The 60344-nt window shown below is 35.7% G+C and overlaps 1 protein-coding gene across 1 annotated transcript; it reads right to left on the minus strand.

Annotated features, from left to right (window-relative positions):
- Window positions 1–1987: 1987 nt before the first annotated feature.
- LOC145692711 (uncharacterized) lies at window positions 1988–24268 on the minus strand. Its single transcript, XM_081768121.1, has 5 exons — window positions 24159–24268; window positions 8858–8931; window positions 7331–7468; window positions 4601–4747; window positions 1988–2167 (listed from the first exon to the last, which is right to left on the minus strand). The coding sequence occupies exons 2-4, from the start codon at window positions 8922–8924 to the stop codon at window positions 4602–4604; spliced, it is 351 nt and encodes a 116-aa protein (XP_081624247.1). The 5' UTR covers window positions 8925–8931; window positions 24159–24268; the 3' UTR covers window positions 1988–2167; window position 4601.
- Window positions 24269–60344: the final 36076 nt, after the last annotated feature.

Below are 60344 nucleotides of genomic sequence, written 5' to 3' on the forward strand. Positions count from 1 at the left end.
TTAATTATTATTATTTTAATTTTTTCTCTCTTTTTTGGTCAATATTGCAAAACATATCATCATCGTCATAATAATAGCTATTCTCCCATTGTTGGCAGGTCACTTGCTGCAGCTGAGAAGCTTCGATGACTGTGGTCCTCAGCTAGTCTCTTCGTCTTAACGTAGCAGTTTTCTGTCTTAATATCTTTCTTCAACTACAATCTCCTTCGCCTCCTCCTTCTAGCACGTCCCTCATAATACAGTTCCTCCTCAGCCAATGTGCTCCTCTTCATTACATCTAAAATTCTTCTTTTCTCCCCTACTGCTACTATTTCTAAAACCTTCGCATTCGTTTTCCGTTCAACGCAGCTGATTCTCTCCTTTTTTCTCCATGCCCACATTTCGAAAGTCTAATTGTTTCATCGTTTTTGCGTAATGTCCTTGTTTCTGCCCCATACAGTACATATTAGAATCAGTAAAACAAAATTTCAATATTTAATTGGGAGTTTGTTCAATACAAAGATGAGCTAATCGTGGTTGGAAAGAAACAAATCTGACGCCTTTAGAGTGTAAACATAATTTTGCAATTTATGGTATTTCAGTAATCTGTGCCGTCTTGGTTTTCTTTCATGCGTCTCACTGTCAGGGGTAGCCTCCCCAGTTTGGGAACCAATGGAGTATTGGAGCTGTTAAAACATATAAAAATATTATGAAATATTGTGATTTATCTTGTAAGTAGTGAAGCGTGATCACCCATTGGAAAAAAAAAAAAAAGGTCATCGCCTATGTTGTACAGTATCATCACACTTACACGAAGGTAAAATATATTACACTTAGAAACATACATTGTATTTCCCTCACTATTGACGCAATGTAGGATTTATTATCCCTTATGTCGAGAGTAAAATTTACTTATGAAAATCACAGATTTCTTAAAAGCAAAACTTGCAAGACTCTTGCAAGCAAGACCAAGACTGGGTGTGCAAGACCAAGACCAAGACCAAGACTAGGTGTGCAAGACCAAGACCAAGACCAAGACCGAGGGTTCCAGTGCAAGACCAAGACCAAGACCGCATGTGCAAGACCAAGACCAAGACCAAGACCTCCCGGGTCTTGGTCTTGGTCTTGCATTTGCTCATCACTATTAGTGGTTTAAATTCATTCCAGGTAGTAGCAGCCACTCCTCAAGAAAAACGGCAAATATTCGCGAATGTGTCTTAGAATTGGAGTGAGATGGTGTGCGATGCGGAGCGGAGATTTGAGTTTCTTCGTTAGATGGTAACCTCGCCACGGTCAATAAGAAATAAAAACTGGGCCATTGTATTAGGAATTGTGCTGTACAGTTCTGTGCTGTGTATGATCAGGACTAAGTAAAAATAGTGAACTCTTTGAAGCAACATGAGTTTATCGTTAAAAGATTTTGAAGAACGGAATCTGTTGTTGCTACGCAACGGGTACTTAGAAACAAATTTGCCTTATGTTCTGCCCTAGTGAGGAACATAATTGGTCGCTAGTGAATAAATGGGAAGAAACAGGATCTCTTCTGAGTAAGACAGGGAAGCATCGAACCCCGCAGGAGAGTGTTGTGGAAGATGTCAGTTATAGACTCGTAAGGTCACCCAAGTAATTTCTCCGTCGTTTGTCGGAAGAAAAAACTATAACTATTCAACATTTGATTTATGGGTGTTACACTAACACTTAATTGTATTCTCACTAACATTAAATTTGTATTCTGCAATTTCGTTTTTCTTGAGGCGTGGTTGTTATTACCCCGGATGAATTTAAACTAGTAAACATACTCCCATAAATTTCCTATCCTCCTTTGATCATTTGCCACAAACCGCATGAAAATCGGATTTCAGTTAGAGATTCTTGGCCCAAATGAAATCCGTGAGGTTTTAAAAAATCACCCTGTACTATCCTTAAAATACTTAGCCACTTTATACTTTATTTATTGTTTCATTAAAAATGCGCTTGATATTAATTAATAATTATTTTATTTGCTAATATTTAGAAGAATTGTGATTTTTCTCCAGCGTGTTTGAAATAAGTTGAATTTTAAGTTATAAAGCCTACCAAGTCAATAAAAGACTAGATGTGCCATCAATAATTCATTTCATTCTGTGCATCTTGTTGTTGGATTATTTTCTCAGTTCTCAGGAACTACGACGTGAATTCCATAATCAATCTGTAAAATTGAAAATATATGTTAGAGAATCAGAATAACGTTACATCAGTGGCGTATTTAGGGGGGGCTTCCGGGCTTAACTCCCCCCCGAAATCTTACTTACTATAGTAAAATAAATGAAATATCTTGCAGAATTTTCAAATTTTCAGGCAAAGCCCCCCTCCCCCGAAAGTTAGCAAAGCGCCCTTAAAACAAAATCGTAAATACGCCACTGCGTTACATTCTTGTAATATAAGTAAAAGATGTCAGCCTATAAGTCTCGTAGCACGGGAAGTTAATAGACTATCATTTTCTAATAATGTTAAATTATTCTACTCATCATATTTGTTATTTTATGTCTTTATACAGAGTGTCCCATGAAGAGCACAACTTTTGAAATTCCCGCCATTTCTTTTCTAATGAGTTGGCAGTACTGAACGTTACATGATTTTCATCTGTTGTCTTTGTAATAATAGTCATGCTGAATAGCGCGTGATTGGCGTCTGTTTTCTGTACAAGTAGGAATGGTGCGCTTCATGACGGAACAACGCGTTGTCATAGTGAAAACTGATTACATGTTGTGCAGAGAGTCTGCTGAAATTCCTTGGAATGTCTGGTCAACGTACTGCATCAAATAAGTCTACTCTGATAACACCGATTACTGAATTTGAAAAAAGCGGTTCGGTTGTGGACATTAAACCCTCGGGGCATCCTCGTATTAGTCGTTCCGAGGAAAACATCGCCATCATGAGTGATAATGTTGTTGTAAATCTGGTCCAGATAACAGATGACGATCATGCGTTCCGTAACTACCAAGGCTGATATAAAATAGAGGATCTGCTCTTACAACAAAATCTTGAAGCTATACGTCACAGTTTCGTCACCCCTACTTTGCCCACTCCGCCCAATAAGATCGTAATGTTTTTAGCGAACAATCATGGCGGAAACGAAAGTAGCCAATCAGACGATGGCAAAAACGATAGTAGCCAATCAGACGTGCCGATGCTCGATTGTTTTTTGCTTCATTGATTTAATAGGATGAAGATACATATGGGCAGATTCTCTATTTTATAACATCCTTGGTATCTACTAACCACAAAGACAACAGATGAAAATTGTGTAATGTTCAGTGCTGCCGACTTACTAGAACAGAAATGAAGGAAATTTCAGTTACGCTCTTTATGTTACTGGAATAAGAATGTACTTTGAATTACCATGTAAGACTTCAGTCAAAATTTATTATAAATTTGTAGGAGATTCAACTTGATTTGGATTTTTAAAGCTCTTTAAGATTGACCTTGATTAGGAGTAATAGAGTGGGGGTGTTGAAACCTTTCTAACCAGGGCCAAGTTATCACAAATATATCTGAAAAGTTCCAAACTAAGACTATTTGTTGAAGTTTTTTTAAGATTTAGCATTCAAGATGATTTTTAAACGTACATGTATCTAACAATATGGAGTTAAATAATTTTGATTTGTTTGAGTTTAATGTCTAACGATTATGCCTGGGGGGCTAAAGGAGATGTGATGTTACCGATTATAGTGGAATCCGAACAACTTTTTTCGTTCAACCTTACCCCCACCGTAAATCGAATCCGTGACCACGGACAACAAAGGCAAGCATGCTAGGCACTGGACTAAGCTGGGGTCCATGTAAAGTTAAATAAAACCTGACACTTTTATTATTCTTGATTTTAAATAAGGAACAAACCAGTGTCAAGGTGCACTTGCTCTCTACATTGTTACAAAGGTTTATTTATTCTAGGAGCTCGGAGAAATATAATGGTATATCACATTTTCTAACTTTCGAGTTAAATGAAAAAAGGTCAACCTTCCAATGCAATAACACATACCAAACAAGCATTCTGTGCTATCTGCAGGTACATTTCCAAAATTAAACTACCTACATATTGTTCTGTGGTTCGATGCCAACCCGTTCCACTTAATAACTTAATTTTTCCTGAAGTGGCGCTTACCTTTATGTTCACCCGAACTGCTCATATATTTACACATATTTCTGGCTATTACATGCTTCTAACGCCTTAATTCTGTCAAGTATGAAGGACGATGTCCCTCTGCAAATCTAGTATCCGGGAGAAAGGGGAATGTAAAAGGAAGGAAACGGCTTGGAACCTGTATGCTAGGTATTATCCCAGTATTCACCTAGTGTGAATGAAGAAAACTCAGGCAAAAGCACATTCAAAATATCTGGCCGGAAAAAAATTGTTACACGTTTCTGACCGAGTGTCTCCGCCGGGATTCAAACCCGGGACCACTAGGGATTACGATACGCTGAGACGCCGTTACAAAAGTAAAATAATTTTAATGTATTATCAGCGAATCTATCACGTCGTTCTTGCATTAAAATTGTATGTTGTTTATGAAATGCACCGTATAGGAGACTTAAACATTAGAGATAACATTTGTTCTCATAAGTAGACATATGCACTAACCTTAAGGGTATACAGGGTCAACACAATCATGTTCACATCCATTGCTACAACATCTCTGAGGATCAGGGCAATCGTTATCTGAGGAACAACTTTCAGCACATAATCCAACTTGGCCAGGTTTCACTCTTGGACAAGAACCAGGTCTTTCTGGAAATTAAAAAAGAACCCAAACGTATGTTTAATCTAATTTAAAATGTTTGAACGAATATCCAAAAAGAAATGCCACTTGATAACAAAAATTCACTTTTGAAGTCTAAAATTATACCAAAGTATCACAATAAAATAACATTAGACATTAGACATTTGTCCCAGCCCCACTGATGCGAATTAGAATTATACTTTGAACACAATACGTATATACTGCCAATCTATGAAATGGCACCTTGGTAGTTCTCAAGTTGAAGGGGAGAAATGTCTTCAGTAAGGTGATTATAACAAAATTAACGCTTTTCCAAGAATATTAACTAATAATCAACAACAAGATGCTTTTCAGACAAGGAATTAAAAGAATATTATGATTAGTTTCTTGATTAATTGTTGCAGTTTCATGTTAGCTGTGAGCGTCGTAAAATTGTTCCCAGTCAAGTTAATACATGAATATTATCAGATTGAAACAAATGTAATAATTGTAAAGTATTGGTAATTAGTGTTAAGATAAATAACTAGTTTTATGTACAGAAAAATAACCCGCGTTTAACTGGCCATCTTCGTTAATCCAGTGGTGCTCACCACCACCCCTCATGTCCATGACGCACCCCCCCTCAATTGTCTATCCGTAGGTGTTCTTCCATGAAAAAAAATATTTTCGATTAATTTTTACACCTCCTCAAACATATTTATATAGATTTTTACCCCCCCCCCAAATATTTCAATGACGCAGTTTGCGTCATAGCCTCCCTTTTGGGCACCCCTGGTTAATCCTTTCCTTTGTTAGGATTAGGATTTAGATTTGTGGGCTTTCGGCATCTAAGGCCATTTAGCCCATCACGTTTGAGGCATGACATCCCTCGGTGAGCACGTTATCCGGGAAAAGGGAAGGAAGAAATGATTGGAGAAGGAAGGAAGCGGCCTGGAACCTATAAATTAGGGTCTACCTCGGCATTTGCCTGGTGTGAATGAGGAAAACCCAGGGAAACCTCATTCAGGGTGGCTGGCCTGAAAAAGCGTTTTACACTTTTTCGACCGAGTGCCCCCACCGGGAATCGAACCCGGCACCGCTCGCACCGAAGGCGATCCTTCCCTTTGTGATCGAGGATCAGTGTTGTTCTCTGGCCTTTTTTACTTACCGATTTGAATGCCTTCGTCTCTTGTCTTTGGCGGAGTAGCGGGGACTCAGTGGTAAAGCGTTCACTTCTGGTGCATGGGGTCGTTGGTTCGATCCCAGCTCATGCCAAGTGAACTACATGGTGGACAAACACCGTGTGCGTGGGTTTTTATCGGGGTTCTCCCCTTTCCTCCTACCTTCTTCATTCCACCATTTCATTCATTTCTCACCGTCTCCTTTACATAACCAGCATAATCGTGGGACGTAAAACTTAAAACATGTTTCTCTTGTCTTGGAAGGTACTTTAAGACCAAAATGATCCCGTAAAAACATTTACATAGCCGAAGTTCAATGAAAGCTGTGTTGATACATCATTAATGACATTCAAGAGTGCTTGAAGTAATGTATCTTCAACTTTTCTGAGATTCTATGTCACTCACGAAACGTAAATCTATACTTACAAATCTCATCCCAACTCGAGCCAGATGGATTTTGTTCGAATATTCTTTTATCAGACCTATTACCGGGAACAAATGTCCGGAAAACAGGCATTTATTCCGAAATTGGTCACCGCCTGGTTTTCGACAAAAATCGTAACAACATCTACGGAAATTTAAAAACCATCAATGTTTAGGACTGCTTTAAAAGGGTATAATACAGTAAGGTAGGAGTAAGTAGGGTAGGGTAGGGTAGGGTTAGGTAAGGTTGGATCCATTTTGTTAAAATTAATAGTGTAATTTCTTATCTCTTCGTGAGAATATCAACTGGAGGATGTACACCCGCAGCCATGTTCAGAATACAAATGCTCGTTACTTTCCCACAATCCTACCATGCGTTAACCTTGCGCTAAGTAGTTCCCTCCGCTCGCCATTTAGTTCCATGTTTATAGCCGCTTATAAAGAAAAATAAACACAACTTCCGCTCTCTTGACATATTATCAAGCACACAAGCGAGCAAATTATCCTTTTCTTCCCGGTAAATTTTCAAGATTTTGCTAGAAACGGACGACCAACTTTGGAACTTAACTCGAAAGTCAACTGCAAGAAATACTCAATGCTGTTTTGTGATTATGTTTAATATATTTAGAGATTTGAATGTTCTCCTCTACATTTGATATTTCTTAATTACTTAAATAGTTCCGCTTTAAATTAAATCTTCCCCAGAGCCATGCCGTAGAAAATTAGCGCCCGGGGCGAGAATATACGACGGCGCCCCCATACACATATTCCAAGCGATTTTTCCTATCTTTTTCCTTTTTTCTCCCGAATAATTCGCCCCCCCCCTTACTTTTGCGCTCAGAGCCGTGGCCCCGCTCGCCCCTCCTCCCTTCCCCACGGCATTGCCCTGATCTTCCCCACACTAAGAAAAACATTGATTAGAGTATTGGAAAAAGGAGGGTTTGTAGTAAACTTTGAAACACAAGTTTAAACTTTCAAATTTATCTTTTTTTGTTCAAGATTTGTTACCTGGTTGTCCTCCTTTTCTGATGCATCTTGCAACTGGGCAGCACAGAGGATAATCACACGGAACAGTTGGTTGTGTCACACAAGTTTCTTCAGGTCTGCAAGGGCTAGGGTAGCAGGGATCGACGCAGAAGGTGCTCTCTGTAAAATAAAGTAGACAATAGTGAAGTTTGTGTTATCATGAAATATAAGGTAGGTACAAATGATTCAATTAAACAAATGCCAAAGTAATTGTGTAAGCCTGAGTTTTCTCTTGGTAAACGTCTCTAAGATTATTATAATCCTATTCTCGAATGATATATCAATATATTTAATTCTGCTTCACATATATCTGTATTCTAGTCTACGAATTGTTGTACAAACAATATCGTTTAGAAAAAGTACATACATAATTCTTAACACTTTAACCGAAACACGAGTTTCAGAAACGTTATGAGAAACATAAAGTCTGCGAGATCTATAGGTCAATTTTGTATTATATTTACTTTGAAATGTATTTAAGGTTTTTTTATATACTTGATATATGGAAGTATAAAATAAAGAGCTAAATAAACTTAAACTTTCACGAACAACCAGGGGTGCCACCATTGTGTTTTAAAATTTACCACTGGGTCTCAAAGCCAATTGTTTCGGTTTAGGGATGCGCACGAGACGAGTCGAGACATGATTTTCCTGACAAAATTCGAGTCGAGACACGGCTCTTCCAATAGAGAAATATACATTTTTCGAGTCGAGACATCACTTTTACAGCACATTTTCGAGACGAGACAACCACAAATCTTGTCTCGTGTCATATTGTTTCATATCCAGTCATCTTGTGACTGTAAAGTCTATGTTGGCTTATACAGTCCACTCAGAGATAATCCATGCGGCGAGAGATCACAAATATTAAGAAACTACTTTTTTCTAAATAACTGCAATTTTCTCACTTTCATCTCAATCCAGAATTGTTCTACAGCACCTAAAAATTAACTTTCCGTGCAATGTTTTAACATATAAATAATGCCCTATAATATTAGTCATCAATTCTAATACTTTCCTCTATTAGATCATATTCCGTCCACTAAACCATTGATGTGTTGTTTATAATATAATTTACTTTTAAGCAATGCAAACAATTGTCTGTCTATCCATTCCAATTATCTCTACTATTACATCTCTCCCATTCTCCTTCCAATTCTTCCTCATAACTTTAACATGAATCCAATTCTTTTTACTATTATTTATAGCAACATATAAACAAATATCTCGTCATAATTTATTGCTTATATGTAGTATTTATTGTTCCTTTGCTTTTGTGCTGTACCTCAAAGTAAACTTTGATAAAAGATCTGCCTAACTTTGTATTGAAAGGACTTAAGCTGAGCTCCTCTTCTTCCTAAACAATTATTTTGCCATACAAATAGTTAATTTTATCTTGCCTCTCCTAATGATGTTACGTAGATTGTAACAAGCAGCCACTTGCTCTACTGCAAATAACAAACAATGATTTAGAAATTGTGAGAAAGCTATTACATAATGCGTACGTACGTGACATTACATCAGCTATACACACCAGCGTCAAGATTAGAAAAAGTGACAATGTTGATGCTGCCATCTTTTGCCTAGAAACAAAAGGATATAATGAATAAGTAGCCTTAAGTGAAACCGTAATTAAGTATTAATTGTGATAAATCGAGTGGCATACAGTCCTTCCGATAGCTACTACGATAGAGGTAGTTGATTGTCAATCTCTTTTCCTTGTTTTTTTTAAATATTAAAATGGTGGTAATCGTAATAATTAAAATGTAACCTTAATTTTGTTCATATTTATTTATTATAAGCTAAATACAAGTTGAATCAATTGATGAAAACTTTCTTCCACTGGCTTGAATAGATCACTGAAGCAAATTTCGTGAAGAAGAATGGCAAAAGACAGAAAATTTGTTAGTCGGAAGGAATAAATTATTCATTATCCAGTGGCGTATCTTAAAGGAAGTCACGTCAGTAAAATTTTATCGTTATAAACTAAGAAAAGAAAGCTTACATACTTTGGAAATTAATTTTTAGAGCTTTCTGAAGCTGCTCGAATCTTTCTTTCCTTAGTTGATAGCAATCAAAGTTAGATTTTTACCGATGTATTTTCACACAGTAACCACCACAGGTAACTTCTGGTATATTGTTATGGTATTTTCTCCGTTTTCGTAACCAAATTGCTATTGTTATTGTATTTTCTGTGTTTTCATATCCAAATCGCTATTGTTATGATATTTTCTTTGTTTTCGTATCCAAATCGCTATTGTTATATTTTCTGTGTTTCCGTATCCAAATCGCTATTATTACGGTATTTTCTGCGTTTTTCTATCCAAATCGCTAAGACCTGTTCTAACGCACTCTGGTCCCAATACGGAATATTTGAAACGAATGTCAATCCAAGTAATCATCCCGATCCTACTTAAAGGATTAGGACTTCTTACATGTAGAGTCAGTGTCGGAAAGAGACGTTGAAATCCAATAATTTAATCAATCTAAGTGACTTCTGTATCTATAAACCAATCCCTATCTGTTCATTCTAATTCATTTGGAGGCTGGGTTGAAATTCAACGCCCCATTTAGTAACTAGGCTATACAAGACTTGAACCTATAGCTTAATGTGGGACCCGAACCACATTCACTTCCGCCAGAAATCGAACCCGGGTTCCTCACGGCCACGTTTTAATTTAGAAAGACTAAGAAGGTTATTTTAATTGAGAATATCAAGTAGCCGAAATCCAAAATTGAAATTTTCCAGGAGAGAAATTTGAAGGTGTACACGTAATGAACAGCTGATATTTCTGTTAATAATAATAACCAAAACTCTGTATTTTATGTTCTTCCAATTTACTGTTTACAAATATTTTTTTTAAGCAGTGACGTTTCGTGACATATTTTTTGGTAGTTCACAGTAGTTAGAAAATTCCATTCTAGAATCGTTTCAGTATTCTAAATAAGAGAAACTCAATGAAAGTAATCATATATATATATATATATATATATATATATATATATATATATATAGTACCCAATCATAAACGAATGCTGCATTTCATTCGTATATGAAACCACTTCTGATGTTCTGAAATTTAGTTGTTTTTCATTTTTTTTTCCTGTTGATACTATAGCTAATGCACTGAGACTATTTTGAGCTACGGTACTCCTTTAAATGCTTTTATATTCTTTTATATGGTAAAAACAACTTTCAGTTTCTGAAGTCGATGTCGGATTATTTACTATGATTTTCATTAATTTTGTTCTATGTCATTCTCTTTCTACAGACTCACCATCAATTTCACAATATACTAAATGGAGTCTCCATTAGACTGTAAACGTCTGCTATCTCGTATATTTGAATTGCCGTCTAAGCTGTGTTCCGAACTCTTAACAGTATAACGAAACATGCAATGTACACGCATCTTTAACTACGAACTCTACGTCCATGTACTTTTGCATTGTTGTCTGAAGACACTTTATGACTTTCTATTTTGTATTTACGTTCTCTGTTAGAGGTTAAGGTATATAAGACAAGCTTTACAGTTTAGAAAGGAGATTACTGTAATGTTTTTGATGCTCTCCCACCTGGAATTGAACTTGGGGCCAGTCCACCAAAGACATTCTCTAGTCACTATATAATTGAGCATGACACGACACTTCATGAGGTCAACCAAACCACGGAAAACACCAGAGCTACTAGAATCTTCGGACTCCTAGTGGAGACATATACAGCATATTCTAACACCCCAAAATCTGATGCAATCAATCAAAAGTGAGCCAATGTGACTTCTTTTTCTGCAAAACTATTATTAGACTTAATAGAAATGATCACGCAAACGAATCGTGAAAGAATATTTAAGACATTTGTCAGGCGCGCACTCAGAAAATTTTGTTAAATGAATCCAAAGTTTGGGGGGTTCAATACTATACGACATTACATCTTTGTACGATTAATCCGATGTAATTCTACAACCAAGAAATGGTATCTAATTAACTTCCGCCATCTATATTCTAAGAAAAAATATAGAATTAGATTTTCTTAAAGAAAAGAAAGTACAGATGAAATGTAACATCAAATCTTTAGGATACGTCAGTTATTTCTCTACTAAACAATTATAGTTTTATTATGAAAGTGTACAAGCGAATGTCGGGTTAAGAGGTTTTGAGGGAGAGATCCGAACCCGGTAGATTCTCAGTGTGAGTGCGTCCCTGGTGCTCACACCAGTTAAATACAGCATATTTTTTTAAAGTATTTATTACAGTTCTCATACTTTTTTACATTTTCAATCAAATATCCCAAATATATTACACCTTTCAGGTAAACTGTTAATTCCCGTCATATAAGACGCAAGAAAAGCAAAACAATGATATTCTCATTTCAGAATCTATCAGCCATTTATTGTTTTAAATTAACTTTGAAATTTCTACAGAGTTTAGTTTTCACCTCCAGATGATAGTTAACTTTGATCGATTATCTTCTAATTTCTTTCTAAACTTTTACAATCCGTCAGTGCACTAAAAGATATACAGTACTTTCCAATCATTCAACAGATTCCTCGACAAAATAGGATAATGATAAGATTCTTCTTAGAAGAAATCTTCCGAAAAATACTTCCGTATCGAACAGGCCTTAGATTCACTAGTATTGAGAAAATATTTTAGAAAAAATCTAACACTACAAACCTATCGAGGAGGGTATGCAAGAGTATATAGAGTATACCCACCTTAATATCTTTAAAGTTCAGCATATATTTACTTAATTGAGAGGTGTAGTCAGTGGCGTATTTAGGGGGGCTTCCGGGCTTAAGCCCCCCCGAAATCTTACTTACTATAGTAAAGTATATGAAATATCTTGCAGAATTTTCACATTTTCAGGCAAAGCCCCCCCCCCCCCGAAAGTTAGCAAAGCCCTTCCCGAAGCAAAATCGTAAATACGCCACTGGGTGTAATGGAGGTATAAGGATGAATATAAGCTATGGTTTTGAAAACGGTCGAGAGTATATCTACCAAAAATTCTAGCTGATGGACAAGAAATAATAAATACTAGCAAACACATTTATAATCATCAGTATACCACCATAGACACGTTTTCACTTTTGCCACTTTGAAATACACTGAGAGAATAATGTTTCTGCGCATAAAGTACGATCTACGAAGTAGGTTCCGCCCCCCTCCAAAGAAAAAAACCTTTCCGCGGTTTTCAAAAGTGTTACAGCTGAACTTACGCTACTGCAAATACCAATACTTGTCTTTTTCTATTTTGCATGTGTTAAAGATGAATGTTGAAAAAATAAAAACAGTTCCAAAATTTCCTTCAGGTTCCCACAATGGAGAAGGTAAGATTTTACCATTGTAGCAATGTTACTAAGTACGGTATGTTTTGATAAGCTATTCGCTTTTTTAAAAACAAATATTTAGTTTATTTAGGAAAACCGCAACCTAAAGAAAAATGAGAGATTATAAGTATTAAAAAAAAAGTCTTGAAAATAAATTAAAATTTAATTTTGTTCTGCGTTAATTTAAGAATGTCTGGGAAGAGTTCTAAACCTCCCATTTCCCTTGGTACGACCTCGGAAAGCCGTAACTTTGTTCAATTAATGTATTTTCATTACAAGAAATTGAGATAAAAAGAAATTTAGATAACTAATTAAAAGAATGAGTTACATACTACTACTATGTTCTTCTATTTTAAATTGCAGTTCATTCTTTGATTCTGTTTAAAGCGCCACATTACTGAAAATTAGTCAACAACAGCTATCAAGGCAGAAGTTCATTCTTTGATTCTGTTTAAAGCGCCACGTTGCAGGAAATAAGTCAACAATACTACTCACTGCTTACAACAGCGCTGCTCGTGCAAATCTTAATTTGAACGTCAGGAGATCTCAGTTCCTCTCCTCAGCTGCCCGCGTTTCCCTTCTATATTACATACAGAGCTGTCTATCACGCTCGCTACTGTGTTGTGAACGTGATGTGATGATGGAATGCATATACGCAAGGAATAAAGCAAGCGAAGAGTAGAAATGAAACGGCAATATAATAATATTCTAAATATTATTAAATATCTTAAGAAGCAACGAACAGCGCACGATATTTGGTGGTTCACGTGCTCTTGCGAACTGTACAAGGCGACGCCACTGTTTAAAAGGTACCTATGCATAGAAGTGAATGAAGTCATAAAACATTTTTCCAGTTTCTTTGGATTTAGGTCATTTGATAGCCAAGTGGTCCATACAGAAAATTAACTAACCGATTGAAAGGATTTCACTACCTTGTGTTCAACCGATTTCAACTGTAAACCTCAACGCTGACAAACAAACAGCAACATGCACCAAATATTGCAAGAAATACTCCTTCTAACCATTACTTATTTCTGTGGATGCTCATGTTTCAGATTCCATTTTAATAGTAGATTAAGCTTTTGGATATTAGGACCATTACAACTGCATGTAGACTTAAGTTACATATAGAAGAATGCATACTAATACTTTCCCTTCTTACGAAAATCATAGTTACTTGCAGGGACGTAGTGTCCATTAAGGCTATAAGGCTTAGCCTATCCATTTATTTTGTGTACATCAGCCTCAAAATGTTGCTTTTGGATATTGATACAATTAATTTTATTAAAATGGATTTATTTTATAATGCGCTGTTTAAACATCAAGCGAGTTGAAGCAAAGCTTCTACAAGAACGCATTGAAGGCTATCGGCGGCTAGCCTTCCGCTTCTCTCATAGAATTAGGAGAATGGGGAGGTGACAATCACTTTCCCGCCACCCTCAGCAGACGAAAACTTCTTGAGCTATACACAAATTCATGATGCAACGAAAGTGGACGAATGTTGACGAAAGGCCAGCCTTTCGGGTGTTTGGCGAAACAAAAGAAACAGGATGCGGTCTTGTAAGAAAGTATAAAACAGAGACTATGAAAAATTTAGAAGCTCACATTCAGCAACGAGTTTTGACCAAGAAAAAAAAAGAGAGAGAGAGAGAGAATAAAAATGTTATGTTATTATGAATAGTATTAATTCATCAGGGACTTTATTGCGTACTGATTTGCGTTATCACAGCGTAAAATTTACATTTTAGTTTTAGATAATTGACATAGCAGTTATGTTGTATTTTTTTGCGTTGCGTTGCTATCCGCAAGTTTTTCGAAGATCGATACTGAAGAAGACCTCAAATGATTTATAGTTTTTTTTTTCATACTTTCAATCTAAAAATAGCTTTTTCTGTAAAAACCATCAACTGACTGTGAGCTACTGCTCCACTGTTTTCCATTAGTATTCTGATATGTATTCTGATATGTGTTGTTGTGGGTGAAGTGCTTAAATTTGTCTATGATTTGAGGAAGTTACACTTAAGATCGTCCTATAGCTATCCGTTTTCATTTGTTTCTTTGAGACAGTAATACAGTGTATGTGTGATATGCGAGTATTGCATATGTAAGGAAACCGTATGTGCAAGGGAAATATAAAGCAGAACCACTCTTATACTTTTTCTTGCATTGTATGAAAAATATATTGCATGAATTAGCATTTTTCTATCAAGTATTACAGCGTAATCAGAACACTAAGACGTGATCGTTTAAATAAGGGCGGGATAGTTTTTTTGGAGGGGTAACTTAAATTCACTTTAGACTTATATATACATACAACAAAAATTGCAAGTTTCAGGGGACTGGGCCCCTCCTAGTCAACCTCTAGCTGCGAATCTAATTTCAGCCTACCCACTTCAAAAGTTCACGCTACGTTACTGGTTACTTGTTTCTTCTGAAGTTTAAAAGAAATTAGTGTCTTTGAATCACTTGCTTACCAACAACTGCTAATACAAGTAGGTAACTGCTGACTTAGTTAAGTTCTGTGCATTAATTAGATTTATTGGTACATTATATAAGCAAATATATTGTGGCCTTGCAAACTTTTATATTTCAACATCCTCCTATAACGTCCACTTCCCTTTTTACGTCAACCTTCAACTGTGAAGATGTTGCACGTGGAGGAAGGAAACCTTTGTAACAGCAACACTAATGCATTGTTAAGCTCGTTACAATTTCTATTTTCTTACATAGTTTGTGATTAATATAGGCTTACACATGATCCATTAAGTTTTCTATCAAATAATAATATGAGTAACTAAAGGCATCGTAAAACAAGTAATCAAATTAGAGATGTTTAATCCACACTGTAACCAATAACCGTGAAAATAAGTGCCCCACACTTTCACGACCAGTACACATGTAAGAGAGGTTAGTTCTGGACGTCTATTTATTTATTTATTTATTTATTTATTGTATATTGAACACAACAGGTGAATACCCATTGACAGCGGTCAGTACTATACATAAATTATTACATTACACAGATAATAATATTCGTTCTACATGCTAAACTATGTAGCCAAAGTATTTTTTATACATACATCAAATATATCTATTGTAGGGCATTTTTATTTGAACACTATTATACACTCTGTAAAGAAAAAATAGCGACACTTCAGTTCTCAAGGCAACTTACACAGAAAACCATATGTGCAGCTCGTTAGAAGAGGAATAGAAGGAAATGGTGAGTGGTATAGTTCATTTGCATTATCTGTGACACCTATGGTGTACAACGGCGCTTACCAATTGTTTATGTATTACTAATATACTCGCCAGATGGCACTGAGAGCGTCTCGTAAGTTATTGGAATGAGAATTCTGCATTCCATTTGTGATGTGTAGTGCCAGGTAAATAGCATTTTGTGATTGTTCCTTTTTTTTCTCATTGTTTATATAGTGTCAAGTGGCAATATTGTTGTGCAGCGTTGCTTTTGTATGAAATTGTTACATGTGGATTGTAAACAAGATGAGTTAAGAAATGTGACTTTTCGCCATGTGAACAAGACATAATTCTTGCTTTGCACAGCAAAGTTAAATCTCTAAGGGAGATGGGTGGAATACTCAAAATCCACCATTCGACGGCAGGAGGAGTAATTCACATCTAAACACAGTATAACAAATCATCCCTTCGTCAACAGTATGATAGAAAAAAGAAGGCATTACCCAGAGCAGATCGCCAAATAAAATCAATAGCACTGCATAATTAAGGAATGATTACCCCAAAAATTGTTTCTATAATTTGAGATGATCCTAAAACTGAAGTTACTCGTACAACTGTATTATGTTGACTGTATGAAGAGGATATTACGAAGAAGAAACCGCGTGGAAAGTCGAAACTGACTAAAACGCAGAGGACTTCAACACGTAGGTTTGTGAAGTGATATGCAACTTGAACTTATGACAACTGGAAGCACGTCGTTTTCTCCGTGGAAAAAAAGTTTAGAATACTGTAAAACGATGGTGATGTGAGGTTGTGGATACGAACGAGCGAGGAACTTGATAAGAATTTTGTTTCAGAGATGCAAATATTCGGTTACTGAGTGATGGTATGGGTTTGATTCACCGCTAAAGACGTCAGAACAATAGATATATGTGACGGATCATTTGATGCACGAAAATAGCTTTAAATTCTGGTACGTAAAGTTCATACAACAGCTAAAGATTACTTTTCTGAAGAAAATATGGACTACTTCGTTTTCCAGGACGATAATGCTTCATGTCACCGAGTGAAAATCGTTAATATGTGGTTCAAGAATATGACTATTCAAAGACTCGTGTGGTCTCCAAACTCACCTGACATGAATCCAATTGTAAATTTGTGGATCAATATGAGCAGAAGACTCAACAGACAACTACCTCGAATAGAATGAAACTCACGGAACAGATAATCCGGGTGTCACTCCATGAAATCATACTTGCATTTTTCAATAGCCTTGCTACCAGAATGTCTCGATGATTCCCTACACTTCCTAAAGCCTATGGTGCACATAGAAAATTCTAGTTTTATGTACTGTACCTCCCGATGTTCGTATACATTGTATCTTACCCTTAAGAAATTCCATATTTCGTTTTGTGTTATTATTGTTGATCTTTTATACTTTTATGTATAATTCTTTCAATAGACAAGTTTGCTCAAAACATACACAGCTAATAATACATGCATATAAATTCATTATATTCATATCAAAAACCTGAAACTGTGGCGCAAGTATTAAGAATGAACTGCTCATTAAGAATATTCATTGTAATATTATCAGCAATTCATGAAAAAAAAAACTCGTATTGGTTAATGTATGTGAAAACCATATTTGAGCAAGTGTCGCTATTTTTTTCTTTACAAAGTGTATATTGTGCACATTCTCCTAATACACGATATACTTAAGGTATTAGTACACTGGGGTGATACATGAAATATTTGTAGCCGCGAGTGCATTTTCCATTTCGTACAATAATATTGGGGAATCTATCTCATTATGTATAAGTTTATACAGAAAACACAGAAGGAAATTAGCTCTTCTTGCTTCAAGAGAATACATTGAATAGCTTGGTAAGAATTCAAGATATTTTTTCATATTGAGGATAAATTCCCGTGTCTTTATATATTAAATAGCAAACAAATTTTGATTGAATTGCTTCTAATTGGTGTGTATATTTATGCGCTCTAGGATTCCATATTATGGACGCGTACTCCAGTTTGGTACGTACATATCCAGCATATAGAATTTTAAGAACATTACACTGAGAAAAATCCATTCTCCGGACAGCGGTATATTGTACAAATATACGGTATCCTCTTGCTTAGGCCTACTACAGATATCAGTACGGAGCATACGTTATTCGTATGAAACATACGCACTGCCCTTAGATGTTACATCATGCCGTTGCATGATGTCTGACATCTAACAGTTTTCCGTATATCACGTGCATCTACTTATGTTACATTCCTCAGCTATATGTTATATACGTCCATTTGTATGTGAAATCCTGACTGCCTATATTGTTTCATACGGAAAGTACGTATAGATGGAACACTTATACGGAATGTATTATAAAACATGCGTTTTCAGTTATACGTCTGCTGTACGTTAAGTCCAAAAACCACAGGAATTACGCATGTAACCTACCTTTTTAAGTACGCCACCTACATTTTTTCTCAGTGTAGTGTTCTTGAATTCACTTCGAAGTCTCATTACAAATCCGAGATTTCTGTAAGCCTCATTTACAGTTCGATTTAGGTGAATATCAAACGAGAGATTTGATCTAATTGATACGCCAAGATTAGTTATTTGGTCAACTGTTTGCAGTGGTATGTCATTAATATGATACTCAAATTCTTTTTCTCGTATAAGATATTACACTGCACTTCTCAATATTTAATAAATAAATACATGTCCGTTCATCTGTTTGTCTGCTCGTCCATACGTACCGGCACAGGAATGGATAACGAACATTCATTCTCATCAAATTGAATCAAAGACTAAAATTTCTTTTCAGACTTCCAACTATGTCATGCATAAGTATCGGAAGTCTTATAGAACGGGTATTTCCATCCAATATGTCGACAGATATCAGTGCAAAAGTGGTAAGAGCAGTGGCGTAACTAAAGGCTTAGGGGCCCTCCCGCAGACAGCGTGGAGTGGGGCCCCTACCTTACTTCCTACTTCACGATTTGGGGGCCCCTGATGACTTGAGGCCCCCCGCAATGCGGGGTGTGCGGGGCCCTTATTTACGCCCCTGGGTAAGAGGTACCAAGAAACCCTTTCTGCAATTAATTCAGGGTCGAAAGTATAGCTTCCTTCTTCTTTGTTAACCCTCTGTTCAAACCGAAAATGGCTGAAATTAGCAACTTCCTGTTTCGATGTCCTTCGCCGTAGAACTATGACAGAAACAGATAGCGAGTAGTGCTTTTCTGCAAAGAATTCAGTGTCTGAGAATATTTCATGATTACCCGCAATACTCTACAAAAACCGGAAGTGGTTAAAATTCACTAGTACTTCCGGTTTCAATATTTATTTATATAGATCAAATTTGTCAAAGATACCAAGAAGCTACTTGTTGTAAGTGCCCAAGAACAGATTTCATATCATAAGGTAATCTTCTATTCAAACTGGAAGTAGTACAAATTTACCTTTTCTAGTGTCAACGTTGGTTGACATAGGACAAGCAAGTGAGTTTACTTTCACATAGTGTAACTACCAAGGATATTATAAATAGAGGATCTGCCCATATGTATCTTCATCCCATTAAATCGATGAAGCCAGAAAACAACCGAGCATCGGCACGTCTGATTGGCTACTCTCGTTTCTGCCATCGTCTGATTGGATACTTTCGTTTCCGCCATGATTGTTGACTCAAAACATTATGATCCTATTGGGCGGAATGGGCAGAGTAGGGGTGGCGAAACTGTGACGTATAGTTTCAAGATTTCGTTGTAAGGGCAGATCCTCTATTTTATAAGATCCTTGGTAACTACAGTAGACTTCCAAACTATAGGTATTCAATACTCAAACTTTAAGTAGTACATCCATAACTATTGACTAGAGGAATAAGATCGAAGATAGAACCTGTTACTCGGATGTTCAATCCATATCAAAAAGCCATTAGTTGCTATCTCTTATTTTATTTTAGTTCTACGGAGATTAGTATTGAAGCCGGAAGTCCTAATTGATTACTATCACTTCTGCTTACAAGGGGGCAATAAAATTACAGATGAAACACATTCTTCCGATCCTGAATCCATATCAGAAACTGATTATCGCTATTTATTTCCGTTTTATGCATTATGTTATCACTGTTGTAACCGGAGCTCGTAAATTGTCATCACTTTCGGTTTGAATAGATATACAAAATTCGAGATTAAAATCTTTCTTGGGACGCAGAATCCATGTAAGAAACACTTCTCGATATCTCTAACCGTTTTCCTTCATAAAAATAAGTATTGAAACCTGAAGCATAGTAAATTTCAACTACTTCTGATTTTTATAGGCTCCAGTGGCCAATGGTGGTGTTCTCTTGAGACGCTGAATCGATTGCTAAAAGCTGTTTCTCACTATCTATCACCTTTTCTCTACGGTGACCAAAGTTTAAACAAGAGATATTTGATATATATGCCATTCGGGTTTGAATAGAGAGTTAACAGATGTGAGAAAATCTATTCTTGGGATGCTGCAACAAACCACTTCTCGATATATTCCGTTTCTGTTGTATGTAAATCAGCATTGAAACCGTAATCGGCTATTTTCGGTTTTGATACAGTATATGTGGTGATAATAACATGTTCGCCTGATTCGATTGCAAAAGAACCGCTTCTTACTATCTCTTAATATTTTGTTCTATGGCGATAAACTTTAAAGTTGAAAATGGTTGATTTCTACCACTCCTGGTTTGAATAGATGGTTAGCGGAGAAGATGGATCCTATTCTGAGCCTTTATATAATTCCTATCCTAACTATATATAAAACTACATGAGCTGACATAAATTATTGAGCACTTCCTTTAGGACTACAATGATTAAATTTGGCATGATTGTAGCTTTCCGGAACTAACCGACAGGAAAATTGCCAAAAGTGAATATTTTTAACTTTTAGGGGGTCTAAAGAGGGGATGAAGAATTTCCCCATGTTACTGGAATGGGCCGTTTTTTGGACCTATAATCTCATGTTTTAGGTACCTAGAATTGAAATAAAAACTAGAAATTCGATATGCTTGTACGTTTTCGCTAGCACTACCTAAGTAAATCAGTAAAAATAAAAAAATCCAACTTTAGAGTGGTATTATAGGGAACTGAAAAATCTTTCCCATGTTATTTATATAGAACATCTTTTACACCTCAAAATTATTGAGCACTTCCTGTAGGGCTACAATGATTAAATTTGGCATGATTGTAGCTTTTAGGGACAAACCCACAGAAAAATTGTCACAAGTGAATATTTTTAATTGTTTAGGGGTCTGAAGAGGGGAGGAAGAATTTCCCCATGTTATTTAAATGGGCTTTTTTTTTAAACCTATAATCTCATGTTTTAGGTACTTAGAATTGGAATAGAAACTTGAAATTCGGTATGCTTCTACGTTTTCGTTAGCGTTACTTAAGTACATCAGCTGAAGTAAAATTTTCCAAACGTAGAGTGGTTTTATAGGGAACTGAAAAACCTTTCCCATGTTATTTATATGGGACGTCTTCTACATCCCAAAATGTTTAGGTAACTGGCAGAGCCCCCAGCTAGCCAAAGGCTAGTTACTATATAATATCAGATACAAAAGGCATTGAAAATAAAAGTTCGAGAGCGATATAAATCTTCTCATTCTACTGAAAATTCCGTGTCTGTGAATGAGGATATTAAAACACTTAAGCAAAAGAATTACCCTTTTTCTTCATCTCTAATGTCGTGTTCTTTAGTTTTGTTCAGCTGTTTCAGTTAATTTACAGTACAAGGCTCTTAAAGAAATTGTTACGTGAATAGCAATATAATCTCCGAGCTTTATTTGAGTGTCCCTTTTAATGGAACACGAATGTATAATGTCTGTTTACCATTTCTACATGCTTGACGACAAGTGTGCTGTGCATTTCGGGTTTGGAAAACATCCTAGAGGTTTATCATGATCCAACTACTGTCCTTTAATACGTATCTTAGCAGATACATTTTAAATAAGAAGTGACAAATGAATGCAAGAAATCTTTCCCGTTACTCCGTATACTCATAAAATTGGTCACATTTAGGCAGCAATCCCTATTGGCCATGCAAGAAATATTCCCTGTTATTCCGTACACTCAGGGAATTGGACACATTCAGGCAGCAATCCCCATTGGTCATGCAAGAAATATTCCCCGTTATTCCGTACACTCAGAGAATTGGACACATTCAGGCAGCAATCCCCATTGGCCATGCAAGAAATATTCCCCGTTATTCCGTACACTCAGAGAATTGGACACATTCAGGCAGCAATCCCCATTGGTCATGCAAGAAATATTCCCCGTTATTCCGTACACTCAGAGAATTGGACACATTCAGGCAGCAATCCCCATTGGCCAGTATCAACACCAATTCATATGCAACTCACGAGTTCAACTGTATCAGCTTAACGACTGCATTGATCCGTTGAAGACAATGTTAAGGAGTATGCTAAGCCTAACTAGTCTGCAAGGTATGAACACTTTCACGAGGTTACACTTTCACAGTGTTATGTTGCTAGTCAAAGTCCATGAGACTCATTTTGGAATCCTGTTTCACCGAAACGAAATGTGACAGAGGAACGACAAATGGTGCTTCATTGGTCATTTCTGGTTCAAGTACACTCGTAATATCTTTTGCAGTTTGCTCTCTGTTTGGGAAATCACGTGTAATTCTGTGTTTTGTGCGACAGCATTCAACAATATATTGCCTCTTGCCTGTCTGGGTACATCTGCCTCTTTACTAGACATATATTGAGTTTGTGACGTTAGATACCTGACCTTAGTCCATTCCTGCGTTGTGTTGTTGAGGGCTATTACGAGTACGGATAGCTGGACTTCTGAGCTTATTAGTATTACTAGAACGTAATATCATCTGATTGTTAAGTAAATTTATTGTTTGGGTTGCTTAATATCTCGTCACAAGAAACTGCTCTATAGACTAAAAAATGAAGTTGAGAAACAGGCAAGAATTGGTATAATAAAACAAATGCTCGGTGACTAAGTGACTAGGGTTGTAAGCTCTTATGTTATTCCTGTAAACTTTACGTTCCTCTGGCACATTTTGCGTTATTTGTTTTCATTTTACCCTTAAAATGATTTCTTTTTTACTTTTTCATAAATAAAAGAAATTATGATCCTAGACATTTTAAACGTTTTTAAACGATTTTGTTTCTTCAATTTATTTCAATAAGAGGAAACTGATTTTTCACACGCTGGTAACAACGCAACCTAAAGATGTAACTTGATACTTAGCAAAAAGGAAAAAATTACCTCCTATTTAAGCGGTACCCGAATATTATGTTTAAGAATAATTTGGTTTCAGCATCTTAGCCTTCATCTGTCAACATCGTCTCGATCATATCGCAGTTTCCATCAATATATTAATGTCAGGAAGAGAAGCTACTGTGAACTAATAAAAGCAGATTATACTGATATCAGGAACAGAAACTACTGTGAACTAATAAAAGCAGATTATTCTGATATCAGGAACAGAAACTACTGTGAACTAATAAAAGCAGATTATAGTTATATCAGGAACAGAAACTAATGTGAACTAATAAAATCAGATTATACTTATATCAGGAACAGAAACTACTGTGAACTAATAAAAGCAAATTATAATGATATTAGGAAAAGAAACTACTGTGAACTAATAAAAGCAGATTATACTTATATCAGGAACAGAAACTACTGTGAACTAATAGAAGCAAATTATAATGATATTAGGAAAAGAAACTACTGTGAACTAATAAAAGCGTAATATACTGATATCAGAAACAGAAGCTACTGTAAAATAATAAAGCTGAATATTCTGATGTACGCCTATTCTGATGCATCATAAAAGCAAGATTGAATTTTACCGTTTGAATAAGCAAATAAACGGTAAAGTGTGTGTTTAGTAACTTTTTCCCCCGCAAGAAAATAAGCTTTTGTTTGTTTTTAAGTCAAAAAATGCTTTAAAATGCAATGTACGAAGACTATTTTAAAAAGCTATTAAGGGGAGGACCCCAGACTCCCGCTTTCCTAGGGATATTCTACACACTTGTTCCCCCGGTAATCTGTTCCCCCAAAGTTTATATGCTGCTGACACCAATGGATATACTATTCTACGGTAATTTTCATGTAACTTTAAGGACAATTCTGTGTGGTTCCAGTTTTCATTATATTTTCCAAAAGTGTATGACCTTGCGATTTAAAATAGGTTTCTTGTTATTCTGTTAAATTAAACGTGGAAGTTTATGTTGCTAAAACACTATAAAGGTTGCTAAAACACCTACCATATCAACAACTCGCATTTTGTGTTGCAAGTTCTGTATTTTCCAATCAAATATTTGGATCAGGTAACTCAATACTTTTGGAGAGAAAATGACGCGAAGTTTGTGGAAACATTAACTTGATTGACTGAGACTCAAATTCTTGGGAATCCAAAATTTAAACAATCACTAAACTGATGTTATTTATTTTGCAATACAATGTTTTTCAAGTTTATTGTTATAAAATTTCCTTCTTTCAAAATATCAGTGCTCCTTGTTGTTGACACAGACATAAATTTCTTCTGAAGTAGATTCATTCTAAATAGAGACAGATCAAATAACAACTACACGGTTCATTTCTAAATAGAGACAGATCAAAACCCTACGGTTTTGATTACATGTTTATAGTAATTCGAAATCTCATCATATGGAGTAACGTTCTTCGTGCAATCATACCCCATCTTATACCCCACCTCCAAAATATACTCCTGAAACTCCTCAATAACTCTCTTTTTTCTCATAATTATTTTGAGTATTAAGCCCATGCTTTCATTTTAAAGTAATACCCATTCTTTTAAATGCAAACACACACACTCACTGAAATATTATTATAGACACTCTGTAACCAAGGCCCAACTGCATCATATTACTTTTGCCTGGTAAATGCTACATTTATATGTGAAGTAGTTTTATAATCAAAACGTTTGATATGGTGATTCAAATAGTAATGTCATTTTGTAGTCGTCAAAGGATATCTGATCAAGTAATAGTTTAAAACAGCTTGGTATTATTTTAAGCATTCTTGTAGTATTGAAGTCGTGAAAATTATTAAGAGAGTAGTTATCTTTACGTTTAGAAATTGAAGAAAATGGTGAAAATTCACTAAACTCCTGTTTTTCATCTGATTACTCCAGTGAAATTTCTATACATACACGGTGTACTACTTGCATGTCATACACAAGAGTCCAACTTTGTTTTCATGAAACATTTCTGTCCATTGCTAATTTCGGTGATGCTGTTTAAAAATTATATTTCTAATGATAAGTGTTTATACTCTTGCCTTGTGAAAAGTTGGCTAAGTTCTCGCATCACTGTGTTCTATAATCTGGAACAAACCGGTGTCCGTTGACATATCGAACAAATAACACTTTACATCGTTCTTATATTCCAGTTATTAGATTATTTTATTATTTGATTATTTTGAAAGCTTCAAAGAAAGCCTACTGAATCGAGAACGTACACAATTTATTTTGTTTAAGCTTTTCAGAGTTATAAACGTTGATGAATTGTTTTTACTTTATATATTAGTTTTTGTTTAATTGAAGATGGAACAATATTAGAGCATATTTATACCTTTCAAAATTTATTTCGGTTACGTAATTCTGAGGTAAAGTAAACGAAGCAGGAATCAATTACCATATTTTATACGGAAATGTCTCGAGTGCTCGTAACCAAGCAAGTTTTAGATCGCTCTAACTTGTTTGAGAATCCCCATGATTCGGATAAATAGTGTATTAGTGTATAGGGAGTTTTCGTAATTTCTGTGTAGCAAAATCAGAATAGAAAATAGAATGCCTTACCTCTCTTTACAAAAAAAAGAAAGGAAAACTTTATTCTGACCCTACGAAAGTTTTCTTCTTTTATACTATTACTAACAAATAAAAATAGATAAATTACTTAACTTGTAATAATTAGAGCTACTAATACTTTGCATAAATAAGAATTTTGAGGCTTTGCAAAATGTTATATTCCCACATCCTCTGATAACTACTTCCCTTTCTATGTGAACTTTCAATAGTAAAGATGTTCCATATACAGAAAGGAAGTATGTAAAGACACGTCAAGTGAATTCTTGTTCTTTTCATAGTTCAGTTTTATTTTTGAATAATAATAAGATAAAGGTCAATTAAACATCTAAAAAAATCGAGATTTCAATAGATTTACATGTTTCGTACCTCCTACATACCGATCAAGATATTTCTACATTCCATCTCTTTGTACGTATGTTCATTAAGATATATATACATGCCATGTTCATATAAGATATATATACTTCAAACACATGCAAATATGTTACATACCATTCAATACGAAATTTTGAATATAAGGATTTTTATAGGTTTCTCCAGTGTGACTCTTGGGAATTCCCGTACTTTCAAAAAGGATAGTATATTGCAAGGTGAAGATCGGATATTGTGTCTCTTCTTGAAAACAGATTTATTTTCTTTATCTATAGACCTATTATAAAATTGAAAGTGACTATGTTTGTGACTCTTAATCTCCTGAACAACCTAGTACTATGCTAGTACTTCGTAAATCCATTCCATTGAGAATCTTATAATTTGTCATCAGTTACTTCCTTGGGGAAATCCAGAGAAAATGGTTACCCTTTTACAACGACCCAAGAGATTTTGTTTATATTTTATAAACCTTTTCCTGGCAACCTAAACAATAATCGTAGCGTCTCTTCAGAATATTTAGAAGAATACTTAACTATTAAGAAACAAACAGTGGCAAACTTTGGATCTATAAATTACAATGCTAAGTCAGTCATTATGGATTTTTATAACTTTGGAAGTTGGAATATCCAGGAAGTTATTGTAATGCTGATGAACTGTTTAATTATGAAGTTGACAATATAGCAGGGCAATATTTTTCGAACTTCGCTATTGGGTTGATACACTAGTTCTCTTTAACATACAGATTTCCGTTTTTCGTTAAATAAATAAGTGCATGTCACTTATGGCTCTTTAATCAGATTTAAAAACTATGTTTGATTTATTAATTCATTAAAATGCTTTTGAAATTAATTTTGAATTTTTTTTTTATTTATTTGTTTGCATATACGATAATGCTACTTTTCTTATTTTACATTGTATTTGAAATAGGTTACATGTTATAAATCCTAAGAAACATAAATAAACGCAAAAGTATAAAGTGTCATCAATAATTCCGCTCTCTTTGTCTGCATCTTATCATTGGATTGCGTTCTCAATTTTCCAAAACTATGAAATGAATTCCGTATTAACCTGTAAAATAAAAACATATCATATTAGAAACAGAATAACATAACAATAATTTTCCATATATGAGTAAAATACTTAAGCCCATACATTTTCTAGCAACGAAAGTTAATCTCATATGTAAATAATGTTCCAATATTCCGTTTATATATCTCAGTATCTATTGTTTCATTATTATGTGTGTTTTATGTATAGTATGACTGGAAGAAGAATGTACCTTAAATTTGCATGTCTGACTTCTGTCAAAATTCATTGTCATTTTAATGGATAATTAAATTAATTTGATGTTTAAAATACTTTGAAATTCATCTTAATTAGCAGCAACACAGTGGAGATCTTCCAACCACAAGCACGACAAAATAACCACATGTAAGATAATTTGGAATGAGCAATAATTGTTCAAGCAGCCAAGATTTTTTTGAACGTACCTAACAACTTGGAACAACATAAAACATCTCAAAGCCTGATTATTCTTGTTTTTAATTAAGGAACGAACCAGGATCCGATGGAGGTGTACTTGCACTCTACGATGTTACAACAGTAAAATAAATCTCATCAATGACTCCATCCTGTTGTTCTTTGGTTAAATTTTACTGTGCTCGTTAGAAGCTCAGTATAGGATTCATAAACATTAAAGATAACATTAGCTTCTATACGTCCGTCAATGCACTAACCTTGAGAATATATAGGTTCGGTGCAATCATGCCCACATCCATTGCTACAACATTTCTGAGCACCAGGGCACTGGTTATCTGAGGAACATCTTTCAACACATGGTCCCACTTGTCCAGGTCTCACTCGTGGACAAAAACCAAACTTTCCTGAAAATTAGATACAACACAAATGTTTATTAGTACAAGTTACTCAGTAGTATTGAATCAAAGATATCTCAAATGTTTGATCAAGATGTGATTAGTTAACATAAGAAATTCTTCAAATATGATTATCGATCATGGTTTTCTCCTGGAAGTAGCATAAGATGGTAGTAAATACTGTACATACATATTTTTGACCAAGCTTATCAAAAAAGAAAACTTGTAACTTAGGTATTTATTATCAGATAATAACACAGTTTTGAGATACAACCACTTTTAGATACAATATCATACTAAGGTACCACGAGAAAAATAAACATATCATACATTTCAATGTTATTTGCCATACTAAAACTTGTAACGTCCCAGCTCTTCCGACGCAAATTAGTACGTGTGCTTTGATAACCACTGAGACTGTCATTCAGAGTATGGTGACATATTGTGAGTATAATCATCTAGTCGCAATAAGAAATTGTTTTCAATGAGTTGAATTATATTCTCAAATGGTCATCCTTAAAGAACTTTCCTCTTGCTAAGTATTGTCTAAAAATGATTGTTGCTTGGACTTTTTGAGCAACCGATTTGTCCATCTGTGTTTATTTCCTTGGTAAATTATTTAATACCAAACCCTGTCCCAAATTATCCTAGTTAAATATAGAATGTATTTACACCTCACTAAAGCGTTGACACGAGTGTTCCAAACAACATGGCTTCAACTTCTCTGAAATATTGTTCGACATAGAGCGAATAGAAAACGTAAATGTCGTTTAAGAAGTTTCCAAATGCGCGATGTGAAATGTAAAAATATGCAACATTATGTAATTTTTAATATATTCAATCTAAATGTGTCAAAATACCATTTCTTCCTTCATACGTTAGTACACATACTTATATATACTTTTGTTCACCACATTTGTTTATAAACATGTGAACATTTTCTCCATATCCAGTATTTCACTCGACGTTTTATCATTAGGAAGATAATCCTGAAAATAGTCTCAATTTATACCTTTAATTTGGTATCCAATGCTCAGAAACAATACCGTTTCCTCAAGAAAATAGTAAGAGAATTCTTGATGTAGTTTTGAATGAGTTATAGCACATATCTAAAGAATTTAAACGGTAAATTGAATCCTCATTTGTGATCGGCAAATATGTTCTACGGTAGGTGTAAAAAATACTTCAGTTTCCCACACTCTTGGCGCTGCAAGAAAGCTACGTGACCATCCCCAAGATCCAGCCGTGCTTACCCTCGAAGTTTCCCCAGACACATATGATAAAGGGCTAACCCTTGAACCAATTTGGACCAGAGAAAACATTCCGTTCTCACCCTGGATAATATACAGTCTGTCTGGTTAAAACATAGACACCTTATACCATCACGCTTCTATATGTATCTGGTTAATTAATAGATCTTCCAGCGACCTTGTGACTATTGCACGCTGGTTCGATTCCTAGTGAGAGGGCAGTAGAAAATTTGAATGCATTATGGTAGATCGGATTAAATGTTAAGCTATGGGTTCATGTCTTATATATCCTCGGTGCTGAAAAGGGAAGCTAACCCTCAACAAAAATATAACATTATTAATTAAAACAGTGTTCGAAAATCTTGAATTTACCATACCACTGTGGTTCTAAAGTATTATAAATATGTATACTCGGGTTAAATATCATCTGAAAGCTTTTACTGGCCTCTTCTTGGCTACATAAGCCATAAAAAAATATGCTGTTTGTTTTTGACTGTGTTTATGCCTAAGAAGATAAAAGACCAGACTACGACTTTCTTAAAATTCACTTCTACGAACTTAAATTTGACCTAAGTATCGCATGACCGTCTCGAAGACATTAAAGCATAGGGCAAAGAAAGTATTTAACAAGTTCACGGTGCAACTTTGTTTCTCAAAATTTCGTCTTGAATATTTCAGCGTATAAGACAAGAGAGGCCACAATAGTCATTCTAAAGTTGATAACGACGAATTGAAAGCGAGCATTAAAGCAAATCCAAGAGTAAACAAAAAACAAAATTTCATAAGCAGGTAACGTCGGTCAATCTGCCCTCGCATGGTATTTGGAGAAACTAGGACTTTCGAACAATGGATAACTGTGTGTTGAATGAGTTAATTTTGAATTTAACGTCCCTTTCAGCAGCGAGGCTATATTAGACGGGACCTACTGATTAACGTGGAATCCGAACCACGAGCTCCCGCCGGGATCGAACCCGAATCTTACGACAGAAGTGTGTGTTGAACGAAGAGGGCAAGAGTCGGATACCATAAAACAGCGTTTAACCCCTTTCTGCATATTTTTTTCTTTTAGCAAAAAAAAAAAAATACTATTGGAAATCCTCATATGGGAACTTGAAAAATGAATTAAAACTCAAATTTTAGGTTTTTCACTTAATTACTCGCTTAAGAAATAAGTAAGCGAGTAATATGACACACTTACAACTCACAAAGAACATGCCAGATGACACCAAAATCTCTTCTTCATACACGTCAATATATCACACAGTAAATAAAACAGTCATTTGATGCTTTGGTAAATCACAAAAAAAGCTAAAGTGAAAAAAGGGTATGTGCGATATATGGCACGGCATGAGGTAAGAGGTTAAAGTCATGTTTACGCTTTTTCTGCATAACTAAACCATCCATTTTTAGATTGCGGTGTATAATAAGAGTACAATGTATCTTCTAGTAGCACCAGCTATGTTTTATGTAATGATTATATTGTCTTTAAAGGATTTGATATTCCAATAATCACAAAGGAAGCTAACATCTAATTGTTATTAAACTAAGCATCACAAACAAACAATAACATACTCGTATTCAATCTGATTTTGTCGAAATCTGTTACCAAATATTAGATATCAGTGAAACGACAGGATGAAATGCACATAGGAATTATATAAAGATATTTAATCAATTAGGGAGTTGAATGTTTTCAAAAGTCTAATAAATTTTAGTTGACTAAAAACAAAATTGTCTCCACACTTAGTAACATTGTTAATTAGCTTAATTCAAAAGTGAAAAATTATATCAAACAAAGATGAAACTTCTAAAATTTTCACTTACTTAAAATAGACATACTGCTCGTATTTCACTAGCAGATTTATTGAAATGATCAAAGGTTCTTACCCGGTTGTCCTCTTCTGACACATCTTGCAACTGGGCAGCAAATAACCCTATTACAGGGCACAATCGGTTGTTGCACACAAGATTCTCCGTATCTGCAAGGGTTAGGGTCACAGGGGTCTGCGCAGTAGGTGCGCTCTGTAAAACAATGGATAAAATAATAAAATTCGATTATGTAGTCTACGTTATATGAGACATAGGGATACAATTTAACGTGGGATCTGAATCTCTGCGAGTATTCGATTCATTCCTCACTCGAAAGGCAAGAATCAATTCATGTAGTAAATGCGAGCCTTTTCTTTCCCTGATATTCATACTTTGTGTTCTAGCTTACCATATACTGTATTGGACTTCCTCGGAGTCGAACGCGAGACAATAGAAAGATTATTACTTAAACAAAATAAAATTTTGTTAGCCTGTATGATTATGCTTTACTAATAATTTGGTTACCAATTAATGAGTAAATCTAAGTAATATATTTATTTTTCCGCTACTCAATCATCGGAAGTAAGAAATTAATTCTCCTGTACGTATTTGAAAAATTTCTGTAGTGGAATCATAAAATAAAACCAAAGGTTTAATTTAACAACCCACTATTATAACCTGTAAGCAACAAAAGAGACGGATGAATAATAATAGTAAAGAATTATGAATAAATTGATGAAACGAAAATTTACAAACGAAAATAGAATGAGAAAACTTACAATTTTATACACGAACTTGGATGGGACTCTGCATTAAAGATAGAAGCTTTCTTGACTACTGTGTTAACTGTTAATTAACCATAAAGTTGCTCTTATTGTAAGCACTAGTCATGCCGCTTTCCATAGTTAAATAATAACTAACGAATTAGAAACTAACAAAAGCTATTATTTGGTACTTACGTGACATTATGTTAGTGACACACACAAGTGCGACTACTACGAAAAGTATCCAAGTTGCTGCTGCCATCTTTAGGCTAAAAATAAAAGTGTTTAATAAATTAGTAGTTTTAAGTCCAATCCAGTGGCGTATTTACGATTTTGTTTCGGAGGGGGGTGCTTTGTCAACTTTAGTCCTGAAAATGTGAAATTTCTGCAAGATATTTCATTTACTTTAATATAATAAATTAAATTTCGGGGAGGCTTAAGCCCGGAAACCACCCCTAAATACGCCACTGGTCCAATCATATACCTATAATATGGCATACAGTCCTTTAGATTACATCTATGAAGGAAAGTAAATATATGCTAAATTTGGGTTAAGTTCCAAAGTTGAGCGTCCGTTTCCAGCAAAATTTTTAAAATTTACAGGAAAGATATGGATAATTTGATCGTTTGTGTGCTTGATAATATATAACAGTCTCGAAAATTCTGTTTATTTGTTATATATAAGCAGTTGTAAACATGGGACTATACAGCGAGCGGAGGGAACTACTTGGCGCAAGGTAACAAAACAGTTGCATTGTGGAAAATAAATGAACATTTATGTTATCAACATGGCGAATGTACATGGGAAATGAAGTAACAGTTTTAAACATTTGTGAAGCAATACGTTGATAACGAACAAAATCTTTTAAAAGTTTGTGAAGAGCACGGATTATTGAGCCTAACAAATTGCAGAAAGTGTGCAAAGGAGATAACAGGGAAAACAACATGGCGAAAGCGGACGCCCAACTTCGGAATAAATGCCCTAAATTTAATTTTATTCTTAATTTACGTTATTATTATTATTATTATTATTATTAGTAGTAGTAGTAGTAGTAGTAGTAGTAGTAGTAGCAGTAGTAGTAGTAGTAAGTATTCTGTCTGTTGGCATATCCTGGGACAAATGATTTCTTTAAAGGTTCGGTCTGGATATGTTTGTTCCAGGTTTTAGGATCTTCAGCTTTTTCTTTAACTCCTAATTTGCACATTATCGGACATTTTTAACCTGATTTTTTTTCTTAGCAATGCTTGATCGTAATGTTTAACTATTGTCTTAACTGCAGAATTAAACTGATGGATAGGTGAAAAATAACAAGGTAGTTTTAATTCTCTATGAAAAGTATAATAATTTACTAATTTTGATACAAAGTATTTATTCACATTGCCTGCTTCACTTACGTTAGTTCTATTGTTGACCGCTGGAAGCAGCATGTGCAATGTAAACAAATATGGTTCTCTAGCTCTTCTTTTCGCTAAGTCTCTTTTCAAATTCAAATTTATGATTGAAAATAAATTAATGCGTTTAAAGGGTAAATTACTATATTATACTGAATCAAATGGTTCAGTGCCACTTCATAATAGTAAGAAGAGTATAATGGACGAGTCGTTTTCCAGGAGGAAATTCAAAGAGAACGAAGAGTAATGTCAGGTGCTCCCACCTACCATTTTGTATCTGATAACGAGTCGAAGACGCTTAACAAAGAACTAAGTTGAAGCATAGCGGAGGTTAACTAAAGATGATTCTGTAGTGTTTGTTGACTGAAGACTTCACCGCCTTTAATATCACATTTCAATTCCAAATATTAGAAATAATTGCTAGTTCAATGTTGCAAAACCCAGTAAAGTAACCAGAAATGTCAGGGAAAACGACCCTAACTACTTACTCCTACAGATAACGATAGTTCTGATTCTATTCTATTCATAAGTTTATTTCATTTCTTTGTAATTATCTGCAATATCAATGGTGCATGAATATTTAAAACAAATTCAAAACTTCTTTCTTTTTTAAAATTTATAGTGCTAAACTGTGGTCTCCAGTTCCTGTTCTGTGTTCTGGTAACATTGAATATGTTTGTCGTTGTCGAAAATGGAGTACTAGGTGTAGAAGTGTGTGATGAAATAGATTTTTTTTAAAAAAAAGAAAAACTCAAAACTTAAATCTAAAATAAGATTGTTACGAAACTCATACATAATTGCCTGTTTCTTTTAGATCTAGAAAAATAAATTCTTTCTTTTAACGATTACTTACAAACAAATGGAGATATAAGTGGTTAACTGTTGATTCAATGTGTAAGTTCTGTGCAATGATTGACGCCATTTGCACTTTATATATACAAGTACATATTTTATGACCTTGCAAAAAAGTTTCATTTTCGCACATTCCTCTAATAATGTCCACTTTCCTTTTGACATCAACCTTCAGCAGTAAAGATGTTCCACGTGCAGGAAGGAACTAAATGTAAGGACAATGCATATTCATTTTATTCTAGTTTTGGTTCCAAGTTTCTTCCCTGATTTTTGATAATATAGATTTATACAGAATACATTCAACAATACTTGACACCGGCAATATTAATAACGGTTTCATTAATTGAGACCGACAAAATGGTTTCATTTAATATATATACATATACACAGAGAATTCAAAATTTTAACAAATTAACGAAACCTATAGAAAATAGAATTATTGTGCTCGCTGTATCTATAAAATATGTTTCTGAATCAGGGGCGGATGGGAAAACCGAACTGTGCCCGGTGCGCTCCCCTTCCCAAGCGTTCCCTAGATGCAGCATATAAAATAAAATTTCGAACTGAATATAACATGCTTTAAATTCAGAAAATCGGTGCAGTGGAAACCAAGGAATATATTTTAATTGAGGTACATACATAGTAAACCGGTTGAATTTCCGGTTTTATGAAAGTTTAATCAAAATCCCCCATCCCGTTCGTAAACACGAACACTTCCGACGTCTCTGTATAAGCATAATTTGTTATATATTATTTTGCATTTGAAATTCCGGTTAGATTATTTTGAAAATTATTCCAGGATCTTAATTTTTTGATATCAAGGACAGATAATGAACCAATGCCTTCATTGTTTTTATAGGGTGCTCATAAGTTCGTTCCCATTCTGTATTTCATGAATGACGTTTTTTCTGCATGCTGTTGTGCATTCTTGTTCATAATACAGTGGAACTGGATAATTCGAACCTCAAGGGACCAGTAGAAAAATTCGAATTATACAAAAATTCGAATTAGAAAACTTTTTGTAAATGATTGAAATTAACAATCAAACTTCAGATTTTGACATAAAGACCATTATTGGAGCTAATAATATATCTAAGTGTTTTAAGTACCATACACTCATTGTAAAACTAGAAAAAACATAGGTTAATACAATATGAAGTAAAATACTGTACTGTAGTACGTACGTACATACACTAGCACTGTATTATGCATGAACATTGAAAAAATCATAAAAACAGAAAAGAATATTACTGTATTCATAGACAAATAACTGTTATGAGACTCAAAAAAATCAACATTTTTTAAAAAAATGCTGAGATCTTTGCTTGTTTCCTAGAATTTAGTCTCTCGGTCATTACAAACGAACCTAACATATTCAAGGAACGGAATAGTTCATCACTTACTTCATTTTTGCTTTCCAAAAACCGTCTGAGTTGCGTGATGTGCTTCGCTGCCTCGGCCGCACTCGGAACTGATTATTCGGGGTTGGTGTCGTCACATTCATCTCCAAATGCGATCTTGTCATCTTGATTCGAGTTCAAAACATCGGCGATGATATCCGTTTCTTGGAAAATCCGACCTGTTGACCTCCTTTTAGATTTACACGGCAAAAACTTCGAATTATCCAGATTATAATTCGAATTAACCATGATTTTTTTAACATTGTTTGTATATAAAATTCTAGGAGAATTTTAGACCAAGAGAAAAATTCGAAATAAAGAAGTTTACGAATTACAGAAGTTCGAATTATCCAGGTTCCACTGTATTATGTGATAGCGTGTTGTGTAAGGCATCTCTTCCAACTTTCCTTCTACTTTCTTGCGCTATATATTTTGAGAAAGGGCTGCTTAGCTTTCCTTAAACATGGCCTCCTCCCGCAAGGCTTTAAACTGATTACGGGCCTGCTGTGTACTGTCTGAAAAAATACTCAGCCGATCATGTGTATATTACAAGGTAACCAAAAACAAAGTAACCCAACAGGGTAACCAAAACAGGGTAACCGTAACGAAAGTATTTGGCTTTTTAGAGCAATGATAAACAAAGAGCGATACAGTGGTGGGTACGAACGTTTAGGTTTCGAAGTAATCTTCATCAACATCCAACACCTTTTATCAACGTTCCAGAAGGTGCACAATTGCATGGTGATAAAACTTGGCGGTCGTGAATGCAAAGAAGTTTTTGAGTGCGTTCCGAATGTCAACCTTATTTGCAATGGATCTCTTAAGGAGGAGGTTGTTGAAGGAATGAAACAGGTGGTAATCCTTTGGCGCAAGGACCGGTGAATATGGTGTATGTCTCAATGTCTCTTAGCGAAGTTACTGAAGAGTGTTGAGTTGAGTTGAGTTGATTTTGAGTTTAACATCCCTTTCAGCAGCAAGGCTATATGAGACGTGGACCTACTGATTAACGTGGAATCCGAACCACATGAGCTCCCGCCGGGAATCGAACCCGGGTCTCCCACGCCAAAGGCGCGTATGCTAACCGCTTACCCACGGAGGAGCTCACTGAAGAGTGTCCCTGGTTCTCTTTGACATATGTGACTTGGCATTGTTCTGCAGGAACAGCACATCCTTGTGATTCACCAATGCCGGTTGTACCTCAGTGCACGGTGAACCTTTTGCAACTGCTGAGAGTAGAGATAAGTAGTGATGGTCTAATGCGTGGAATGAGCTCGTAATGCACTATTTGCCGACAATTCCACCATATAGACAGTATAATCTTTCGTGGGTGCAGAGGTGGTCTTCAGGTCTGAAGAACAGGGACACATGGCCACAATCAATGTCTGGTACACTTAGAAGTGTCATAGAGGACCCACTTTTCGTCACCAGTGAGCAAGCGATCAAATATGGGTATATTCAGGTGCCGAGTGAGCGAAGACAAACAGATTGTCATTCGTAGTTCCTCGTTGACTGCTGACACTGTGTGGGGTATCCTCTTGCTTAACTTGTATGACTTCCCTATCTCATGCACATACAGTCTGACTGTTTCAGTGGAAACATGAAACCCTTCTGCAAGTTGACCTGTTTCTGCAAGTTCACATATTAGACCACTGTCCTCCTTCAAGGCTGCTTTCAGAGCCTCGTCATCCAACACATGTAGTCGTCCACTGCGAAGTTCATCCTAAAGGCTCATATTTCCTGAACAGAATTTCTGGAACCAATGTCTGGAGGTGCGTGGCATTCTCCACAAATGTGTGCCGTATGCGACAACTGGATGCGATAGCTGACAGGCCCACTTGAAAATTATGAACAAACTGCTCTGATATCTCCATTTCTCTTCGACACTAGACTAGCCATATCTTCAGTGTGTACGCAACGTACCTCTATTACTGAAGGTCGATATTGAGACTAAATCCCGATCGCTTGGTACGCACGTGCGTAATTTCGTTTCCTCTCTGTGAGTGCATGATAAATAAGACATCAGAAACGGCAAGAACTTTTTTGGTTATCTTATACTAATACTCCATTGTATATCACTGATCCAAATTCATCAAAGCACAGTTTCAGTTCTTTAATTATAGCATATTTTTCTTAGTTATCTTCGTCGATGGGTAAAGGCAATAAATCGAAACGGAAAAGCGGTGCTCAAAATCGTTCTGAAAAGAAGGCAACAATATTAAAAGCAGATGCTGATGCATGCGAAAAAAGATCACAGACATATTTACTACCTCCACACCTACTTTCCTTCTAACTACTGACTCACAACAGATTAAACCCAGTATTGAAGTTAGCGATCGTACCTCATCTGCTACGAATGTTACTGTTAGACTGGAAAATGAACAAGAAAAATTTTAGATCCATGAATGCTGAAATTAGTGCTCCTACCACATCAGCTACGAATGTTGCTGTCAGAATAGTAAATGGACAAAACAATTCCACTTCCACGAGTCTTGAAATTAGTGCGCTTCTAACATCAGCTACGATTGCACAATGGGCAAAAATAAGGATGTAGCTGGAAAAAATTCTGATGTGCATAATAACTGGGCAGGCATCAATCCAATTATGTAATTTGTACCCAATTGAATGTGTAGTCTTATCTACGCGTGTATAGTGTCCTATACCATGACCAGGTCATACTTCCTTGTACCACTGGTGAATTTTCATTGTGTTAAAAACTATATGTAAAATATTTCTCTGTCCATAGGGTGACAAATGCTGTTCAGTTCTTTTATTATCGTACTGCATGTAATTAGAAACAGTGTGACAAAGATAAATGTAGGTACAAATACAATGCAGGCATAGTAAGTAATCCAAACAAAAATGAATTTGAATACACATTTAAATAAGAATATACGCCTGCAACTAAAGAACAACAAGAACATAGCTAACTGAACATTATGAAGCCTACTGAACATTCTAGAAAAAAAAAACACCGAGTTGTGTTACCATCATTCCTGGACCCGCCACCTCTCGGTTTCGCTTTATCGACGAGCAAACCCATTGTTTGACGTAAGTATTGGGGTAACATTATGTTTTCATGTTTTATAGGCGTTATTGTCAGATAAACTTTTCATTTGCCCCTTTCTCATCTCAAGCCTGTGGATAATACACTCGAAAAATCGTATCCAGGCATGCAACATAAATAGGCCAAAACGATATTTTTCCGAGTAATGTTTCTTTTGCTTGTTTTCCAAGTCAACATTGTTCATTTTAGATGGTTGAGTTCCACACAATATTGTAAAGGAGTGTCAAATTATTGTATATCTTTCCATCCACCATTGGCATAATCATGTGAGCCACCACAGATACATCCATTTCATTTAGGGTCACTGTTGTCGGTGAAGTTCTGATACCTGTCGTTCAATGATGTGTATTTCTTGCCTTACTAATTCTTTTGCCTCCTTCTTGCACATTAGTTTGATTCGACAACAGAATCTTGTCGACGAAGGGCGTGGGTTTTGCCTCAATATCAGCCTTTTGTTATATTCTTGGTCACAATAAATCTGCAATGGTATCATTGAGGTTAGATATATGTCAGCATCACTTTGAGCAATTTATCTGCAAATGTCTGTATTTACTGTAACCAGTACCACCGTTACAACCTCATTTGCAGATAAAGTTTGCAATTCCTCTTTTGTGTATGGCATTGGAAGAAATGTAGGGGATTTTATAAGCTCTTTTAATCTTTGTGGCTCAACAGAGGCTGGTTTATGTAACTCCTTTCACAATGAAGGCTGCATGCCGCTGACCACAAGTTTGGAAATAAAATTTTGCAGTGTATAGTATTTCTTCCTGACTGTATGATTCCACTAACGGTTTCACTTTCATTTGCTTTCATCCCTCTGTACACTGCCCAAATTATTCTTTTGGTCTTCTAACCTTTGATATTAATAGACCAGATGTACTAGTTGAACATTCGAACAAAACACTTACTTTTGGGGCAAATTTTAATGGTTTATTAAGCCAGTCACTATACACCTTGAGAAACCGGTCTTTCATTTCTTACACCGCTTGCTAAAATCATTGAAGAATGTCCACACAACTACACTCTGTAAAGAAAAAATAGCGACACTTGCTCGCATATGGTTTTTACAACATACATTAACCAATATGAGTTTTTACATGAATTGCTGATAATATGACAATGCATATTCTTAATGAGCAGTTCATTCTTAATACTTGCGCTGCAGTTTCAGGTTTTTTTATATGCACATAATGAATTTATATGTATATATTTGTAGCTATGTGTGTTTTCAGCAAAAACGGCTGTGAGAAGAATTATACATAAAAGTATGAAAGATCAACAATAATAGCACAAAACAAAAAATGTAATTTCTTAAGAGTAATATATATTGTGTACGAACATTGAGAGGTACAATACATCAAACTAGATTTCGTATGTGGACCATGGGCTTTACGAAATGCAGGGAATCGTCGAGGGCTTTTGGTGACAAGGCTAATTGCATTATGCATCCTTGATTTCATGGAATCACTCCCGGATTATCTGTTCCGTGAGTTCCATTCTATTCGAGATAGTTGTCTATTGAGTCTTCTGCTCATATTGACCCAAATTTTACTGGATTCATGTTAAGTGAATTTGGAGGCCACATGAGTCTTTGAATAGTCACATTCTTGCATCACGTATTAACGATTTTCGCTCGGTGACATGAAGCATTAACGTCCTGGATAATGAAGTAGTCCATATTTTCTTCAGGAAAGTTATCTTTAGCTGTTGTAAGAATTTTACGTACCAGAATTTGAAGACGTTTTTGTGCATCAAATGACTCTTCACATATATACATTGTTCTGACGTCTTTGGCGTGAAGCAAGCCCATACCATCACTCAGTAACTGAATATTTGCATCTCTTAAACAAAATCCGTATGAAGTTCCTCGTTCATTCGTATCCACAACTTTACACCACTATAGTTTTCCACTATTCTAAACTTTCTTCAACGGAGAAAACAACATGCTTCCAGTTGTCATAAGTCCAAGTAGCATATCGCCTTACAAATCTACGTGTTTAAGTCTTCTGTTTTTTTGTCAGTTTCGACTTTCCAGGCGGTTTTTTCTTCGTAATATCCTCTTCATACAGTTAAGATAATACAGTCGTAGGAGTTACTGCAGTTCCAAGATCATCTCAAATTATAGGAACGATTTTTGGGGAAGTCATTCCTTAATTCTGCACTGCTATTGATTTTATTTGGTGATCTGCTCAATGATTTCTTATACTATTTTTGCTTGTAAATTACTCTTTCTGCGGTCGAATGGTGGATTTTTGAGTATTCCAGCCATCTCCCTTAGAGATGTAACTTAGCTGTGCAAAGCAAGAATTATGTCTTGTTCACGTGGCGACAAGTTCACATTTCTTACCTATCATACTTGTTTACAGTCCACATGTAGCAACAATTTCATACAAAAACAACGCTGCACAACAACAATATTGCCACTTGACACTGTTCAAACTATGACAAAGCAGAGAACAATCACAAAATGTTAATTACCTGGGTCTATACATCACAAATGCAATGCAGAATTCTCACTTCAATAACTTACGAGATATTCTCAGGTGCCATCTGGTGAGAATATTACTGATACATAAATAATTAGTAACCGCCGTTGTACACCATAGGTGTCACAGATAATGCAAATGAACTATCACAGTCATACTTTCCTTCTATTCCTCTTCTAGCCGACAGCAACTATGGTTTTCTGTGTAAGTTACCTTGAGAATTGAGGTGTCGCTATTTTTTCTTTACAGAGTGTACATGTGCAAAGCTCAGTAGCATCGTTGATTCCCAGTTTCTTGCAGTCATCTATGTTGTTCTGTAGCAAGTTGAACAGCTCACGTTGTGTCACCGAAGTCATCATCATAGGTGAGGATTACTGAATATTCAAAGAAATATAAGGAAAAGGGGCAGTTAGGGGCAAATATTTATTTCAACAATTTAAAAGTTAACACTTCAGCAAAACAATTGTGTAACATTCATAACGCCATTACTGCCACTCTAAATGAAGAGAGAAAAGCTTCATTGTATAGGTTTATTTCATGGAATACGAATCTGATGTATGTTGTAGATACTAAAGCTAAGTGTGATGACCGTATATGAGCTACAGTCAAAGCAAATATATGTATGAGAATATTAAAAAATAACAAAGCTAGAAAATATATTATTTCAAGTAGTTCCATTCACTACATACAGTTGAAAACAAACATTGACACGTTGGTACTGAAAGTATACAAAACATTCAAACAGAAAGGTCAACACTGGAAGGTTCTAATCGTGCCTTTGTTTATTTCTCGTGACTAAGGGTATTGAAAATACAAACATCACAAGGTGTATGACGTTCGAATCATGAAAACAGTTTTCGGACTTTTTTTTTCGGCTAGATGCCATTTTTGTCCACTGTGGATTGTGGATGTCAAAGAAGAAAATGAACAGAAAAGTTCCAATTCTAGAGATGCCAATTCCGAAGTCAGTGAAAACACTAAAAAGCGTGATGCAGCAGAGAACAAAGCAACAAACTATTACATACGTCCACAAGAGAATGATACACTCAAGTTGTTTGATTACCATCTCCGTGCATCAACCGAAATAAAACGTACCCTTTAGTGCTGAGCTTGCTTATAAACGAGCAGATGGCACCAACAGAACTTGGCTGTAATATTGTAGTGCTCAAAATATTTTTTTTTCATCGTGTGCATAGCTTATTCTACAGATCGAACCAACACTTTTGTTAAAGGTTCTGTACGTGACACTAAGCACGCTTATCAGCGAATAAGAGAACACGAATCTTCTAAAATACATCAGGCAGGGCTGGATGCTTACATATATAACAAAACAGGATATAATGTTAAGAAACTAGTTCTTCATGCACAGCTAAAACAAGAGCAGTATCAGATTGAGTAGAAGAGACAGGTAAAGCAAGGAGTTGTCGAAGGAGTGAAACTTACAGGGTTCATTATGGAAGTAATGAGCATGATGCTACCCTGACTCAACAATCCACCGCAGCGCGCGCTGCCGGCGCGGAAAAAGTAGTGGGTGGTCTGTCCTTCCAAACGCGCCCGGAGTCAGGCTGCTGCGAGCAGTGGCAACGTGTAGATATCGATCCGCGTGAAGAACGTTTTTACAACTTGTAACACGGAGCAATGGAGGGTTCGCTCGAACAACGCTACGCCATAAAATTTTGCGTGAAGTTGGGTAAGAATGCTACGGAAACTTACCAGATGCTGAAAGAGGCCTACAAGCCGAAGTGTTGGTCAAGATCCCAGGTCGGAAAATGGCACAAGTCGTTCAAGGAGGGTCGGGAGGAGGTCGCCGACGAGCCCCGTTCTGGACGCCCAACAACGGCCAGGACCGACAACAATGTTAACCGTGTGAGTGAAGTGTTGCGCTCAGACCGGCGTGTGAGCATTCAACAAATCGTGGACACCCTAAACATGTCAACATTTGCTGTACATGGGATAGTGACCGAGGACCTGTAAATGCGAAAGGTCTGTGCGAAGCTTGTGCCGAAGGTGTTGACGAACGAAAAAAAAGAACTTCGAGTTTTACGCTGCAAGGAGTTATTGGCATTGTGTGAAAGTGATCCGGACTTTTTAGACTCGGTCGTAACTGGAGACGAATCCTGGATGTTCGAATACGATCCAGAATCCAAAAGGCGGAGTGTGGAGTGGCACAACTCATCCTCCCCCGCCCCAAAAATTTTATGGCGTAGCGTTGTTCGAGCGAACCCTCCATCGCGCAGTGTTACAACTTGTAAAAACGTGCTTCATGCGGATCGACATCCACACGCTGTTACTGCTCGCAGCAGACTGACTCCGGGCGCGTTTGGAAGGACAGACCACCCACTACGTTTTCCGCGCCGGCAGAGCGCGCTGCGGTGGATTGTTGAGTCAGGGTAGCATCATGCGCATTACTTTCATAATGAACCGTGTATTTGTCAAAAACGGCTCAGTTACGGATGAAAAGGAAATGAAGAAACTTAGTCACAGTTAGAAATTATGAAAACCTTTGAAATATTATTATTTTGTTAAGTAAAGGATCTTTCCTGGTAAGATAGTGAAATCGATCCTTGATCCAAATTGGGTTGCTATTGGCCAAAAAGGTTACCCTTGACCTAAAACTACCTCAAAAATTTTCTGACCCCTACCCCCTTCCCTTTCCGAATTATCGTACCATACATGCTCAAAATTGAATATATATATATATATATATTTTTTAATTTTGGTGGTGGTGGTCCAAAAACTTTGAAAGTGTCACAGATTGTAGATACTATATAGATGCAAATGTGCATTTAAAAAAAAAAAACTATCGATGAGTATTTTCTTTATTTTTTTCGTGTTGAAAATTTCAAAAAAATGTTGAAAAATTTGGTGGCAGAACACGTTTCTCATTTTCTGGTTAAAAAATTTGCTATACCCTTAGCTACAACATATATCTTTTTCGGGGCCTGAAAGTGATGGCAGCATTGTCAAAAAGAAATAAAACTGAAAACAAACGTGGTTTTCGCACAGTTTTTCCACCATTTTAGGGTCCTCAAGGTGAGGGCCCCCTTCAAACAATCCTTTGCCAAAGTTCACAATTTTCCTTTCTCTTGCTTCCCTTCCGCTTCTGTCATTTTTCGGCTGCTTCGATTGTGTCCATTTCGAAACAGAAACACCAAATATATCTCCGCAACAGTGCTTCCACTTCAACCGACTCTTGCACAACAAAGTTACACACAGCTCGCGGTAGAGAACGCCAGTGTGTGCGGCCACTGAAGCAAGCACTGATAGATACGAGGAACAGGCACGAGGATGTGTAACTTTATTGTCCAAGAGTCGCAGTCGGTTGAAGTGGGAGCACTGTAACGATATATTTGATGTTTCTATTCCGAAATGGACACAATCGAAGCATCCAAAGACCGATAGAAGCAGAAGGGACGCAAGAGAAAGGAAAATTGTGAACTTTGGCAAAGAATTGTTTGAAGAGGCCCTCAGCTTGAGGACCCTAAAATGGTGGAAAAACTGTGCGAGAAACACGTTTGTTTTCAGTTTTTTTCTAAACAATGTTGCCATCACTTTCAGGCCCCGAAAAAAACATATGTTGTACCTAAGGGAATAGCAAATTTGTTAACCAAAAACTCAGGAAGGTGTCCCCCCCTTCCCAAACTTTTTCTATATATATATATATATATATATATATATATATATATATATATATATATATATATATATATATATATATATATATATACAGTGAAACCTCTCAATAGCGGACACCAATGGGACATGAAGTTTTGTCCGTTACTGAGAGGTGTCCGTTATAGAGAGGTTACAGAAATTTAATTTCTCATAAGGGTAATTGTATGCAAATATACAGCAAATACATTATGTATGGGCGTAAATACGTAAAATTCAATATGAAAATAGTCTTATTTAGTACAATTTGAATTACTGGGAGGGATGAAGGAGAAATTCATTTCTATAAATCATAGCCTATTATTGCTGGGCAATGTTTAACGAAAAAGACATGCTTTTTCCTCTACAACGGTAATAAAACTCATTAGCAAGTGTCCTCTAAAAATCCTCAGTACGATTGCAGAAGAAACATGTGTGTGTATGTTTGTGTATTGGCGCGGCATCTTCGTTGAAAAGGCAAGCTATTGGGAGTGCATATTTATTGACCCAGGCCCAATCACAAAGAATATCCTTTTAGAGAAAATGAAAAAGGAAGCCGGGAAAACTCCAACCCAGACCTGTTCCAGTATCATGAGTAAAAGAAAAAAGTTTCTTTTCAAAAAAAAAAAAAAAAAAGGTAGCATTGCTCGTTGAAAATGTTATTGTAAAACAAACAATGTTTGTTTCGTTATCTAGAAATTGTCGGTAAAGATGCACGGTCCAGACGAAAAGGATTAAATTTGTTAGGAAAGAGAAGATGTTTCGCATAGAATTCCTGCCTTACGACTAACCCTGCATGAGTGTTATTGCTTATTGAAAATTTTCTAGGATTTCCACCAGAAAGCAGTTTATTGCGGAAAAAATTATAAGTTCAGCTGTTCTGTTTGATGGTTCACCAGGTTTGGATTCGAGAGATACACTTATGGGGAAAAGACTTTTCTGTATACTGTAATATATCGCAGAACCGAGAACAATTCCTGTCCGTTATGAAGAGGTTATTCAAACGTTTGGGGAGAAAAGGACTGTCCGCGTCCGTATCTGAGAGTGTCCGTAAAAGGGAGGGTTTTGTTCCGTAAGAGAGCATATATTTTTGCCGGGACAAAAAAATCTGTCCGTATTATAGAGGTGTCCGTTATTGAGAGGTGTCCGTTAAGGGAGGTTTCACTGTATATATATATATATATATATATATATATATATATAAATTTTCAACGCGCAAAGAAAAAGAAAATACACATTGATGGTTTTGAAAAAAGTGCACATTAACATCTAGATAGTATCTACAATCTGTGAAGCTTTCAAACTTTTTGGACCACCCCCACCAAAATTAAAAAGTATTCCGTTTTGAGCATGTATGATACGATAATTCGGTAAGGGAAGGGGGTAGGGGTCAATTATTTTACGGTAACCTAAAGAGTCAAGGGTAACCTTTTGGGTCAATAGCAACCCAATTTGGATGAAGGGCCGATTTCACTATCTTACTAGGAAAGGTCCTTTTATATTCCGCTTAAAAGTCATTTAATCATTGACAAGAATAAAATAAGTCATGCACGAGGAAGTAAACAGAGTGGTGGTCACATAACTTTGTTTAAAAAAAAAAAAAAACACGATGAATTACGTTTCTGCTGCTATCAGCCCACTTATCAGAAAAGATATTTCGAGTCTCTCAGGCTGGGATGATTTCTGTTCTATTAGACACTACTCAAATCTATGCTGATCACGCGCGTGCAGTCAGTTTTTCAATTCGTCTCTCGACTGGTCTCTTGAGGAAAATAGGCTTCAATGCCTCTAGAGTCTGCTGTGCAACCAAAAGAGCATAGTCGCGTGACTTGAAGATCAACGTGCGACTCTTTTCTGGTCGCGTGACCAGTCTCACACGACTAATAGCCAAAGGCGACGCCCATCCTGAGGGACCGGGGGACCGCCCCCCCCCCCTTTGCCAAAGCTCATGTAGGCCCCCTATTGTATTTATGAATATACAATATTTGGCATAATTTGAATGCAATTTGTCTTAAAATCCTCATATATATACCTTCTGCATCTGAATGCCCCCCGCCCAACTTTACAGACAAATCGTCGCCTTTGTTAATAGCTCCCATTTGATTCAATGCTATGCTATTACTCGTGCGACCAGTCGCAGTCTTGTGTCTTGTGATGGAGCAAAGTAATGGGTATACCATTATTATTATTATTATTATTATTATTATTATTATTATTATTATTATTATTATTATTATTATTATTATTATTATTAAGTATTCTGTTTTTTTTTCAGGTCCTGGGACTAGTGAGGTTTTCTCTTCTTTTTTTCTTTTCTTTTCTTTTTAATTTTCAGTTTGGATCTGGAAATGTTTCTTCCATGTTTCTCCATTTTCAGCTTCCTCTTTTAACTCTCAATATTTTCTTCTATTTTTCAAATCATCGATCACTTGTGTTCTTCTTCTTTGTATTCCTCGCTTTCCTTCCATCTTTCCTTCCATGACGGTATGAAGAAGACAGTTTCTTCGCAAGATGTGTCCAATCCAATTGGCCTTTCTACGAAGGATGGTGGCTCTTCTCTGCTATCCGTTTTAAAACGTCTTCGTTTGTTACACTTTCTGTCCATTTTATCTTCTCCATCTTCTTCCAACACCAAATTTTGAAGCTTCCTAAATATTTCTTCTCTAACTTTTGTAATGTATCTAACTTCTCTCAACATAAAGACCAATTCTCCAAATATAGCACTTGACCAATTTTGATGTTGATATGATTTTTCGATGTCGATTTCCATTTCATATAGTGTCCCATTGTCAACGTACACCATACACTATATTAATCATATATCAGTCGTATTTCAATTCTTGAAACACTTGCAGATCCATATAGGTCAAGTGGACACTGAATGTATATATTTGAAGGATGCTAATAGTGTGAACGTAGAGTGAAGTGGTCGTTGCTCATCTTCCAAATATTTCGAAGAATATTTTACTACAAAGAGTAATAATGAAGTTTGGATCTGTAACTAGAATACTTAGATGATATACTTTTTTACAAATTTTGAATTTAGAAAAGAGTTACTAGGTTTGAAGTTAACTGCGCTTGAAGTGGATCATACCGAAATTTACGCTACAGAAAGTCATGTCGAACATAATTTTCAGTACTAATACAGAGTTGGCAGAAGGAGATTGGCTTTCAGGTTTCATGAAACTACACCTTGAACTGTAAGTGAGAAAACCAGCAGGACTATCACACACTTGTATACACGACTCCAAAAGTGCATTACCACCTGCAATTCTCCTTTTCCTGCAATAGCAGGCAACCCAAAAAGCTCGGCGGTTGGGTTGGTTGCAAATTCGAAAGGCATTGGACTAAACATCATTTTTGTCACAAATATATCAGTGTGGCAAACTGCAAATAAGAGAATAAAACAAATTGTTAAGAATGACAATTTTATTATTGTGACAGAGTTGGATGACATCAAAAGTTACAAAATGACTTACTTCAGCAGTTCAAACAAGATGAACGGCAAGAAACAGATATAAGAAGAAAGCATTTCTCTCTTCCACCTATCCCACCCAAAAAATGAAACTCATAAAAAGAAAAAAGTTATATAATATAAAGGTTTCATTATAAAAGCCTAACAGCACAAAAACAAATAGATAAACGAAACGAAAAAGAGACAAACACAGAATAGGGGATACCACTGGCGTAGCAGACTTGCGGCCCTCCCATGCAAGATAAAGAAATGGGGCCCTAGTTGTAAACCTCATTTTTATAATAATAATAATAATAATAATAATAATTATTATTATTATTATTATTATTATTATTATTATTATTATTATTAAAAAGTCGTTTCCTTTTCAAAATCTCTGACTCTGACTAAGAGCATGAATGCATATAGCGATCATGTGTGCACGATTTGTCAATGAGCGGTCCCAAAGGCCAAAAGGGGTGGAAACTCCAAGAGAGAGAAATAAAAAAAACCTTCTTATGGTAAATTCTAGTTCAAAGTTCGAAGCACTCGCTTTTGCAAGTGATTTTTTTTTTCAGGGAACAGAAAAGTTCCGGTTCCTAAGAAATTATATCATATAATATTGCAAATTTGCAAGTGGATGTATTTACATTGCAATTTGCGGTAATAAAGATATTATAATTAGAAAACAATATTGTAAAAAGTAAGTTTAATTTCTTCATCCATCACAAGTCTTAGGGGCCCCTTATACCTCACCGCCCCCCGAATATAGATATCGGAAATTTAGAATGATATATTCATGTCCATATATTCGCGATATCGAATGTTGATATATGATAATATAGATATCGACGATAGCGATGTATCGACATATCACAGGCCCAGGTCCGAGAAGTGATGCTTGAAATATACTGGAATAAACAATCAAATTCTAAATAAGTTCTCCATTTCCGTATTCAATGTTGAGGGGGAAGGGTGTGAACCCGAATAAAAATTTTAAGAAAAACAAATGTTAAGATTAAAGTAGGTTTTCCGTCTCCCCTTGAATACAAAAATTAACAGAAAACTATTACTGTAATTTACCTTTTACTTCTGTTTCTGATTGTTATCACAAATCAGCAACAATACACATACTTTACGTAGTATACCAATACACCATATAACTTTTCACAACCAAGCAAGCTGGAAGATGAATTTCCTGTGATACTAAAGTGGAATGTTCTACAAAATAGTCCTAATTCATTGACCATATTTCTATCAGTACTTCGGTACGGACTAAGAGCTACAAGACTACAGAACTAGAAATTAGAGATTTCGTTCCTTTTTTTCTCAGACTAACTTTTTTGTCTCCTTGGACTTCAAATTATAAAAAGTCCCTTGTAGTAAATACACAGGTTTAAACACGAACGCTTGTTAAGGCCTGTGATAGATGCTAGTTGTGATTAACTTTGGTGTCAGGCAGTTTGAATTTCTAATAAAATTGTTAAATATTGTACTCTGCAAAATTAAAGTACAAATCACATACAAAAGAGGTTCTGTAAAGTATTTAACTCTAACGTTTCATTCCAAATGACACGCTAATGCGTTCTGTTTTGTCATCCTTAGTAAAAATTGTCTCGGTAGCCCTGATGCTATAGTTTCCACCTTGGGAAGGACACAATCTTAGTCGAATCTTATGAAGAGGCTAGAGCGTGTTGCTACATTTCATTAACATATGACAAATGCATTAAAATAATTACAAGTTTTTTGTAGTATAATATTAGAAGTATTTTCTTCAACGTTTACAAGAAAACTGTCCTAGTTTGGGCTTGGTCATCGTCTTTTATATGGAGTAAGTTGTTAGAAGCGGAAACGTGCAAAGTGTGTTTTCCTACGTCTATCTTCCACCTGTGAATTTAGCAATAAAACCAGCAGGAGGAAAGTCGTTCCATAAAATAAAGAAATCAAACTGCCTTAAAATAGACATCATCCTATTAATTTACATGTCTTCACTGCTTGTATTATTTGGCCAACAAGGAAAATATTATATATATATATATATATATATATATATATATATATATATATATATATATATATATATATATGTGTGTGTGTGTGTGTGTGTGTGTGTGTGTGTGTTATCTTAGTTCAATGTATTTACGAGGACTTATATTGCTTTGCTCAATTGGATGCATCTGACTATTCATTTCTTCTTGTTTTCTACTATGTTTCTCGTTTCTAGTTGTTCTTGTTGGCCGCACGTGGCAATTTTCAGATTACTCTTCCTCCTAGTATGTCATACGTCACACACTAAGAACCAGTTGTAACAGATTCGTGTGAACGCATAATTTATATATTAATGTATTCGTTCCAATGATCAAGTCAAAACTTTGTTTCTTTTCTTGTGGACGTAAGGTCATTGCTTCTTAAACGAGAATCCCGATTTTTATTCTTCATTAGAGATTTTCAAAGGCGAGTGATACATTATCCCTTTCAACACGGGGAAACACAATTGTGCGGGTTGATTAAAATCAATGTAGAAGTGCCCTCTATTACTTTTGTGCTTCGAAACGGCGTGAAGTGATTTCATAAGTTTTGTTCAACGATTTGCAGTTGTTTTGGTTTATGATAGGTCATTTTGGCGCGTACAAGAAGAAAGAAAAGTAGTGTCCTCAACGACGCCATGACTGTTGCCGTGTTTAAAGGCTTATAAATACATGAAATTAAATGAAATCTGAGTTTTACGTTCCATGGTTATGCCAGCTGGGCTAAAGGAAACGGTGATAATGAGAAATGAGAGAAATGGTGGAATGAAGAAAATGGAAGGAAACGGGTGAACCCCGAGGAAATACACGCACACGCTGTTTGTCCACCACAAAACTCACTTGGCGTGAACTGGGATCGAACCAAGAACTCCATGAACCAGAGGTGAATGCTCGACCATTGAGCCACCCACATTAAGAATATCTTTATTTTTCTAGATAACCTTGTTTGAAATAACCTTGTTCCAAAAAAATCCTTTTCCAGCTCTTAATTTAAGCTTCCAATGTAAGATGACCATATTGAATGTACTTAGAATACTGTTTAAAACAAGATAAAGTATTGAGCTCCATGGTTTTAGTCTGGATATAAAATCTACATAACATAGGTGTTCTTTGTTAGTTTAGAAGTACCTTCGTGCTCCACGTATTTGGTTTGTTTTCATATATTGTAAGACATAACTTTCTTTCGTTTTAATGTATCGTTGCGGATATAAGTCTTTGACCAGGTAATGGCGACTGTTTTGAAACAAATGCAGAGTATAATAATTAAATGTCATATCTGTAGTTTCGTGTGTAGAACAAACTTGTGAACCAAAGGTTTAAGATCAACTCATGTTATTAATATCAACTTTGCCGAAGATTATTAACTTATGGTTTCACGTCTTTCTGGATATAGGGAGTGATGACGTCATAACTTTAAGAAAATATTTTTTCGTTAGGCCAATTTTTATTATTTTTGGTGGGCTTACTCTTGCACCTAGAAGATTAAAATTTTGCATAAATATTCAGTTCAGCAAGTAATATTTATCAGACTCTTTTTTGTACATCTCTGCGTTAACACAGGTGAGTCCAAAGGGACAAAAAGGTTTAAAAAAAGAATATTTTAACCAAAAAAGTCAATTTTTTCACGATTTTCACGCCTCGGATACATGATGGAGACATGCAAAATGTACCATTTGGAAGGCTGTTCTATTCTGAAGAGGATGATGGACGAAACGGGATCGTAGGATCAATATGATAAACTTTTACCTGAGATCCTGTTTTATACAGGAATCTGGAGTATGTGGGGTATATTATTTTTTGGCGGGCTTCCTTTTGAACCTAGAATATGGAAATTTTACACAAACATTCAGTCCACCAAGTAGTATTTATCAGTTTGTTTAGACCTCTACATTAAAACAGGAGGGTCCAGAGGGACTAAAAAGGTTAAGGAAAGGGATATTTTATCCAAAAATCCCTTTCTTCGCGATTTACCCGCCTCAGATACACGATGAAGATTAATACTACTGTTTGAAAGGATGTTTTATTTTGAAGAGAATGAAGTAAGAACCATGATCCTAGAGTAAATAGGATGTCTCAGGAAATTTTCGCCTGAGATCCTTGAAAAAAATTGGGAAAGCCTATTTTTATTATTTTATGGCGGGCTTACTTTTGCACCAAGAAGATTGAAATTTTGCACAAACATTCAGCCCACCGAGTAGTATTTATCAGATTTTTCAGATCTCTCTGCTTTAATACAAGGAGTCCAGAGGTGCAATATATATATATATATATATATATATATATATATATATATATATATATATATATATATATATATATATATATATATAAGTATATTTTAATCAAAAAATCACTTTTTCGCGACTTTTTCGCCTCAGATACACGATGGAGACATGTGGATGGTACCATTTGAAAGGCCATGTTCTATTCTGAAGGGAATGAGGTACAAAACATAACCCTAGGATAAATAGGGATTGCCAGGGTCTTTTCCGGCAATTTGGGGCATTGTGAGGATCATTTGTAAATATTTTCCTGCCCTTACTATCCAAGATAGAAGCTTAAAATTTTGCACACATATTTAGAACTTAGCATTTTTCAGTTGATTTTCATATCTCTGCGTTAAGACGGGGGGATCCAGAGGAGCTCAAAATTTAAAACAAAAATTCAGAGAAAACTTCCGATTTCTCTCAAAATTTCCCGCCTCAGATAGGGAAATGTGAATGATACTGATTGAAAGGCTGCTCTATTGTTAAAAAAATAACAGGGATGATGCTGTAGCCGGTTGACTGAAAGTCTATATTTTACCTTTAAAATGCGAGAATCTAAAAGGGATAATTCCCGGTAACAACAGGTAATTGAAGCTAGTATAGAATCTGTAGCTGGGTTGGTGCTAATATGATTTGAGTTTCCTAAGATACAAGTTTATTTTTCATGATTTCGTTTGGGAAAAAACTGACTGTTATATCTTATGACTGTAGCGAAACTAAAATTTATGGTCCTCCTAAACCTTTAGATTATTCCCTCCCCTAAATTGATAAGACTGGATAAAAACACCTAGTCAAGTGGAGTTCGTTTTATACATTTATGATTTATCGTACACTTAACATACATTTTAATTATTCATTTACTTACATATTACAGACATTTCCTTCATTTACCGGTACATTTATTTTAACTTTTCTGTTTTCTATTCCTTTACCCAACTTATTACTTACCTACTATTCCTTTATCCCGTGCTTATCATATTTTTACATTGTACACTTCATTACTTGTGCAAATTGCCGACAATCTTGCCCAAGATAGCTGTAAAATATATATTGTTAGTTCTTGTGTCTCACAGAAGAGTACAGGCATTTTAACTGTTCTCGATTTTTCTGTATAGTATCCTTGTCGGATTTAGTAGAATTTCAAGATTTTACAAAAAGATGAATATACTATTTTTTTCTGAAATACAAATAAATAAATAAATAAAGTGGCCAAGTGCTCATTCCTGGCGCGAAGGTCCCTGGGTTAATGCCATCTCCCCCTAGTTTGTGGTTAGCAGCATAGTGTGCATGGGTTTTCTCGGGTTTTCTGTTATCTCCTACATTTTCATTCGACCAATTCTTTCATAATTATTCACTTTAATTAATTATTCATCTCTTGCAACACAGAGTGCATAACAATTGGACGTTAAATCAAAGATTGATATTTTTTTAAAAAAACTGTATCATTTATTTCGATTAAGTTAATTTATGCATTACTTTAGAGCAATGATCGGAAACTATCGATCGCGAGCTACTAGTAGCTTGCGGGGACATTTTCGGTAAATCACGTTAAGAGGCCTCATCCCGGCAAAATTAAAATACCGCTAATTTTACAGTAATTATGTGATATCTTCAAATAGATAAAAGATAATCGAAATGTGAAACAAGCGCGCCCTAGACAATATCTTACATGAGATAGCGTTATCACGACACACTTATCTGCTTTCGATTTCGAACCATTTTGAAAATGGGCATTTCGGTCAATCGCATTTCTAAACGGCTGAAAACGGAAAGCCACTAGGTGACTTGTGATAACGGTACCTCACGCAAAATAATATTATCCAGGGCGCTCTTGTTCCACATTAAATTATCTTTTATCTATTTGAAGATATCACATAATTACTGTAAAATTAGCGGTATTTTAATATCGCCGAGATGAGGCCTCTTAACGCCGCGGTTGGATAACCTTGATTCTTCCACTGAGCTAATGCTAACGACAGAGGGCGCTGACGACAACAACTGCTTGTTTCTGCAGCGCAACTGCCACTGTCAGCCTCATCTCACAGATGATTGTATATGCGTAGTGTAATATACATACAGCACCGTATGTAAATCATGCTGATCTTGTATATGCATATCATTAATTGTTGCTAATTTGAGTATGAAATATGTTGTTGTCATATAATTATTTTATTTAGTGTTAGGTAGTAAGTAAAGGATTAATTGTGGAATTAATAGTGTAGAGTTAATTTAATTTTATGTGTATTATTATTATTATTATTATTATTATTATTATTATTATTATTATTATTATTATTATTATTATTATTATTATGTGTGTTTTATATCATTGTCATATGTGAAGGATCGAAATAAGTGAGAATTTTAATTAATATTGATCTCAAATGATATGTAATTGTAAGGCGATTCTCTAAAAAACGTATTAAGTTGGAACTTAGCTCACATGAAACCCAACACATAGAAAAAAAGGGAAAAGTTTGAAGACAAGATTCTTTGTCTGCAAGCAGAGAACACCCAAGAGTTTGAAGCAACTGGTATATCGTTGCTAACACTATTATTCATAGAGAAGGTGAATATGGCTGAAATTCAAGTATCTAAAGGCACATAAAAGATATCGACGACAATGTTACTATGGTCGAATACGGTGACAGCTGGAGACACCGAGCCGAGAACGCTTGCATTATTAAACACGCTTGCTGGAGTTGAGAGGTATATGCGAAATTTTGATTTACAAAGAAGTGTTAACTTTTGTCTATCTGACCAGTTTTCACACCTTTTTCTTGGGAAGCATTATCTCCAACGAAATTTCCGCCAGCTCAAGACGGACCTAACAATTTGAAGATCCCCTCACCTCACCGGAGCAAAATCAAGGAAACGAGCATTCCCTGTAGAAGTCTTCACCCCTGTAAATAATTATACTTCCACAAGTAATTCTTTAAGTGTTGTAAATTTTTTCTTGAAGTGTCGATATTGTAGTATGTAGCATAGGTTAGTCGCTTCATAGTATGACTTAGTAATCAATTAAAGAAAGGCTTATTTCGGTTCAGGACGACAAGTGCAACAGTTTAAACCTGAGGGGGTGCATAATAAATCTAAGAGCGACAATGTTGTTGTCGGTGATGCAGACGTCCTAGGGAGAATAAACAGCATCCACGACGAACAAAATGATGAATCACTGAGTTTATTCGATATGACAGAAACATTTCTATCACCGAAAAACAACGTAAATAAGTGAAAATCTCAGTTATAACAACCCCTCATGCAGGTGAACCGACTAAGAGAAATCCCGCTAGGAGGTAGCACTGGTGAAAGTGAGTGAGCGGAAGGGATTAACTCGAGTGTAATGCATGCACATTTTTGATTAAAAACTAATTTATACATTTAATAGTGATATTTTTAGTGTAGTGTCATATACTGAACGAAAGCTTGACATTTCCACTAGATAGTGCAAGCGTCGGATTGTAAATAGTGTTTACCAATTTCAAATAATTAACATGAGAAGAGGGCAAAGTGTGAATTGAGGTCAGAAGGTACAATGACCTGTGGAGGAAACCCTCTGGTACCGCACTTCACCCCCGCCATAAAATTGCATTAGGTAGAAAGCGAGCCCAGATTTTCGGAAACAAGAAGGGTTTGTTAAAAGAGAATAGGCGGGAGGAATGAGGATAATTGGTGTCTTGTAGTGAGAACAGAAAGATCACTCTTCGCGCTCTTCGAGAATTCGTGTCTTGCCTGCGGTGAAGAACATTAGTTTTCACGTGAGTTTAGCATATTTAGAATGCATCGTCAGCTTTATGAACGAACTTAAATTTTGGTGTTTTATCGTCTATATTAGTGAGGTATGCTAGCGGCAATGATATAGACATTACTAGAGACATGAAATACTGGTCGTGTTTTAGAATGTTTAGCGTTTGAACAATATAAACTTTCGTCATTAATTCTGTAAAAAGTTGATCATAACAACTGTGTACGTAGGTACAGAACAGTGATATTCGTTACGTTTGAAATGAGCAGAAAACTTCGAGTTATTGTTGCGAAAGTTATTTTCGAGTAAGTGTCATCTTCCCTTTACTATTAGGGTGATGAAATTAGATAGTCGCTCCATAGCCACTTAACTGGCTGGATCATGCTAGTCTAGGCGAAACGAGCGGTGTCCAGAACTGACTTCACTGCGGGCACCAGTCACTGGGAATTGTCAATTGTTCCCTGAGCTGACAATTGTAGGCGAAGCGGGAGTGCAGCAGATAATGTCTTGTTCCATTGGGAAGAGGAACAAGGCCCTCGTTGGACCGACGTCCCACTAAAAGGGAAGATAGTGGGGCCAACGTTATAAGAGGACATCGGACCCATAGGAGACACCAAGGACTAGGACCAGGATATGCATCATAATGTGCACGAACTCTGTTTATAAAATAAATTAGGCCTATAAAAATATAAAACAAACATTTCGGCGAAACAATCCGAAAATTCAAAATTTAAAAGTATTTTTCTCGTTGTAAAGTCAGTGTAAAGTGCATAGCACGTGTGATTACACCGTATTAAATTTGTTCATCCAATGAATCTGTGCTCATCATTCTCCACAGGAAGTCCATTAAGGTATGTAAAAACTGTGCCATTAATATGTATTCTTTTCAGCTGTCCTGGAGTTGTTTGAGTCCGGTACAACGCGGTTGACCAACAGCCATATGTTGTTGCGTGAATGGGAGATAGTATTGACTCTCTATACCTAGAGTAAAACACGTAGACTTGAAAATTAGAGTCTCATCTTTGCTGTTAATTCTTATATAATTTAAATTCACTTTGTTCAGCATAATCTATTTATCACTTAAAATTTTTGCTCTACCGACCAAAGTTGGCGTGGGTCAATGAAAACTTGACCCACGACCTACTGACCCACCACCCACCGTGACCCACGACCCAATATGGTCCACCATGACCCACGACCCACTGTGACCCACCATCATCCACCACCCACGGTGACCCACTCCGACCCACCACCCACCGTGACCCACCACCCACGGTGACCCACTCTGACCCACCACTCACCATGAACCACTCTCATCCACTTTGACCTACTTTGACTCACCAAAATCCATCTTCATTCACTCTGAACATGATCCACGGACTGTTCTGAACTGACTAAAGAGTTTGTACTTGTAATAAAACAAGACTGTGAAATTGTCACTAATCGGAGTTTGAATTTCTAGTCAATCGCTCAAGCACCACTCTGTTACAATAACGGTGGACCTGACCTTTACGATATAAAATGGTAAAGTGTTTGTCAGTGAGGAAATTGAAACAGTTCGAGGTGGGGGGAAATTAGTGTGTGCCTAAAATATACTTGTACTAAGAGAGTATTCTTGCAAGTGTTAATTTCTGAACGCATTCCACAAGAAACTTCTATTCGCAGGAAAATACCCCTGTACAATATGGAAAAAGTTATGGTTTCTCAGTTCACAGTATTTTTCTCACAAAAGATTTGAAAAATCAGTTGCTCATAGGGTACAAAGGTGCTCGGGTACCCTATGTGAGAGCATTTCCATAAATTGTGCTCATAATTGTAATTTGTGTAATCACTAAAACACCACGTTAAATTTAACTTACAAATATGCATAATTGCAATTATTATGAATATTTGTTCAAAGTAGTTTACCTAAAGCAAAGAATTGACTTACTAAAAATTAGGTACAAAGTTGAATAACACAAATAAGCCATTAATAATACAAGCATACATTTTCCATAAGTCGTAATTTTCCATCTTAAAACAAATCTGAAATCGGTTTTATTTCCTGTTGGTAACTTTTTGGCGGTAAATCATTCGCAGCGGAATGATGTCCATCCTTCAGCCAAGAAATAACTAGCTCGTCTACTTTGAGCATGTCTAGCGGTAGGCCATTAACATTGATGAGCAACAAGTTAGACAATGCTTGAGCACTTAGGCTATTTCTAATATCAGTCATCTGTAAATTCATAATGGGAAATCCCCGTTCGCACTCTGTCGTGGATTGCCCTGTGCTGTAAGCGCTCTATATAATAAACATAATCTTCAGCAATAATAGCAGAAAGCAATAGATATATGAAGCCAAGCACTGTATTTTTTGTTTCTGATTTTTTTTCTTAAATAACATCGATCGTTTTCGATCATTTTTACAAACCAACTCACTACCAATTTTCCATATATAGAAAGTGCCCCACACACACACATAAAGGAGAATTTAAAAAAAAATGTTAGGACACTTTCTATTTATTTTCAATAAAGAGTTAATACACTGAATTTCAGCTCCGTAAGTTTAACGGCTTGCGAGATACTCATTTTTTTTCGCAAAAATTCGGATCCTCGCTACCTCCTTAGGATATTATGCATTATAATAAAAGCAATATAACATCCCAATTTGGATTATAGCCTAACTATATATCAAAAGTATAAGTCCATTTCATTTGACTTTGGAATTTGACCGTGATGATCAGGCACACATAGTTACATTCAATTTTTATATAATCATTTATATGGGTCTAGGAAAATTCGGTGTAGGAAATTTCGGTGTAGGAAAATTCGGTGTAAGAAAACTCGGTGTAGGAAAATTCGGTGTACAGAAAATTCGGTGTACGGAAAACTCGGTGTGGGGAAATTTAGGTGTAAGGTAGATTCGGTGTAATACGTATTGAATATTACCACTTACGATAATTTACCATACTTCATATTGTGAAAACGAAAACCATAAAATGTAACGAATAAAATGTTATTTCCTATTTCAAGAAAAGCAAATTTATTTTTTTGTCTTCAGTCCACTACCTCTTGCATATCTTTCGCGGGGTATTACTATAAACTACTTTTCATCACAGAATGAAGCTGACACTTTTTGTCAGAAATAAAACAATTATAAGTTCAGAGAATAGTTATAGGAACAACTAAAAACACCTTTCTTATAGTACATCATAGAACATAGACAAGGTGATTCTTTTAAAACTCACGGATTTCATTTGGGTCTAGAATTTCTAACTGAAGTCCGATTTTCATGCGGTTTGTAGCAAATGATCAAGAAACATTGGGAGATTTATGGAATTATGTTTACTGGTTCAAATTCATTTGGGGTAATATCGGCCACGCCTCTAGAAAAACAACAAATATTCGCCACTGTCTCGAATTGGAATTAGGTGAGGTGCGGTGTGGAGATTTGAGTTTCTTCGTTAGATGGTAACCTCGCGACGGTCAATAAGAAATAGAGATGCAAAAAAGCCGGCTTTTTTGAATCGATGGTTTTTTTCACATAAAAAGCCGGCTTTTTTGGGAAAAAAAACGAGAATTTTGGAAATTTTGGCTTTTTTCAACTTCATGATTTTTCTATCTAAATAGCTTTCTTATAGTATATTCTATAGTTAGATAAGAATTCCATGACTTGAATGTGATATTTCGCTCTGAAATTCACCATCAAGATGGATGGAGCACATGTTTTACGAATTAAAGCTAACATGAAGAATGTAGTATTTGAGGGTAATTTTAGAAGCTATTTAACTTTATTTTAGCTTTTGAGTTATCAACATCTTTTTTCTTCTCTAGTTTGTCATCCGTGTTTCATTTCTAAGAGCTTTTAGTACTCTAGCTTCTAGCGCAAAAGTTAAACTTGCCCGTTTTTCTATTTATCCGTCAAAGCGTACGTTTTTCAATATATCCGTCAAACCGTACTTCCACATTTCTGTTATACTGTAGCTGTGAAGTGATTTAGCAATAATTTTCCGGACACAACCTTGAATACCAATTTATACAAATAATCAGTAGCGGATTTAGAAAAGTACTTTAGGAGGGTTTTTTCTGATTGTTTCGTTTCCTAAAAAGTCCTAATTTTATTTGGGAAGTGTTTGAAGTTTATGAGTACAGGTATAACTAATATTTCGTTTCGTTTATATGTTTAGCAATAATCTTCCGGATACAACTTTAAAAATCATTTTATACTGAGAATC

This window comes from Thermobia domestica, chromosome 8 (genome assembly GCF_964235325.1).
Source record: "Thermobia domestica chromosome 8, izTheDome1.hap1.1, whole genome shotgun sequence".
NCBI lineage: Eukaryota > Metazoa > Arthropoda > Insecta > Zygentoma > Lepismatidae > Thermobia > Thermobia domestica.

Excerpts from the sequence above, each read along its gene's own strand:
- LOC145692711 (XM_081768121.1), bottom strand. The coding sequence starts at position 8,924 with ATGGCAGCATCAACATTGTCACTTTTTCTAATCTTGACGCTGGTGTGT. Across the intron at positions 7,469-8,857 it reads TATAGCTGATGTAATGTCAC|AGAGCACCTTCTGCGTCGAT; the intron begins GTACGTACGCAT and ends TTTATTTTACAG. Across the intron at positions 4,748-7,330 it reads CAGAAAAGGAGGACAACCAG|AAAGACCTGGTTCTTGTCCA; the intron begins GTAACAAATCTT and ends TTTAATTTCCAG.